Source organism: Leptopilina heterotoma, unplaced genomic scaffold, assembly GCF_015476425.1.
Source record: "Leptopilina heterotoma isolate Lh14 unplaced genomic scaffold, ASM1547642v1 Lhet_365, whole genome shotgun sequence".
In the NCBI taxonomy this organism is placed as follows: Eukaryota; Metazoa; Arthropoda; class Insecta; order Hymenoptera; family Figitidae; genus Leptopilina; species Leptopilina heterotoma.
The window spans coordinates 849,304-910,251 of record NW_025111046.1 but is presented as its reverse complement, the minus strand read 5'-3'; the positions used below and the strand labels follow the sequence as shown (position 1 = coordinate 910,251).

General features: G+C 22.5%; 4 protein-coding genes across 7 annotated transcripts; 3 read left to right on the top strand and 1 right to left on the bottom strand.

The window, feature by feature from the left end:
- Positions 1–1,246: 1,246 nt before the first annotated feature.
- LOC122505721 (lysozyme c-1-like) lies at positions 1,247–2,096 on the bottom strand. The gene has a single exon (XM_043617518.1). The coding sequence runs from the start codon at positions 1,908–1,910 to the stop codon at positions 1,458–1,460; it is 453 nt and encodes a 150-aa protein (XP_043473453.1). The 5' UTR covers positions 1,911–2,096; the 3' UTR covers positions 1,247–1,457.
- A 10,999-nt stretch (positions 2,097–13,095) lies between these two features.
- LOC122505705 (lysozyme c-1-like) lies at positions 13,096–13,886 on the top strand. The gene has a single exon (XM_043617489.1). It carries the CDS (start codon positions 13,369–13,371, stop codon positions 13,801–13,803), a length of 435 nt encoding a protein of 144 aa, XP_043473424.1. The 5' UTR covers positions 13,096–13,368; the 3' UTR covers positions 13,804–13,886.
- Positions 13,887–38,753: 24,867 nt separating this feature from the next.
- On the top strand, positions 38,754–48,655 carry LOC122505711 (probable uridine nucleosidase 2). Of its 4 annotated transcripts, none has more exons than XM_043617505.1 (6): positions 38,754–41,994; positions 43,958–44,075; positions 44,356–44,581; positions 46,754–46,925; positions 47,973–48,226; positions 48,327–48,655. In XM_043617505.1, exons 2-6 carry the CDS (start codon positions 44,020–44,022, stop codon positions 48,639–48,641), a joined length of 1,023 nt encoding a protein of 340 aa, XP_043473440.1. In that variant the 5' UTR covers positions 38,754–41,994; positions 43,958–44,019; the 3' UTR covers positions 48,642–48,655. The 4 variants fall into 4 exon arrangements, with proteins under 4 accessions (XP_043473440.1, XP_043473437.1, XP_043473441.1 ...); XM_043617502.1 differs by having other exon boundaries at positions 44,353–44,581; XM_043617506.1 differs by lacking the exon at positions 38,754–41,994 and adding an exon at positions 43,803–43,838.
- Positions 48,656–48,758: 103 nt separating this feature from the next.
- Positions 48,759–53,211, top strand: LOC122505710 (uncharacterized protein C1683.06c-like). The gene is made up of 5 exons (XM_043617501.1): positions 48,759–48,916; positions 49,206–49,428; positions 51,526–51,697; positions 52,118–52,371; positions 52,712–53,211. The coding sequence occupies exons 1-5, from the start codon at positions 48,861–48,863 to the stop codon at positions 53,105–53,107; spliced, it is 1,101 nt and encodes a 366-aa protein (XP_043473436.1). The 5' UTR covers positions 48,759–48,860; the 3' UTR covers positions 53,108–53,211.
- Positions 53,212–60,948: the final 7,737 nt, after the last annotated feature.

Below are 60,948 nucleotides of genomic sequence, written 5' to 3'. Positions count from 1 at the left end.
AAATGTAATTATTTTTAAAAATTTTATTAAAATCCGTCAAAAGAAATTAATTAATCAAAAAATTTGGTAATAAAATTCTTTATACGAATTAAATTTCAAGAATCATTGAATTATTCTATAATTTATTTATTATTATTAATATTATTATTATTATTATTATTTATTATTATTTATTTTTTATGCTATAATTTACTTTTGTATTTAAATAATAGAATTCTCGTAGAATTTTCTGATAGAAATTAATTTAAAAATGAATTTTAGTTAAAATTTTAGATAATAATTGAAAATAATTTTGAAGAAGTTACAGTAAGTTCTTAAAATAAAAAATAATTACTTTATCTCTCGAACATCTTTAATTATTATAAAACATAAAGAAATCGATCACTCCGAGTCTTCGACTCGGAGCAATCAATATCTTCATGTTTTATAATTTTTACCAATTTTTAAAATTTATCAATTTACAAATTTATCTTTTTTTAAAGTTGTTTAATTTCAAAAAGGTTTGAATTTGAAATTTTTGAAAATCTTAATTCCTATGGAAAAATAATAATAATAATTGAATATTTATTTAAAAAAGAAGTTATTGATGTTTTTGAATAATTGTGCAATTAAAGAAATTCTGAAATAAATGTAACAGAACATTTTTTTGAGTAAAATTTTTTCCTTTATTTTTTAAAAATTCGTAAATTTTCAATTTCATCTTTAATTAAATTCTCTAACTGACAAATATAATTTATAAACATTTTTTTCCTTTATTTTCGAAAAAACTGAATTTTATTAAAACAATTGAAATTAAGAAATAGAAATAATGTGAAAATTATTTCCTTGTAAGAATTAAAAATTTAACAATTCTCTATTTTTTATAAATAAAAAGGAGAATAATTTGGATAATAATTTAGATCAGTCGAACGAATTTTGTTATAGAAAAAAGCATAATAATAATATTCAAAATGAGTATATTTTTCATTTGTTAATCATAATTTTCTTTTTAATTTTCTAATTTCTAATATTATTTTATTATGAATTGTGAAAAAATACCTGCATATTTTCGATTTGTCAAACAATATTTTTTAAAGAAAGAAAACAAATAAAGTATACATAAAAACTGGTTTTAAACTTGGAACAGAATGAATGAAAGAACACGAAAATTAATATAATTAATTATAATCTTTCACGGGTTCAAATTGTTACTTATTTTTTAAATATTTTTTTATTATTGTTTATTTTTTTATTATTATTTTTATTATTATTATATTTTTATTATTGTTTACTTTTTGATTATTTCCTTTTGATTATTTGAATTTTCCCAGAATTTTTTCACGTAACAATTGTCAATTCATTAGTAAGACTTTTTTTCTTTTTTATTATTATTTTGATTATTTGAGAAATTTCTAGTGTTCGTAATTGTTTCTTGGCAATAATCCTGATTTTGGGGAGAATTTTATTCGTCCTTTTTCTCATCGCTTGCGTCTACGCTTACAATTCGAAACATTGGGCAGTGTTTGATTTTTGCATTTCTTCAACCAGCCACTCCAATATTTAAAGCCCTCTTTCTCCTGAATTTTTCTTGCACACACAATATCATCTTGAATATTATCGTCGGCAAAATCTTCACATTTTTTCATACAAAGTCCACCGGCACGTCCACGTGTACACCATTTGCCACTGCTAATTTGAAAAACTCCAAACGAATAGCTCGATTGCGCTTTTGGGCCGGTGATTTTTTTTGTATCGAGTCCACTCTCCTTTTCCATCAGGCAAACAAAATTACTGACAAATGTCCTCGAAACGCCGCCTTTTATTAATTCTTTTGCCGCTTCACAGCGGGTCAATATTTTTCCATGTGAGATGTGAATTTCACGGGAGAGGAAAAATATGAGGGAGAGGGAAAATAGAGCGCGGATGCGCATTTTTTTTTTTTTGGTCACGCACTTTGCTATATGAGAATTGTTCACAATTACTCAATTGTGAACTATAAATTTTGAAGTGAAGAAATTTTCAAATGAGGAATCGACTTTAAAAGTGTTTTCAAGTGACTGATAATGAGATAATATTCCATTCGTTTACCTGAGTTTCCGCGGAAAATTTGCTTTGATATAACGAAGCAGAGCCGCCTATAGACCTTGTGTGAAACAATAAGACAGCCTTGAGCTTGAGCGATAAGAAATTTTTAAAGAGGGGACGTGAACCTGATTTTATAATGGGGGGGAATTTTAATAATTCACTGTACACACGCATTCAATCTATCATTACACATTATAGACTTAAGCAAAGTATATAGACAAGCAGCTAGTTTTTTTTCAAATTAATTTCTTCGTTCTATTGTTTATGAAACTAGTTTCTTTGTAAAATTAACATAATTTTAATAGATTCCACTTCATTAGAATTTGCGGATTTATAATCATTACAATTTACAATGTATCATCTTCTTTTAATATATTTAGAAAAAATTTTAATTTCTACTGTGAAAAAAAATTATTTGAAGATTTAATTAAATAGTTTATTTGTTTATTATCCATTAAATACTTATTTGAGTATTTAATATTTATTAATTTATTATTAATAATATTTAAGTACATATTTTTTGGACCTAAGTATTTTTTTTTTTCGTAGGTATTAAATAATCAGTGATTTTCGTCAAACATAAATATTACTTAAGTCAAATAAATTGAGTATTTGGAACTAATAAGTAATGCTTCAAATCAATTTTAAAAATTATTTAACTCAATAATCACGGAAAAACGAAAATTTAATTTTGTTTTCCCTGATTTTCAGACAAAATTTTTACTTTCTGTCTGAACCTAAAGAATATTCGAATTCACTCTAAGAAAGATTAGATACTATCAAAAAAATGTTCTATTACATTTATTGACGAATTTCTTTAATTGGAAAATTATTCAAAAATATCAATAACTTTATCTTAAAATAAATATTTAATTGTTATTTTTTTCCGTAGGAATTAGAATTTTTAAAAGTTTCAAATTCGAATCTTTTTGAAATAAAAAAAAAAAAATGTATAGAAATATTATTACAAAACATGAAGATGACCAAGTGATAAAATCATTATTTTAGATTATAAGAATATATTGTTATTATAACTTATTAGAAAATAAAAAATAAAAATATTTTCCAAAAGAATTCAATTAAACTTTTTCAAAAAAATTAATTCGTTACTTAAGAGTATGGAAATTTCAGATTTTCAAAGATTTTAATTCGAAATCTTTTCATTTATCTAAAATTTTAAATGAAATTCATTCTTAAATTAATTTTCATTAGAAAATTCTACTAAAAGTCAATTAATTTTTAATTTAAGAATACAAAAATAAATATTTTATTGAATAATTGAATGTTTCTTAAACTTCAATTCCCATAAAGAATGGTTATCAACAAATTTTTAAATAATTGAATTCTTTGGACAAATTTTAATAAAATTTTTAAGAATAATTAATTACATTCTTCGAGAAATTCTATTAAAATTGTATTAAAAAAATAATTGAAATTATTATGCGATGAGTTTTATTATTTGTGAAAATAATTGGATTCCTGAGAATAATTTTATTATTTTTGAACAATATTTAATTTTGTCGAAGAATATTATTACTCTTGAAAATAATTAAATTTCTGCAATAAATTCAAATTCATTTGTTTACTATTTAATTCTATGAAATTTAAATTTATCGAAAATTCTTCAATTAAATATAGGGTAAATGCACTAGTAGTCGGACACTTAAGGATACAATCTTAAATTATGCTTTTTTTCTTGAAATAGCAAATATCTACTGTGTTTATAAGCACATTATTAATTAAAGGAGTTCTTCAGGATTAAAAATCATATAAATTTGTTACAAATAGTTGAGTATTTAATAAAATATAAACAATTTAATAAAAAATTACGATTGCTTTAGTAGTCGGACACTTTTTCCCCTTGTTTCTATAGTCGGACATCTGTCAGATATTTTGAATTTATAAAAAGAAAAAGATCATTTTTTAATTGCTATCTGCTGGAAAATGGAATTAAAGCATATTAGAAGTTATTAATATAATATTTAGACCCTATACGTTTTAATATTTATGATTAATTATCAACAAAACTTTGTGCCACTCATCGCGCTACTCGAAAATGGTTGTATCTATAGTCGGACACCATGATTTTTAAAACATTAAATAAAATATTTCTTGTTTAATTATTTTCGAAAATAACACTATTTTAATAAAATATAAACTTCACACATTCGTCTAGTATACTGTTTAAAGTAATTATCACAATGCATTATTATTTATTTGCCAAAAAACACGAAAGTGTCCGACTACTAGTACTGTCCGACTATACCCGCACTTACCCTACATTAGAAAATAAAAACTTGAAATAATTTTTAAAAATTACGATTAAACTTTTTCAAAAAAATTAATTCCACAGAATTGTTAGTTAAAAATATGAAAAATTCAGATTTTTAAAGATTTTAATTTCAAACCTTTTCAAAATTGAATGTTTCTTAAACTTGAATTCTCATATAGAATTTTATCAATAAATTTTTAAATAATTGAATTCTTTTGACGAATTTTAATAAAAATTTTTAAAAACAATTACATTTTTCGAGGAATTTGATTAAAATTATATTAAAAATAATAGAAATTCTGCGATGAGATTTATTATTTGTGATTTGTAAAAATAATTGAATTCCAAAAAAGAATTTTAATTTTTACGAAAATAATTGAAACCCTGTAAAAATTTTATTATTTTTGAAAATAATTGAATTATTTCGAAGAAATTTATAAATAATTGAATTCCTGTGACTTTTTGATTACTTATTAAAAGAATAATTGAATAATTGCATAGAATTTTATTAAGAAATTTAATATTTATAAAGATAATTGAAATTTTGACGAGAATTTAAAAAAATTTTGGAATATAATTGAATTTTTTTGTAAAGAATTTTTTTACTTTTTAAAAATAATTAAATTGCTGCAATCATTTGTAATTTCTCCGAAATTAAATTTTTTTTAGTTCTTCTATAAATCAATTAATTTTAATAATAATTTTTGAAAAAGTTCTTTGAGAATTTTCAAATTCATTTGTTTACAATTCAATTTTATGAAGTTTCAATTATTTTGAAATTCTTTAATTAAATATTTATTAGAAAATAGAAACTTCAAATAATTTAAAAAATTTTAATTAAATTTAAAAAAAAAATTAATTCTACACAATTTTTAGTGAAAAGTATCAAAAATTCAAATTTTCAAAGATTATAATTTGAGACCTTTTCAAAATTTAATAATTTCTAAAAATTCATGCTACAATACTTTTAATATTAAATTATTATTTAAAATTTGTAACTAAAATTAATTTTTAAATCAATTTTTAATGAAAAATTCTACGAGAAATGAATTATTTAAATAGAAAAATAAATAATTTATTTAATAATTGAACGTTTCTTAAAATTAAATTCTCATAAAGAATTTTTTTCAAAAAATTTTTAATAATTAAAAAATTGAGAAATATTTTTGAAAATAAATGAAATTTTTGACAAGATTTATATAATAATTTTTTATCAGAAAAATAAATATTTGAGTAAAATAATTATGGAATTTTGTTATTCATTGAATTCGTGGCGCTCTCTTGAATGTGAATAAGGAAGATTGAAAGTCACAGTGTAACAGGTTTTAATACCTTCGGGTATCAAACTACATTACCAACGTGACTGTTTATCATTCCTTTCAATTATTTAAAATTTCTTTTATTTTTTGTCAATTATTATTTAAATTTTCCGAAATAATATTAAATTTAACTAAACTACTTTAGTGTCTATTATTAATTTTTATTCGTCGGTTTATGTTCTTCACTTAAATGAATGCATATTGGTAAATATTAATAACGAGTTTTAAATATAAATCGAAAATTGTTGTTTATTTTCTATTTTCATTTTTTTTTTTTTTAGTTTGAATAAATATGTAGAATTCCCTTTGCTTTATAGTGAGAGAATATATGGGTCACGTGAAGATAAGTAGATAAATCCACCCTGCATGAGAGCTCGAGTGCTCAACTATTCTTTGTCTGACTAATAACAACTGTATCCCCTTACGGATGACCACCCGCTAATCTTTAACGTTTGTATCCGGTTAATAGTACAATATCTCTCTTTCTTTCAAGTCAATTTAATTATACCACTCAAAGGTGTTTGTTTTTTTCGAAAATTAATCGATTTTTGATAATTTTTTAAAATTTTAATTCTTAATCATTAGACAGAGTAGATAAAAATCAGTATACAATATTTTTCTTCAATTTCTATATAATTGTAGTTTTAGAAGGAGACTAACAATTAAAAGGAAATATTTGTACATAAGTGAAAATTTTTATTCATACTTGTTTTAAAAAGTAATTTTTATAATTAATAGGTGTTAGGTATTTGCTGTCTGACTGAAACAGGTTTCTCTACTTCGAGACTAAATGTTCTCTTGCAGGCAAAGACATTTTTGTAAATAATTATTTGCAATTATTACAAAACTGAATAATGTGTTTTCTTATGTTGTCTGTCTATAACATCTTTTTCTACTTTTGGATAAACTCTTTCTGCGCATACACTGAAAAAAAAATTATTTGAGTCAAATAACTGATTACTTGACAATTATCATTTGATAATTGTCAAGTCATCAGTTATTTGACTCAAATCTCAAATTTTTACTTGAATAAAATATTTCTTGGAGTCAATTAAATGGTATTTGAAATAAATTGCATTTGAACCAATAATTTCAGTATTTGAAGCAAAAATAATTCAATTGACTGAAAAATACAATTCAATCAATTTAAATAAAAATTATTTGATTCAAGTAAAATTTAATTAATTTATTAAATAATAATTTAATTAACTAAGTAAATAATAATTTAATTAACTAAGTAATCGGTTTTTTGAATCAAATAAATTTTGTTTTCAGTGTATCACATACAAATTAATAATATAACAATTACTACTGTATATTTAAAAAACGATGAAGAAAACTGTTCTAATTATTTTATTCCTTTTTTTACAGTTATGGTGTCTGACTGAAATGGTATTATCTACTTAACGAGAATTTTAGATGCTTCATACTTCTAATGATGGTGAGTGCCTTCGAGGAAAATTTAATTTTTTTACTTTAGTATATCAATTTATCAATATTTTTTATAAATAATAATTAGTATTAATATTTTAAATATTAATAATTAGGCCTTGACTCATGATCGTTATAACTTTCATTTATATAACAAATGTAAATCTGCTTTTTGTTGTCTGCCTAAAAATGCTTTTTCTACTTTAAAACTAAATATTGTACCATTTGATTATTGTCTGATTAAAGCAGCTTTTTCTACTTATCCAAATTAATAATTGTCTGATTATAATGACTCGTTCTACTTTGAAATCAAATTTTATTCCAAATAATTAGTGTCTGACTGTAATCAGTTTTTCTACTTCAAGACAAAAAAAAAATTTCAAGACAAAATTTTAAGTTAATTATTATGTCTGACTATAATTAGTTTTTCTACTTTGAGATCAAATATTTATTTACCTAATTATTGCCCGACTAGAATTACTTGTTCTACTTCGAGCCCAAATTTTGTAAAAAATTCTGATTGTCTGACTATAATCGGTTTTTCTAGTTTAAGACAAAATTTTATACTAATTATTACGTCTGACTATAATTAATTTTTCTACTTTGAGACCAACTATTTATTTACTAAAATATTGTCTGACTATAATCGGTTTTTCTACTTCAAGACCAAATTTTATACTAATTATTACGTCTTACTCATAATTGATTTTTCTACTTTGAGACCAACTATTTATTTATTAAATTATTGTCTGACTATAATTAGCTTTTCTACTTTGAGACCAAATATTCATATTGTCTTTACTATTGTCTGACAATAATTTCTTTTTTTACTTTGGGAGTAAATATTCAAAGACTTAATTACTGTCTGACTATAAATACTTGTTCTACTTAGCGACCAAATTTTATACCAAATAATTAGTGTCTGACTATAATTAGTTTTTCTTGTTCGAGATCAAATTTTATACGAATTATTTTAAACGAGTTATTGTCTAATTAAAAAAATTTCCGATACTCTTAAACTAAATCTTCTTCCAATTAATAATTGTCCGACTAAATTCATTTTTTCTACTTGTTCCCCTTGATTTTTGTCTGACTAAAATTCCTTGTTCTACTTTGAGGACAAATTATACACCAAGTGCTTATTGTCTTTTTGAAATAACACTTTCTACTTCCATACTCAATCTTTTCTAAGCTGATTATTGTCTGACTGATATTATTTTTTCTACTCTAAAATTGTACTTTTTACCAAGTCATTAATGTCTGACTAAAATTATTTGTACTACTTTGACACTAAATTTTCTACCACTTTTTCTAATTTTGATAAGCAAATTTTCTAGGAATCATTTTCACTGTCTGACTAAAAGTACCTTTTCTACTTGGAAACAAAAATTTCTATGAATCATTTTTACTGTCTGGCTAGAATTACTTTTTCTACTTGGCGAACACTTTGGGACGAAGTTTATTGTCTGACAAAAAATGCCCTTTTCTACTTCCGGTTTAATTCATGGTTCAATTTTTTTTTTCTTCAACCTTGACACTGACAATATTGACACTGCTTCTAGTTCGTGCCTGAATTTCTTCTGCGATGATTATTGTCTGACTAAAACTAGACCTTCTACTGGTTTTCTAAATATTTTCTAATTAATTATTGTTCTTTGAATAAAACTATTTTTTGAACTTTGAGAAGTTTTCCTCGTTATATTTCTAGTTTAATTGTTGTCTCATTGGTAGTTTATTGTTTCTCCTTAATGCCTGAATTTTTTTTATTAGCTCCACTTTTTACATTCGTGGAGATTTCAACGCCACGTTTTCTACTATAAAACCGTTAAAAATGTCTTGAAATAAAGAAATATTTATTTTAAGTATATTTAATATTTATTAGTTATTGTTATTTATTTAATGCTCTAATTTCAACATTCTAATATTTAATAATTAATAACGATTTTGAATAATTTTCATTTATCTAAAATATTTTTTTAATAATTTACTATTTGTTAGTCGATTTGAAAAAATATTTTCCTATTTTTTTATTTCTCTTTTCATTCTAATTTTATCTTTTGACTTCTAAAGGAAAAATACAATTTCCTTTCGCAAAGAGAGAAATCGAAAATCCAAAGAAAGAATCATAATATTTCTTATGATTTTTTGTCCGATGAATTCTTTTGTTTCCCGAAGGGAGAGCACATCAAGTGTATATAGTGTGTACAATATATAGAAAAGGAAGGAAATTGACGCTTAACAATCGAGCATCAGTGGAAATATATATAGACCGAGAGAAAATAGATGAAAAAGAAGAAGAGTAGGAAGAAGAATCTGAAATCGGACAAGTATATAAGGGGGTTGAAAATCGAACGGGAATCGCAAAGATTCTTGGGCACAGTATAGCTATATAGAGAGAGAAACGTGGTGTGGAGATAAGTTTTTACGGTAGGGTTACTAACTTACGGACTCGGTATTGTTGAATTTCCAGTGACGGGAGGACAATGCGCCTTCGGGACACAATGCTTCGCACTCTGAAATCTGAAGTCAGCCTTGACTGGCAACCTGCACCCCCGCCCCTCCACTTTCCGATTTCTATTCCATACTACACGACTGATATCCACGAATATTCTTCGCGAGTCACTCTCAATAATAATTTACCATATAAACATTTTCCAGTGACATTCTTTTCATACATCTTTTTTAAATTGATCAAATTTTGATGATTTAAAAAAAACATTTCTTCCTTTTGCGTAAAAGTTGACTCAACTAGGATGATATGAAACTTTTTTATTTATTTATTTTTTTTTTGACACAAAAAAGTTGAAAGTTAAAAATTAAAATTAAAAGCCACAAAAATTAAAAGTACTGGAAAAAAATTAATTTTTAGAATTCATAAAAAAATTCTGAGTTTTGGTGCGTCTATTTTGTTTGCCTCATAAACTATGAAAGTACCACGAATTCTAATAGAATTCCTTCAATTTTTTCTATTTCTGATAAAAATTTCTTTTTAAATAATACTTAATTCTTTAAGAATTATCATAAAATTATTACTTATAATATTTATTTAATGAATAATTTTACTCAAATATTTCAAAGTTAATTCAATTTTAAAAGAGTTATGTTTACAATTTTCATACCTAGATGAACTTCAAAAGGTTTTAATGTTAAATTTTATAAGAAATTTTCTGCAATTTTGAGTGAATTTAGGTAATTAGAAATTTTAAAGAACTTAGATTTTTGAAAAATTTTAATAATTCGAATTCTTATGAAATTAGTTAAATTTGTAAACATTATATCTAATTAATTATTAATAATAATGGATTTATAGAAGAATATTAGTTGAAAACAGAAAACAAAATTGAATTTTGAAATTACAAATGATTGCAGAAATTCAATTATTTAAAAAAAAAAAATAATATTCTTCGCAAAAATTAAATTATGTTCACAAATTTAAAAAAGTTCTTATCAAAATGTCAATTATCTTAATGATTAGTAAAATTCTTCTCCGAAATTCAATTATTTTCAAAAATTTAAATAAAATTCCTGGCAAAATTTCAATTATTTTTAAAAATTATCTTCAATTCAATGGTTTTTGCAATTTCTACTATTTTAATAAAATTTTCCAAAAGAATTCAATTATTTAAAAAAAAATTAATAAAATTCTACGCAAACCTTTAATTATTTTTATAAAATAATAAAAATTTTACAGAAATTCAATTATTTAGAAATTTTTTATAAATTTATTCGCAACAATTCAATTATTTTTATAAATAATAAAATTTTTACAAGGATTAAATTATTTTCGTAAATAATGAAATTCTTCTTAAGGATTTAATTATTTTCACAAATAATAAAACTCATCGCAGAATTTCAATTATTTTTAATATACAATTTTAATCAAATTTCTCGAAAAATATAATTGTTTTTAAAAATTTTATTAAAATAGGTCAAAAGAATTCAATTATTTAAAAATTTATTGATAAAATTCTATATGAGAATTCAACTTTAAGAAACTTTCAACTTTGAAAAGGTTTCAAATTAAAATCTTTAAAAATCTGAATTTTTTTCATATTTTTAACTAATAATTCTGTGGAATTAATTTTTTTGAGTAAGTTTAATTGTGGATTTAAAAAAAAAATTATTTAAAGTTTCTATTTTATAATTTATATTTAATTGAAGAATTTAAGAATAATTGAAATTTTTTAAAATTGAATTGTAAACAAATTGATTTGAAAATTTTCAAAGAACGTTTTCAAAAATTATTATAAAAATAGTGGATTTATAGAAGGTGTTTAATATTAAAAACACGAAAAAAATTTAATTTTGGAAAAGTTAAAAATTATTGCAGGAACTTAATTATTTTCAAGACTAATAAATTTTCTTCGCAAAAATTAAATATTGTACAAAAATAATAAAGTTCTTCTTAGGAATTCAATTACATTCATAAACAATAAAACTCATATCGTAGAATTTAAATTATTTTTAATATAATTTTAATCGAATTCCTTGAAAAATGTAATTATATTCTTAGGAATTTCATTAAAATTCGTCAAAAGAATTCAAATATTTAAAAATTTGTTTATACAATTCTTTATTGGAATTCAATTTTCAAAAACTATCTATTAAAACAGATTATTTTTATTTTATTAAAAATAGTTTTATTTATTATAACTATATAAATTATTGATTTTTATATTTAAATAATCGATTTCTCGTAGACTTTTTTTTTTACGAAAATTGATTTAAAAATGAATTTCAGTTAAAATTTTAAATAAAAATTGAATATTAAAAGCATTATAGCGTGAATTTTTAGAAAATAATTGAATTTTGACAAGGATTCAAATTGAAATTTTTAAAAATCTGAATTTTTTATACTTTTAACTAACAATTATGTAGGTATAGAATTAATTTTTTTGAAAAAGTTTAATTGGATTTTTTTTTCTATTTGAAGATTTTATTTTCTAATATATATTTAATTGAAGAATTTCAGAATAATTGAAACTTCATAAAATTGAAATGTAAACAAATGAATTTGGAAATTCTCAAAGAACTTTTTCAAAAATTATTAAAAATAATTAATTTAAAGAAGAATTTTAGTTAAAAATTTTTTTAAAAAATTGAATTGAAATGAGGATAATTTTTATGAAGTTACAGTAACATTATTCTTGTGTAATATAAAATAATAATTTCATCAGTTGGTCATCTTTAATTATTTATTATAAAACAAGAAGATATCGATTGCTCCGAGTCGAAGACTCGGAGTGATCGATTTCTTCTTGTTTTAAATAACAATTTTTTAAAAATTGTTTAATTTCAAAAATATTTGAATTACATACAAATTTTTGAAAATCTAAATTTCTATGGAAAAATAATAATGACTAAATATTTATTTAAAAAAAGTGAAAGAAATGACGATTTTTAATTTCTATTACTATTTAATAATATAGAGAACCAACTTATATTGCAATTTATTAAATAATTTATTTAACCAATTTTCTAATAAACAAAAAAAATATTTAGAATTATTAAAAAGATTTTTTTACATTTCGTAAATATTTTTCAAAAATAGTTTGAAGAACACAAGAAAAATTTTGGAAGATTTAAAAATAATAGAAACAAAATTAATAACAAATTTTTTTTCATAATCAGCGCCTGAATATTTATATTTGAAGTAAATTTTAATATTTTTTTACTAAATAAATTTCTTAGTTTGTAATTAGAAAAAAAAATCTATTAATAATAGTGTATTGAATAATTTATTTAATCAATTTTTTGATATTTTAAAAATTTAAACCGAATTGTTAAAAATTGTAGAAAATATTTTCATATTTTCCGTAAATATTTTCTAATAGTTTTCAAAAAATAAAATAAAAAAATTCGATGCACTTGAAATAAAATAATAATAAAATGAAACTAATAAAAAAATTTTTTGATAAAAAGAGTCATTTGGGAGTGATATTAATTATTATAAAAAAAAATGATAATTTTAATAGACGGATATGTGACTTTACTGAATGTGATAAAAGTCAGTAGGCGGAGAATTGTCGTAGTTATTAAAATACAAATCTATAAAAAACATTCCACATACTCAGTTACTTTCAAACTTTTAAAGATTTCTTCTCGTTCTCATATACTGAAAATAATTGTTCGAAATAAAAAGACTAGAAAAAAATTACATATAAGAAATTGACAATAAGAAGGATTGAAATTATCAATAATAAAATAATAAAAATTGTGCCAACAATAAAAAAAATACTATTAATAATAATAAAATAGAAATTAATATTATTATTAAGAAGAATGCACCTGATGGGAATTTTTCTACCGCTGATAATAATTCTCGGCTATTATTCACCTGCTCAAGGAAAAGTGTTGACTCAATGTGAAGCGGCGCAAGAACTTGTGAAAGGAGGAGTTTCCCGATCATTCATCAGTAATTTTGTCTGTCTAATGAAAAGCGAAAGTGGACTTGACACGAGGAAGAAAACTGGACCAAAAACAATGTCGAGCTATTGTTATGGTGTCTTTCAAATCAATAGTGCAAAATGGTGTGAGCAATCAAGAAAAGGTGGCGTTTGCAACAAGAAATGCGACGAATTCATTACTGACGACATTCAAGACGATGTGGCATGTGCGAAAATGATTCATTCGCAGGAGGGTTTCAATCATTGGCCCGGATGGGTCAAGGATTGTAAAAATAAAGCTCTTCCCGATCTGTCAGGCTGCAAATATTGATCTTTTCTTGTATACTTAATTATTATATACTAATTAATTCATTAAATTAATAAAATAATAAAGTTAATTAATTATTTAACTAATTTTTCTATTTGATTCTTTTATTTTATTAATATTCCTTTCATAAATGGTTATTGTTTCCAAACCACTAGTTTAAAAGTTTTATTTTACTATTTTTTATTTTTTTTACCAAAAATATCAATTTTAAATACATTTTTATCATGAATTATTATTAAATTATATTTTCTCAGGGCTAGGACTAGGTCCGTAAATCCCGTAAATGTCGGTAAATTTGTTTGAAGTCCGAAAAAGTCAGTTTTTTGAAAAAAAACGCCCGTAAAGTCCGTAATTTGTTTAAATTTAATTTTATTAAAAACACTAAAAAAAATGAATTTTGGAGAAATTACAAATGATATCAGAAATTCAATTATTTTCAAAACCAATAAAATTCATCGCAGAAATTCAATTATGTTCAAAAACTTTTAAAAATTCTCATTAAAATTTTAATTATCTTTGTAAATAATAAAATTCTTCTTCAGAAATTCAATTATTTTAAAAAAAAATTGAATTAAATTCTTGGCAAAGTTTCAATTACTTTAAAAATTTTTCCTCAATTCAATAATTTTCAATATCTACTTACTTTAATAAAATTTTCCAAAAGATTCCAATTATTTAAAAATTTTTTTATAAATTTCTACTCAAATATTTAATTATTTTCATAAATAATAATAATTTCACAGAATTAAATTAATTTGCAAATTCTTTAGGCATTTCTTCGCAATAATTTAATTATTATTTTGAAAATCACATAATTTGTACACAGGCTTCGTACTCGATAATTGGTTTTAAAAAAGTAGCGAAATGTAGCTTTAAGACAGAAAAAAGTAGTCAACAAGCTATAGCTATAGAAAAATTAAATTTTCAATTTAATTATTATTATATGTAATAAAATTTTCTACAGGAATTCAATTATTTTCAAAAATTCTCAAACACATTGCAAAATTTCAATTATTTAAAAAAATAATCAAATTCTTTGCAGAAATTCAATTATGTTTAAAAATTAAAAAACAAATTCTCGTCAAAATTTCAATTATCTTTAGAAATAATTAAATTCTTCTCCGTAATTCAATTCTTTTGAAAAAATTTAATAAAATTCATGGCAAACCTTTCAATTTCTTTATAAAATAATAAAAATTTCGCAGACATTCAATTATTTACAAATTTTTTTTATAAATTTCCTCGCAATCATTCAATTATTTTTATAAAAAATAAAATTTTTACATGGATTCAATTATTTTTGTAAATAATAAAATTCTTTTAAGGAATTTAATTATTTTTACAAATAATAAAACTCATTGCAGAATTTCAATTATTTTTAATATAATTTTAATCAAATTCCTCGAAAAATGTAATTGTTTTTAAAAATTTTATTAAAATTCATCAAAAGAATTCAATTACTTAAAAATTTTATTAAAATTCGTCAAAAGAATTCAATTACTTAAAAATTTATTGATAAATTTATATGAGAATTTAAGTTTAAGAAACATTCATTTTTGAAAATTTTTTAAATTAAAATCTTTCGAAATTTGAATTTTTCATATTTTTAACTAACAATTCTGTGGAATTAATTTTTTTGAAAAAGTTTAATTGCGGATTTTTAATAAAATTATTTGAAGTTTTTTTTTTATAATTGTAAATTTAATTGAAGAATTCAAGAATAACTAAAATTTTGTAAAATTAAATTCACAAGAAATGAATTTAAAAATTTTCAAAGCACTTTTTCAAAAATTATTAAAAATAATGCATTTTCAGAAGAATTTTAGTTAAAACACGAAAAAAAATTTTTATTTTGGATAATTTATAAGTTATTGCAGAAATTTAATTATTTTCAAGAGTAATAACATTCTTCGCAAAAATTAAATGTTGTTTAAAAATAATAAAATTCTTCTTATTTTTTTAATACAATTTGAATAGAATTTCTCGAAGAATGTAATTATTCTTAATAATTTTATTAAAATTCGTCGAAAGAATTCAATTATTTGTAAATTTGTTAATAACGATTCTTTATGGGAATTGAATTTTAAGAAACATTCAATTATTCAATAAATTATTTATTTTTATATTCAAATAATTGTAATCTCGTTAAATTTTCTAATAAAAATTTATTTCAAACGAATTTTAGTTAAAATTTTAAATAATTGAATAATAAAAGCATTATAGCATGCATTTTAGAAAATAATTGAATTGTGCCAATAGTTTTTTTGAAAAAGTTTAATTGAATTTTTTTCATATTATTATAAGTTTTTATTTTCTAAAATTGAAGAATTTACAAATAATTGAAATTTCGTAAAATTGAATATTGCAAACAAATGGATTTGAAAATTGTCAAAGAACTTTTTTGCAAATTATTAAAAAAGAAAACATTTGAAGAAGAAATTTAGTTAAGAATTCCTGAAAATAATAATTAAATTGATAATGATTTTATCACTCGGTCATCTTTAATTATTATAAACTAATAATATTACGATTACCTAATAAAATCTTCTTTGCCTTTTTTGCATGTAAAAATATTCAAATACAAAAAATGAAAATAAATTATTCATAAAAATTCGAAAATACAAAAAAATATTTTTTAAAGAAATTGGTGTTATTTTTCGTTTTTAAAAAAATATTCAACTATTTGTCGCTTGTGCAAAATATTAATTATAATATTCTTTTTTTATTGTATTTGCTAGAAAAAAATTATTGAATTTCTTTAATTAATGTCAATATTAACAGAAGAGTCAATTTGTTAATTTATCGTCGAATGACAAATATACGAAATATTTCTACAAGTATTTAACGGAATAAATATTTATACAATAATTACTTACATATTTTATTAACAAAAATTATCTATTGTCAGAATATATAAAATCACATAAAAATTGTATCAATATAAATAAATATATTTAATTAAAAAATAAAATTATTACAATTGTAATAGTGATTTATAAACCCTTAAAATAAATAATATTTATTTTCTAATTACAAACTAAGAAACTTATTACTAAAAAATAAGGAAAGTACTTAAAACAAATATTTAAGATTGAAAACAAATATGTATCAAATAAAAGTATTTTTTCAGTATATGAGTACCGAGATAGAAATTTATGTAAAAAAGAAATATTATGTAATTTAATAATGCGCTAATTTTTAATGACGCTTTTTAATCTATTAAATTACTCAAACAAAATAATTGATTAAATTTTGCTAATAAGTACTTTCTTTCACCTTCTACACGTCTTCCAAAAATCGAAAAAATAATTTATTAAATAATTGTGGAAGGCTTAAAAAAAATATTTACCAAACTTATTTATAAAATATAGAGTTGAAAATTTATTGAAAAGTAAAAAAATAAGGAAATCTACTTATATAATAAATTATTTAAAATTAAAAAACAAATATTAAAAAAACAAACCTTGAAATTTATCTGAGCCTTAAAATATTTATCTACCTTAAAAATTTACATTTTTAGAAATTTTGTTTGTGTAAAATAAATATTGGATTTTTAAAATTTTTTTCTAAGATAGAAAAACAGCATTGTTTTTATTGTTCGATAATAAAAATTATTATTAAAAAATGCATGACTCGGGAAAAGAACGGCAAGCTTCGTCAACGGGAAACCAAAAAGCTTTTCTAGGTACAAGAATATTTTCTGCTTTCACATTTCTCTTCAACGTCCCTCGTATTCTTTTTTTCCTTTTTTTTATCACCGCGTGGACTTTTCTAGGTATAGGAGAAATAAAAAGAAAAGAGCACTAAATTATATACTTTATATATATGTATACGTGTGTCGCTCGTAATCGGCTTTGCCAAATCGAGGGTGAACATTTACTTCCGTAAGATCAATGACGCTGGGTACTTGCGGATCATGCGTGCCTAAAATATACAATTATTATTTTTCTTTCTAAAAAGGTCAAAAAAAAAAAAAATAAAAAATTTTATAAAGCAAATAAATAAATAATTCAAAATTAAGATTAAAATAAGGGGGGCTATTCAAGTATTATGTTTTTCACTCTTCCCCCTATTCTCCCTCTAAGCGCTCGTAAGATTTTTATAGACCCCTTCCCTCTTTTTTTTACGTAAGATTTCTCTTTCATTCCCCCTCCATTTTTTTCCGAAAAATTGAATTTATATAATCAAAAAGTATGGAATAATTTTATGTTTAAATTTTAAAATAATCTTACGTAAAATTCTAAATACACACCCCTCATCCTTTGCTTTAGAAAATATAATCGAATAAGAGTCACCCTCCTTCACCAAATATGCTTACGTAATACTTTAACAACCGCTTAAAAATTTTTTTTGTAACTTACTAAATTAAATTAAATTACAAACTTAATTAATTTTGTAATTTTTTCCTAAATATTTGGTTTATTAGTTTATTTACATTTATATTTTTTTTTTTAATTTTTAATATTAATAGGACGAGTACCTATTTTTGCTATATTTATTTTTTGTTCAGAAAATAATATTTCACAATGGAATTTTATTTAGAATAAAATAGTCCCAAAGGGAATTTTTTTACACCAAAAGAAATATGACTCCAAAAAGAAAATATATCCAAATCTTATTTACAAGAAAAAAAATGTGTTTCATATAATGGATTTTTTTACCAAAACAAAAATTTCGTAATGTAATTTTTTGTAACTATAATATTTGTAAATTTAAAAAAAAAATCTTAACATAGGTAACAAAAAAAAACTTTTAAAGTTGTAGAATAAAAGTTTCAATGATAAAGAAAAAAAAAATAATTATGCATTTTCTTTATTAAATTGTTAAAAAATATTTTGTATAATCTTTATCATTCTTGTCAATACACAGTCACGAGAATTATAGTATAAAAAAAGCGGAAGGTCAACTTATGTTTCATAGTGAATTTGTACTTCAATATTGTTGGTAAGAAAAAAATTAATATAATAAAAATACATTGCTTAACTTAAAAAAAAAGAAATATTTCCACAATTTCGCTTTTATAATTTTCAAAATTCTTATCAAAATTTTTACTGGCCTAAGTAAAACAAAAAAAAAATATAAAATAAATATAATAATAATTATAATACTTTAGAATTATAGTAATTAAACCATGTAGGTAATTATTATAATTATCATAAATAAAATAATGATAATTTTAAGAATAATTAATTTTATTATAAATTTATTATTATTGTTATTATTATTTTATTGCACCTAGAGAAAAGATATATTTGACTCAGAGCAGGGCTCGAACAAGGTCCGAAAATCCCTTAAATATCCGTAAATTTGCTTGAAGTACGTAAAAATCAGTTTTTTTGAAAAAACGTCCGTAAAGACCGTAATTTGAATAAGAAAAGAGAAAAAGCTCGTAAATTGTACTATATAGTTTGGAAAATTTTAGAGAAATTACAAATGATTGCAGAAATTCAATTATTTTCAAAAACAATAAAATTTTTCGCAGAAATTCAATTATGTTCAAGAATTTAAAACAATTCTAGTCAAAATTTCAATTATCTTTAAAAATAATTAAATTCTTCTCCGAAATTGAATTATTTTCAAAAATTTTAATAAAATTATTGGCAAAATTTCAATTATTTTAAAAAATTTTCCCCAATTCAATGATTTTTAATATCTACTATTTTAATAAATTTTTCCAAAAGAATTTAATTATTTTAAAAATAAATTTTAATCAAATTCTAGGCAAACATTTAATTATTTTCATAAAATAATAAAAAATTTACAGAAATTCAATTATTTACAAATTTTTTATAAATTTCTTCGTAATCATTCAATTATTTTCATAAATAATAAAATTTTTACAGGGATTCAATTATTCTCGTATACAATCAAATTCCTTTTAGAAATTCGATTATTTTCACAAATAATAAAACTCATTGCAGAATTTCAAATTATTTTTAATATAATTTTAATCAAATTCCTCGAAAAATGTAATTGTTTTTAAAAATTTTATTAAAATTCGTCAAAAGAATTCGCAATTATTTAAAAATTTATTAATAAAATTCTATATAATAATTCAAGTTTAAGAAACATTCAATTTTGAAAAGGTTTCAAATTAAAATCTTTGAAAATCTGAATTTTTCATATTTTTAACTAAAAATAATGCATTTATAGAAGAATTTTAGTTAAAAAGACGAAAAAAAATTTAATTTTGGAAAAGTTACAAATTATTGAAGAAATTTAATTATTTTCAAGAGTAATAATATTCTTCGCAAACATTAAATATTGTTCAAAAATAATAAAATTCATCTTAGAAATTCAATTATTTTCACAAATAATAAAACTCATCGCCGAATTTCAATTATTTTTAATACAATTTTAATCGAATTTCTCGAAGAATGTAATTATTCTTAAAAATTTTATTAAAATTCGTCGAAAAAATTCAATTATTCATTAAATTATTTATTTTTGTATTTAAATAATTGAATTCTCGTTAAATTTTCTATTAAAAATTAATTTAAAAATGAATTTCATTTAAAATTTTGATATAATAAAAGAATATGAAAAGCAAAATAATTGAATTGTGTAATAAATATTTTTGAAAAAGTTCAATTGAATTTTTTTTAAATATTATTTGAAGTTTTTATTTTCTAATATTTATTTAATTGAAGAATTTACGAATAATTGAAATTTCGTAAAATTGAATATTGTAAACCAATGGATTTAAAAATTGTCAAAAGACTTTTTCGAAAATTATTAAAAATAATCGATTTAAAGAAGAATTTTAATTAAGAATTCTTGAAAATAATAATTAAATTGATAATAATGTTATCACTCGAAGACTCGGAGTTATCGATATCTTCATGTTTTATATATTTATGGAAAATTTAATTTATTGTGTTAAGTAAAATTTTCTCTTAATTGACTCGGACTGGATTTATTTTTGTCCGTAAAGTCCATATTTTTAAATACTGGTTCAAGCCCTGCTCAGAACCGACTAGATTTTTTATTTGGTTAAATAAAAGTTTTATTTAAAACAAATAAATGTCCTATAGTTGGCTATTGAAATAAATATACGTTTTTTGAACTTAAATAAAATATATTTGGTTTAAATAAAATTTTTTCTAGGTGTGTTTTCCATAATATTTTGAATATTTAATTTTGATATTTATTTATTTATTGAATATTAACGCTAAATAAAATTCTAATAAAAATATTTAAAATTAAAAAAAAAAAAATTTCCGAATTTTGTTTTTTCTAAAATTTGAGAATCAGAAAAAATTCAAATTCTTGGGAATTTTTTTCGTTTGAAATATATTTTATATATATGTTTTTGTAACATTTTCTTTAGTAAAGTTACCGTTACTGCTTATACTCCTTTTCATAGGAACTTTTCTTCCACTCAGAGAGAGAGAGAGAGAGCTCATTCTTTTCAGTATTCACAGTACTGTTTCTTGTGCCGATATTCTCTCTCTCTCTCTCTTTCTTTCTCTCTCTCTCTCTCTCTCTCTCTCTCTCTCTTCTTTCATCGTCGCGTCATTCAAGCTTTTGATACTGCGGCGACAAAGCTCTTTATTTCTTTTCCACGAGCGAATGGAACTTGGGTATGATGGCCGATACTGTGCGCGGCTAAAGAAAAGTGGTTCGCGATTCCATGCTTTCCTGGCAAGAGACCAGATTATTTTTAATTTTTTCTTTCCTTCTTCTTTCGTTTTCTTTTTTTATTATAACTGCACCATTATACTCATAATTACGATCTTTAGAAAAAGTTTTTATACACGTTCCTCTTTTCTATATACTTCAGAATATTCTCCCCCCCTCTCTCTTCTCCCTCCCACAATACCCACCGCACGCGATTTCAATGACCTACTTTCGTTGCTTGTGTTGTTTTGTTGTTTTTTTTTATCAATTAATAAACTTTGTAACAAAAGTTTGTCAGCGAAAAATTCGGGAGATATTAGTCTATTAGGTTTTTGGTAAAATAAATTCACACGAAATTTAGGAAAAATTAATTCTTAATGAAGGGAAAATTTAGCTGAATGTATATTTGGCTGAATGAAAATTTTATCCTTTTAAGAAAATTTTGTTTAAATGCAAATTTTATCCTTTTAAGAAAATTTGGTTTAAATGATAATTTGGTTAAATACAATTTTCGTTGCAAGAATATTATGTTAAATATAAAAATTAGTCCGAAGGGAAATATTTACAGTGTGGAAATTCTGTTTAATAAATTATATTTAAAATTTTTGGTTCAATTCTGTCAAATAAAAATTTATACCTAAAAATTTTCTACTACATTAATTCTGAATGAAATGGAAATTTTTGGGTAAAATTTTTTTCTGCTGAAATAATGTTCGATGAAAGGAAAATTAAGCTAAATGGAAATTGAACAAAATATTTAGCACAAGGAAAATTATCTAAATAGAAATTTGAGAAAATGAAAATTTCGCTATAAAAATATTTTGTTGAAATAAATATTGTCGACGAATTAAAAAAATTCAATTAAAGGGAAAATTTTTCTGTAAAATCTTTTTCTAATTTATTGTTTTCTAGTGAATGGAAAGTTTGCTGAAATTTATATTTTTTGTATAAAAAAAATTCAGTAGAACTAAATACTAATTTAAATTATACTTTTTTGTAATTAAATTAAATAAAGAAATTATTAAATAATAAATTCAGGTTAAATAAACAAAATTTTTTTTTTTAATACAAAAACTTTTTTTTTATTTACTTTTTTTCGATGTAAACTTTTTGAGGGAATCAATGTAGAAGTAAATGGAGAAACTTTTCTTTGACTCGAGAGAAGACTCGTTTAATAGTGAAATTGAGATTTGTCTCTGCGTCCATCGCCATCGAAAGGAGTTGTGTGTAATAGTAAAGGGTACATAAAGCAATGTAGGATTACACTAAACTAGACTCGAGAGCCTTCAAAGCAACTGACTTGGGTGGGTATGTGTATACAGGGTGTCTCTCCTGTGTAGATTCATGGAGCAACACAGAGAGAAAAGGAGAGAGAGAGAGAGAGAGAGAGAGAGAGAGAGAGGGTGAGAGCTGAAAAGCCGTACTCGGCAGCATATGCAGATAATCGGTACAAAGCCTTTCGTTCAATGACAAAGGAAAGCCCCAGGCTAACTCTAGTCTATGCCAGTCTTCCTATTATTATTATACTGGATAGCACCAACCACTCTTGCCCCCTCAACCCCTTCAACTTTTCGATTAATCGACTTTTTCAAAATTTTTCCAAAAAACTTTATATTATAAATACGTTTTTGGATTCATTTTTTTTCATTCATTTCTGTAGCTGTATGATGCTCGATTTTTAACTCTAAAAAGGTTTTCTTTTAATTAACTATATTAGATTTAGTAGAATTTTCTCACTAAACTAAATTTATTTACACACTTATTATTCTTCTAACTTTTACTCTGAATTCAGTGAAATCAGCAGTAAATTCATTAGAATTTTTATACAGAAAAATTGTAAAAATTTAACTGAACCTTTTTCACCAAATTTTTTTTTAGTCAAGTTTAGATTCAGTAGAATTTCAATTTAGCCAAATTTCCACTCAATAATTTCCTCAAAATATTATTCAAATTATTTAAAATATAAAAAATCATATACTGAAAAGAATGATGTGCTAATAGAAAAAATAATTCATTTATCAAATAATCAAGGTTGCCATAGGTCAGGGAACAGTCATGGATTTTTATTAAAAATACTGGAAAAAAATAAAATGTTTAGAATTTATAAGAAAATTATGAATTTTTGTGTCTTTTTGTTTGCCTCATAAACTATGAAATTACCACGAATTTAAAAAAAAACTTTCAATATTAAATATTAAAATTCTTTATAGAAATTCAATTATTTTCAAAAAATAACAATAGTCATCAGAAGAAATCAATTATTTTCAAAATAAATAAAATTCTTCGCAGAAATTCAATTATTTAAAAAAAATCTTTAAAAAAATGTCAACATTTAAATGATTTTTATAAATAAATAGCAAAATACGTCGACAAAATTAAATTATTTTCTGGAATTTTAATAAAATTCATTACAAAATTCAATTATTTTTATAAATAATAATATTCATCACAAGAATTCAATTATTTTCAAAAAACTCTCATCAACATTTCAATTATCTTTATAAATAGCAAAATTCTTCGCCAGAATTCAATTATATTCAGGAATTTTAATAAATTCATTGCAAAATTAAATTATTTTCATTAATAACAATATTCATCATAAGAATATTTAATTATTTTTAAAATTAATAAAAATCTTCACAGAAATTCAATTATTTTCAAAAATTAATTAGAATATTCGCAGAAATTCAATTATTTTCAATAAATCTGAAACAAAAAATTGTCGTTAACATTTTAATTATCTTCATAAATATATAGCAAAATTCTTCGACAAAATTTAATTATTTTCAGGAATTTTAATAACATTGATTACAAAATTCAATTATTTTCATAAATAGCAATATTCATCACAAGAATTCAATTATTTTCAAAAAATCTAAAAAAAGTTGTCGTCAACATTTCAATTATCTTTATATAAATGAATAGCAAAATTCTTCGACAAAATTCAATTATTTTCAGGAATTTTAAAAAAAATTTTTGGTAAAATTCAATTATTTTCATAAATAATAGTTTTCATCACAAGAATTTAATTATTTTCAAAATTTTTAATAAAATTTATGATAAAATTTCAATTTGTTTCAAACATTTTTCTTAATTAAATGATTCTCAATATTCTTCTATTTTAATAAAATTTTCCAAAAGAATTCAATTATTTTCAAAAATTAAAAAAAAAAACTCTCGACAACATTTCAACTATTTTTATAAATAGCAAAATTCTTCGCCGAAATTCAATTATATTCAGGAATTTTAATAAAATTCATTGCAAAATTCAATTATTTTCGTAGATAATAGTATTTATCGCAAGATTTCAAATATTTTTAAAAAATCTAATAAAATTCTTTGCAAAATTTCAATTATTTAAAAATTTTTTTCCCTTATTCAATGATTTTCATTATTCTACCAGTTTAATAAAACTTCCCAAAAGAATTCAATTATTTAAAGACAATTTTGACAAAAATTCTAAACGAATATTCAATTATTTTCTAAAATAATGAAAATTTCACAGGAATTCAATTTTATTAAAAATAGAATTTGGATAATTTTGTTTGAAAAAAGTTTTTACATTTACATTTTTTACAAGGAATTCAATTATTTTTATTATATAATAAAACTCATCTCTGAATTTCAATTATTTTGAATACAATTTTAATGGAATTTAATAAATAATGAAAATTAACGATCACTCCGAGTCAAGGAAAATTAAAATAAAAGAAATTCAATTCTTTTTACGTTTCGGCAGCACAGCTGTCCTCTTAAGAATACATACATTTTTAATTAAATTTCTTAAAAGAATTAAATAATTTTCAAAAATTTTAATCAAATTGAATTTAATCAGAAATTTAATTATTGTCAAAAGTCTAAAAAAATTCTTGTCAAAATTTCAATTAGGTATATCTTCTTAAATAGTAAATCTTCAAAATTCAATTATTTTTAAAAATTTTAATAAAATTCTTTTCAAAATTTCAATTATTTTCAAAAACTTTTCTCAATTCAATCAAATTTTTTTTTACAGAGATTCAATTATTTTTAATACAACTTTAATGTAATTTCTCGAAAAATGAAGATTTAATTTTTTTAAAAAAGTTTAATGGATCTTTTTTGTAATTATTTAAAATTTTTATTTTCTAATATATATTTAATTGAAGAATAATTTCCAAATAATCGATGAAATGTCGTAAAATTGAATTGTAAACAAAAGGATTTGGAAATTTTCAAAGAAATTTTTTAAAAATTATTAATTTAAAGAAGAATTTTAGTTAAAAATTAAAAAAAATAATTGAATTGAAATGAGGATAATTTTTATGAAGTTACAGTAACAATATTCTTGTAATATAAAATAATGATTTTATTAGTCGGTCATCTTTAATTATTATTATTATAAAACAAGAAGATATCGATTGCTCCGAGTCGAAGACTCGGAGTGATCGATTTCTTCTTGTTTTATAACAATTTTTTTTTAAATTGTTTTATTTCAAAAAAGTTTGAATTTGAAATTTTTGAAAATCTTAATTCTTATGGAAAAATAATAATGATTTAATAATTATTTAAAAAGAAAAGCAATATAGAACATTTTTCTGAGTAATAATTTTTGTAGTGAATCATAATATTCTTTAATGTCATTGAGAAGTAAGAATTTTGTCTGGAATTCAAGGGAAAGTCAGGGAAAAACAAAATTAATTTTTTTTAAAAAAATATTATTGAATTAAGTGGATTTTTTTTAAATAAAATTTTTGTTGTTAACAAATGTAGTTTTAAAAATCTGGAAAAATTTCGTTTTTTCACATGGAAAACTTGGAAAAGTCCCTCCCTAAAACTGAATTAGTAATTTTCTACTAATGAAATAGTGCGGATTCGTTTACCAATTGAATTAGTAACTATTTTTACTAATTTTTAATAGTTTTTTTTTTACTAATTATTAGTAGAAAATTTACTAATTTGAAATAGTAAAAAATATGTTCTACTAATTGAATTAGTAATTTTCTACTAGCAATTAGTAAAAAAACTACTAAAAATTAGTAAGTATTATAAGTAATTAGTAATTAGTTACTAATTCAAATTGGTAAACGAATCCGCACTATAAAAATAAGATAACTAAAGAATGTTTTTCCCCGAAGAATATATATCAATAAATTAATTCGAATAATAATAATTGCTGTCAACAGAAAGTGGGTCACAAAACATTGAGTCGGAAATTAAAGAAAAAGAAATTTACAAAAATTGTAATTTTTTTCTAAATTTCATTTAAAGAAGAAAATAAAAGAGAGTGAAAATAGAAAAAAGGGGGATAATTTGACACTAAAAAATAATGTTGATAAAAGTGTTGATAAAAGAAAATGATAATTCAATTCGCCGAACCCCTCAAACATACAGGTGGTATGATTCGCGGGGTCGATCCAGTGCCAACGGAGAGGAGAGAACAAGAGTAGGAAATAGCGATACAGAAGAGGGAAACAGAGCGAAAAGTGGAAGAGGGACGGAAGTATTGAGTGAGTGAGAGAGAGAGAGAGAGAGAGAGAGAGAGTTGTCCAGCTTCGCTCAATTCGCTCGTTCGCTCGCTCGCCCAGCAGCGTCATCATAAGACCTCTTTGTTCTCCGGCAATTTCAGCGGCATTGTCACCGTCAACAATGTCCACTTGACATTCTCCTTCTCGCTCCCACACATTGTTAACTCATCCCGGGGTCTCTCGTTCAATCATAAAGCACATCGTAGACGAGACTCGACCCCGCGGACTGCTTTAAGCGTTTCTCTCAGTTCTTCATTCGAAAAAGCGCAGAATAGATTAAAGAAGGTACTCGACGATTAATGTTCCCGTGAGAGGACATACCACCCTTTGCATCATCCTTTCTTTCTTCCTTCCTTCCTTCCTTCCTTCCTTTATTGTCCATCGAAAAGAAAAAGTTTTACAAGCAAAACTACTTTTCATCGCTTGTTTTTCTTTTGCTTTTCAATTCTTCATTCATGTGGATTTTTTCCCTTTAAGAAAATCATTTTTTAAGTTGTTTTCAAATATTCATTAGAAGTCATTCTCGACTAATTTTTAACCCCCCCCCCCCTCCCCCTTCGTCCCACTTTTTAATTCTCTTCAGTGGATTCTCCCATAATAAACGTTTTTCAATATCACAGAAAAAAATTTGACTCATTTTTGTTGCAACTCAAAATGAATCTATGTTAAATGACATATAGAACGTGATGTCTACTAACCGGGAAAACCGAGAAATAGCCGGGATTTTTATAGACATTTATACTTTTTTCTAAATTTGAATTAGTTAAAAATAATTTGATAGTAAAAAATCAGTCACTGATTGAAATCTAGTATGTAAATAAATTTTAAAAAAATTATCGAATAATTAGAAATTTTGTGAAATTAAACTGAAAATAATTAAATTTGTTAAAGAATTTCATTAAAAACTTTTTAATAAATCGAATTTTCAAAGTATTTTAATTTAATAATTGATAAATAATTGTTTACAGAGTCATATAATTCTAATGTATTCATGTTTCTTAGTGCGAAGATTAATAATTCAAATTTTTATTAGTTAATTTAAAAACAGATACACATTTAAAATTTTTTAATAGAATTGAATTTTTGCAAAGTTTTTTTTGAAAATTCTGAAAAATATGATTTTTGAAATTTTTCAGTCCTATTGTTTCAAGATAATTGAATTCATATATATAAATAATTGAAAATTTTTTAAATAATTGAAATTTCTTTACATTCAATTCAAAATAATTAAATTATTTTAAAGAATTTTATTTAAATTTTTTCAAAAATAATCAAGGGATGTTAGTCCCCGTAATTATATAATTTTATTTTTAAAAATTTCTTCGCAATATATTCAATTATTTTCGCATAAATATTAAAACTCATTGCCGAATTTCAATTATTTTTAATTACAATTTTAATCAAATTCCTCAAAAACTGTAATTATTTTCAAAAATTTTATTAAAATTCGTCGAAAGAATTCAATTATGTTTAAAAATTTTTTTAAATTCTCCTCAAAATTTCAATTATTTTTATAAATAATTAAATTGTTCTCCAAAATTCAATTATTTTCAAAAAATTAAAAAAAATTCTTGGCAAAATTTCAATTATTTTCAAAAATTGTTCTCATTTCAATTATTTATAATATCTACTATTTTAATAAAATTTTCCACAAGAATTCAATTATTTAAACAAAATATTAATAAAAATTTCACAGAAATTCAATTACTTATAATTTTTTTTATAAATTTCTTCTCACCAATTCAATTATTTTTAATTTTTTAATCAAGTTTCTCGAAGAAATTCAAACATATTCAGAGAATTGAAAAAAAAAATAGTTCTGAGAAATTCAATTATTTCAAAAATTTTAAATAAACTTCTTTTATAAATTCTACTATTTAACAAAATGTTGACAAAATTCTTTACAAAATTTACTTAATGAAATTGCAATTTTAATAAAATTTTCCTATATAATTCAATTATTTTCAATACAATTCTTCTTAAGAATTCAATTATTTTCACAAATAATACATTTTTTTATGTGAATTCAATTATTTAAAAAAATTGAAATAAAATTCTGCACAAGAAATCAATTATTTTTATAAATAATCAAATTTTTCTCAAGAATTCAATTATTTAAAAAAATTTGAATAAAATTCGTCACAAGAATTCAATTATTTTCATAAATAATATTATTTTTCTCTGGAATTTTATTATTTTCACAAATACAATTCTTCACTGAAATTCAATTCTAAAAACAAATTTTTTAATAAAATTTGTTGCAAGAATTCAATTATTTTCATAAATAATAAAACTTATCGCAGAATTTCAATTATTTTTTGTACAATTTTAAATACCATGATAGAAAGTTGCATTTATTCTTAAATTTTTTTTTAAATTCGCCGAAGGAATTCAATTATTTAAAAAAAAAATTTGATAAAATTCTTCATAAAAATTCAATTATTTAATAAATTTTTTTATTTTTGTATTTAAATAATTGAATTCTCGAATAATTTACTAATAAAAATTGTTAAAAAAATTAATTTTACTTAAAATTTTAAATTATAAATAAATATTCAAAGCATTATAGCGTGGATTTTTGGAAATAATTGAATTAAAATAATCTTCAGGGTCAGGGAAAAAGTCAAAATTTTTTCTGAAAATCAGGGAAAAGTTCCATTGAAAAATACTTCCTCAAACAGAAAAAAATTTTCGATTCAAAAAAGTTTTTTTTTTTTCTTCTCAAGATGGAAAAATTTCGAAAATCATTTCCTCGAAATGAACGAAATAAATGAAATGAATCAAACATTCCCTAGTGGCATTAAAAATAAATTTCCTCTTCGAGATATTTTTTCTCCTCAAACAAAAAAGACAATAATTCCATTTTTCCAAACAGAACAAAAAAAGGAAACATTAAAATTTTCACGGAAATAAAATATACAATATACAATTATACAATCTTATAGAAAATTTACGCTTACATAAGGGAGAAAAAAGAAGTGAACAACAATGCCTTATCGATTTATGAAAATCTGATTGTTTTAAACAAAACAATGAAACGTGATCCATTTTTGATTAGATCTCTGACCTCGCGTAAAAGAACGAGCTAACAAGAGAGAGAGAGAGGAGCTTTAGAAGCTTGCACGCTTCAGAAATCGCAGCACAGCAACCCACTCATTTTTTCGCTCTCTCTTTCACTCGAATCCATTACTGACAAACTCGTCTCATCTTTGTCTAACTATCTGCCTATTGTCCACATTGTAACGTGGTGGCGTCCTTCTTCCGCGTATTGTTTCGGCGCATTGTTCTACGAGATGGCTCGCGCGTCTTTCTCCATTCATTCGTCGTTACGTCGACGCATTGTTTCCTCGTTGTCGCGGATCTTCGTCTTCTTCCCCCATACAGAGAGAAAGAGTAGAGTCTATAGTCTTCGACCTCGCAGCAGCCGAAAGTATAAAGCTCACTCGCTCTTTATAACGTTACTCTCATTACACCCCACTCCCTTATATTCTTTTCTACTTCATCAGCAAACCTTTTCCATTCTTCGACTTTTCAAGTACTTTTTTTTTCTTTCTTTTTCTTTTTTTTCTTTTTTTTCTTTTTTTCTCCATGTCCCATTATATATCGATTTTATTCATTTTATTCATTCTTCTATGTACCGATATTCATTATTAATTTATTTCCATATGCTTTTCACTTTTTTTCAATTTTATTTCTTTTTTTCTTTCACTTCTTTTTTCAATTTCTTTCATTTAATTTATTTTTATTTTCAATTATGAAAGATTTCCTAAATCAACTATTTTTATTTTCATTATTTCCGAATTTTCTTTTAGTCAAGTTTAGATCCAATAGAATCTCAATTAAGCCACATTTCCACTCAATAATTTCCTCAAAATATTATTCAAATTATTTAAAGTATACAAAAATTCCAGACTAAAAAGAATAATATGCTTATATAAAAAATAATTTATTTATCAAATAATCAATGTTGCCACAGGTCAGGGATTTTTATTAAAAGTACTGTAAAAAATTAAATGTTTAGAATTTATAAAAAAATTCTGAATTTTTGTACCTTTTTGTTTGCTTCATAAACTATGAAATTACCACGAATTCTAAAAAAAACCCACAATTTTTTCTATTTCTGACAATAATAATTTCTTTTGAATAACTTAATTCCATTGGAGAACTGACATAAAGTTAGGTATTACTTATAAATCAGTTAATCAAATATATTTTTTTTAATTTTAATTTCAACTCTGTTGAAAATAGTTACTATTTTTAAAATTTTACCGCAATTCTTTGACAGAATTTATAACTATTCTTAATAAAAATTAAAATTCTTTCCATAAATTCAATTATTTTCAAAAATTTGAAAAAATTACTCGTCAACATTTCAATTATCTTTATAAATAGCAAAATTCTTCGCCGAAATTTAATTATATTCAGGAATTTTTATAAAATTCATTAAAAAATTTAATAATTTTCAAAAAATAACAATATTTATAATAAGAATTCAATTATTATCAAAATTAATAAAAATCTTCGCGGAAATTCAATTATTTTCAATAAATCTAAAAAAAAGATGTTGTGAATATTTCAATTATCTTTATAAGTAAATTGCAAAATTCGTCGACAAAATTCAATTATTTTCAGAAATTTTAATCAAAATCCATTGCAAAATTTAATTATTTTCGTAAATAATAGTATTCATCACAAGATTTCAATTATTTTCAAAAATCTTAATAAAATTTATGGACAAATTTCAATTATTTTTGGAAATTATTCATAATTCAATGATTTTTAATATATTACCAGTTTAATAAAATTTCCTAAAAGAAGTCAATTATTAAACAAAAATTTTGATTAAATTCTACACGAACATTCAATTATTTAAAAAAAAAATCCACACGAATTCAATTATTTAGAATAGAATTTGCATAAATTTATTTGAAAAAATCAAATGTTTTAAAATTTGGCATTAAATTCTTCGTAGTAATTCAATTATTTTCATAAATTTTAAAATTTCTTTCAGGGATTTAATTATTTTGATAAATAATAAAATCATTCGGATGAAGTCAATTATTTTCAAAAAATAACAATATTCCTAACAAGAATTCAATTATTTTCAAAAGTAATAAAATTCTATTATTTCCAAGCATTCTAATCAAATTCACAGCAAAATTTCAATTATTTTCAAAATTTTTTCTTAATTCTATAATTTGTAAATCTATTAATTTAATAAATTTTCACAAAAGAATTTATTTATTTATAAAAACAATTTTCACAAAATTCTACACGAATATTCAATAATTTTTTTTAAATAATAAAAATTTCACAGGAATACAATTATTAAAAATAGAATTTGCATAAATTTTTTCGAAAAAAATCAATTGTTTCAAATTTTTTTTATATAATTCTTCGCAATAATTCAATTATTTTTATAAAGAATAAAACTCATTGTAGAATTTCAATTATATTTAATACAATTTTAATCAAATTCCTCGAAAAATGTAATTATTCTTAAAAATTTTATTAAAATTTAATAAATTACCTATGTTTGTATTTAAATAGTTGAATTCTAATAGAATTTTCTAATAAAAATTGTTTAAAAAATTAATTTCAGTTAAAGTTTTAGATAAAAATTGAATTTTAGAGAAGTTACTAATAATTGAAATTTTTTGAAATAATTGAGTTTTGTAAAGGTTTTAAATTAAAATCTTTGAAAATATTATTTTTTCCTACTTTTAATTAAATATTCTATGGAACTAATTTTTTTTTCAAAAAACTTAATCGAAATTTTTTCAAAATTATTTCAAGTTTTTATTTTCTAATGTACCTATATTTAATTAAAGAATTTCCGAATAATCGAAATTTCGTAAAATTAAATTGTAAAAAAATGAATTTGAAAATTATCAAAAGAACTTTATAAAAAAATTATATTAAAAATAATTGATTTAAAGAATAATTTTATTTAAAAACTGTAGAAAATAATAATGTAATTAAAAAGTGTTTTAGAATAATTTTACAATTAAGGAAATTTGTAAATAAATGTATGTAATAGAAATAGAATATTTTTTTGAGTATCCAATAATTTTTAGAGTGAATCAGAATTTTCTTTAGGGTCAGGGAAAAAGTCAAAATTTTGTCTGAAAATCAGGGAAAAGTCAGGACAAAACGAAATTAAATTTTTGTGACAACCCTGAATTATTAGTTATTTTTATAAATTGTTTATTTATTACTTTTTTTTAGTTTTTTCATTAGTTCTTTTTTATTATTTGGCTTTAAATGTTAATTATTCAGTGGAGAGAAAATTATCTTTTGTATATAGAAAGAGGGAGAAAATTGATTGAAATATTGTTATAATATTGTTATACATAATCATAATCTCTTTGTTATAGAATCAACCAAAAATTTTTTTTTTTTAATTAAACATAATAATTTTGATTCAATAAAAATTACGTTTAATTCAATTAAAAAATATATTTAATGTCTTCATAATAAGTTTGATTCAATAAAAATTACGTTTAATTAATTTAAATATATTTTTTCGTTGACTATTTATTTTTTGATTAAAAACATTTTTTTTTCGATATTGCATTGCTTTTGCAAAATTTTTGTCATTCTGAGTATAGATAAAGTCATAGTAAAGCAATATTTACTTCTTAACTGTAGTAAAAGTGATAAAAACTACTTAAAACTATTTTTTTTCAAAGTAGGAAATAATTTTATGACAAAAGGCAACGTTTAAAATGAAAATTAAAGATAAAGTTGCCTTTATAAGAATACAATAATTTTTTGAAGCAGAAAATTTTTTTTTCAAGTCATATCAATAGACAAAAATGTAAATTAATAAAAGAATAAAATAAATAATACATTTTCTTCAATAAATAAATAGTTGTCAAGTTAGATAAAATTATTATTAGTAAAAATAATAACACTAAATAAATAATAAATTTAATAATAAATATTATTATTTAATTAATTTTTTAATATTTTATATAATAAACAATATTTATATAAATATATTATATTTTAATATTTATTATTTAATAAATAATAATAACAATATTATTTTTACAAACTAGAAAAAAATTACGCATAGTGAATAAACATAAAATAGAAATAAATAAATAAGAATTCGAATTTCGAAGAACAAGAAAAAGAAGAAATTAATCGACTCATTCTCATATTGAAAAAGAAGAAAAAAGAGGAAAGGGGGGGGGGGGTGGGTGGGTAGGAATTGAGTACAAACTAAAAGTAAGGTATTTGTGAATGGCGAGGAAGAGGGGGAAAGTTAGGAGAATACATAGGCAGATTTAATTAGCGTGGACTGACGTTGGTCCTCGAGGGTTGCCAGGGGGTAGAAAGGGGGTAGTTGGAGCGTTAAAGTTAAATGACGGTTGGCGGTTGCTTATTCTTCCCAGCAACTGATGCTTGATAATCTGCAAAACCCCCCCACCGCTCTCTTCTATTCTCAGACTCTCAATTCTGCCCGATAGTTGGTTGCCTGGGCAAGCCAATTCTCTCAATGGAACAACTCAGCCACGGACAGACCAGCTTAATTGTAGTCGCTACGTCTACCTCTTCTTTTTTTTCAATTTTTTTTTCTTCTTCTTCTTTCCATACTCTATATGTTTAGTATAGAGAAAAAAATCGTTCGTTCTCTTTCTTTTAATTTTTATATATTTTTATTTACAACAGAAACGGGAATAATTTTTATGAAACTCACTCTTTTATATTATGAGCATGATAAGTTCCCCCTTATAGCCCAGCGGTCGATAAAGTGGCCATTATTGCCCTAGGGTAATAATGGTCAATAATGTCCACTTTATTGACCGCTCGCTCTGCAGTAATATAATTTCTAATAAATAATATAATTCTAGGGAAATAATGGTCAATAAAGTGGACATTATTGTCCTAGGGCAATAAGTGTCAATAAAGTGGCCATTATTGCCCTAGGGCAATAATGTCCACTTTATTGACCGCTCGCTCTGCAGTAATATAATTTTTAATAAATAATATAATTCTAGGTCAATAATGGTCAATAATGCGGCCATTATTGCCCTAGGGTAATAATAGTCAATAAAGTGGTGTATAAAGTAACCATTAATACCCTAGGGCAATAAGTGTCAATAAAGTAGTCAATAAAGTGGCCATTATTGCCCCAGGGCAATAATGTCCACTTTATTGACCGCTCGCTTTGCAGTAATATAACTTCTACCCAAATTTAAAAAAAAAAATTAAATACAAAGACAGTTTTTCTTTTATTCTCAAATATGTATGTATGGCGAGGAAAAAGGACATTTGGACATAAAATATGTCCCTTTTTCTCTCTTTCTGGTTTGACTGTATATATATACCGAAAATGTGATTTACGTCTCGTTACTCAAATTCTAGTCTTTCTAAATTAATTCGAGCATCGAATTCATATTCGCTTGTGGCGACAATAGGTAGGTGACCATGCAAAAGCCGCGGGGGTGGACTGGAACATATTTTTATGTCATCACGCTAGGCAACGATGGTATTGTTGTTGTCGAGACAATGGCAAATGTGGCGGAAAAATTGCGGAGAAAAGGTATTCACTCACTCTCTCTCACTCTCTCTCTTTATATACTGTTGGCCAGGGGTTCACACACCTCCATTCCACAAATGTGCAAAATGGTTTTTGCGAATCTGATATATTATTCAATATATTTTTTGATCCAGTGCTTTTTGGAATTTTGTTTCTGTCTCCATCTTCAGATCTTCTTCAATTAATTATTTATTTAGACGGTTATTTAATTTATTTATTATTCATTGGAAGAAATTTTTTTCTTTTCTGAGAAACGAGGTGGTAAATGAAATATTAGAGTTCAATTGTAGTTGCTCTCAAAAATGAAATTTTATTTTCGAAATTTTGTCAGTACCCCTACTTTTAAACAATTTTTATTCAGTTCGTTTTTTTGCGGGAATAATAAATAACAGGGTTGCTACAGGTCAGGGCAGTCAAAGAACTCAGGGAAAAGTCAGGGATTTTTATTAAAAGAACTGTAAAAAATTAAATTTTTAGAATTCATAAGAAAATTCTGAATTTTTGTGTCTTTTTTGTTTGCCTCATAAACTATGAAATTACCACGAATTCTAATACAAAACTTTCAATTTTTTCTATTTCTGTCAATAATAATTTCTTTTGAATAACTTAACTTATGAAGAACTATCATAAAATTATTAATCATAAATTATTTAATAAATATACTTTCACTTAAATATCTCACAATTAATTTAATTTTAAAAGAGTTAAGTTTAGATGAAATTTAAAAGGTTTTAATTTAAATTTTTATTAAGTTTTCTTTTTTTGAATGAATTTAATTTAGAAATTTTAAAGAACTTAGATTTTTGAAAAATTTTAATAATTCAAATTCTTCAGCAATTAGTTATATTTAAAAAAAATATTTAATTAATTATTAAAAATTATGAATTTATAGAAGATTTTTAGTTATAAAAACACTAATGCAATTGAATTTTGCAGAAATTACAAATAATTGCAGAAATTCAATTATTTTCAAAAGTAATAAAATTCTTCGAAAAAATTTATTTTTTTTTCAAAAATTTAAAAAAATTCCTAGACAAAATTTCAATTATTGATAAATAATAAAATTCTTCTCCGAAATTTAATTATTTTAAAAAATTTAAATAAAACTCTTGGCAGAATTTCAATTACGATCAATAGTTTTTATTAATTTAATAGTTTTCAATATATCTACTATTTTAATAAAATTCTACACAAACATTTAATTATTTTCATAAATAATAAAAATTTCACAGGAATTCAATTGTTTACAAATTTTTTAAAAATTTCTTCGCAATAACTCAATTATTTTCAAAAGTAATAAAATTCCTTGCAGAAATTCAATTATGTTGAAAAATTAAGAAAAATTCTCGTCAAAATTTCAATTATCTTTATAAATAATGAAATTCTTCTCCGAAATTCAATTATTTTTAAAAATTTCCCTCAATTCAATGATTTTGTATATCTACTATTTTAATAAAAATTTTCAAATAAATTCAATTATTTAAAAAAATTTTAATAAAACTCTATCCAAACATTCAATTATTTACAAATTTTTTATAAATTTCTTCGCAAATAATTCAATTATTTTCAGAAGAAATCAATTTTTTTACAGGAATTCAATTATTTACTAATTTTTTAAAAAAATTTCTTCACAATAATTCAATTATTTTCAAAAGTAATAAAAGTCTTTGCAGAAATTTAATTGTTTTTAAAAATTAAGAAAAATTCTCGAAAAATTTTCAATTATCTTTATAAATAATAAAATTCTTCTCCGAAATTCAAAAATGTATCTAAAATCAATGATTTTGAATATCTACTATTTTAATAAAATTTTCCAAAAGAATTAAAATATTTTTAAAAAAAATTTAATAAAATTCTACGCAAACATTGAATTATTTTCATAAATAATAAAAATTTCACGGGAATTCAATTATTTACAAATTTTTTATAAATTTCTTCGCAACAATTCAATTATTTTCAAAAGTAATAAATTTTTTTACATGGATTCAATTACTTTCATAAATAATAAAATTCTTTTTAGGAATTCAATTATTTTCAAAAATAATAAAACTCATCGCAGAGTTTCAATTGTTTTTAATACCTACAATTTTAATCAAATTCCTTGAAAAATGTAATTATTCTTAAAAATTTTATTAAAATTAATCGAAAGAATTCAATTATTTAAAAATTTGTTAATAAAATTCTTTTTGAGAATTCAATTTGGGAAAATATTCAATTATTGAATAAATTATTTATTTCTGTATTTAAATAATTGAATTTCAGTAGAATTATCTGATAAAAAAATGATTTATTAATTAATTTCGCAGTTAAAATTTTAGATAATAATTGAATAAAAAAAGCATTAAAGCGTGAATTTTTAGAAATAATTGAATCTTGAAAAGGTTTCAAACTTAAATCTTTGAAAATTTGAATTTTTCAAAATTTTAAGTAAAAATTCTGTGTAATTAATTTTTGTTTGAAAAAGTTGAATTGAATAATTTTTAAAAATTATTTGCAGTATTTATTTTCTATTTTAATTGAAGAATATCCGAATAATCGAAATTTCGTAAAATTGAATTGTAAGTAAATGGACTTGAAAATTCTTAAAGAACTTTTTCAAAAAATATTAAAAATAATTGATTTAAAGAAGAATTTTAGTTAAAAATGATTGAAAATAATTATTAATTATTATAAGTTGTTGAATGTGAAAAATGTTTGAATTTGAAATTTTTGAAAATCTTAATTCCTGTGGGAAAATAATAATGATAAAATATTTTATTTAAAAATTAAGTTATTGATGTTTTCGACTATAATTTTACAATTAAAGAAATTCGTAAATAAATGTAATAGAACATTGAATCTAATAATAATTATTAGAGTGAATCAGAATATTTTTTAGGGTCTGGTGAAAATTTTGTTTGGAAATCAGGGAAAAGTCAAGGAAAAACAAAATTAAATTTTTGTGTCAACCCTGAATATATAAAAATTAGTGTAAAAATTATTTGTCATTTATTCACTAATGTTGTAGTCGATTCTTGTTATTTGTGTCAATCTTTATTCTCTTTGCGCGGTACAGTTGATACTACCATTCGAATGCTTCCTGTAATTTAAACAATTATATATACACTGAAAAAAATTTTTTTTTTTTCAAATAACCGATTAATTGATACTATTATCAATTAAATATTTACTTGAATTTAATAATATTTATTGAAGTCAATTAAATGGTATTTGAACCAATAATATTTCAGTATTTGAAGCAAATATGAACTAAACCATTTAATTGACTCCAATAAATATTATTTGATTCAAGCAAATATTTAATTGACAATAGTCAATTAATCGGTTATTTGAATCAAATAAATTTTTTGTTTCAGTGTACATTTCGAGCGATTTCGAGCAAAAACAATCATTGGAACAATCATTAAATTAATCATTAAATTCATAAAGCTGCAACTGAATCATATTGCCAAAAGAAATTAGTTCAATATTTTTAGAAGCTATATAAAATTATATAAATAAAAGATATTTTGATTCTTCTGTTTGTCCTAATGGCTTTAAGCCATTAGGCCAAACAGAAGAATCAAAACATCTTTTATTTATAAAAGTAATTAGTATCCAATTCTCCTAATAATTCCCAAAAATGAAATTTCGTCCCCAAAACTGCGTCAATCGCGCCTACTCCCCCCTATTAGCTGTTAGACAATTAATTTTTTTGATGTACACCTATATAGTGGATTTTTGATCAGAAGGAGGTGCGGAATAATGACGGGAAACGATTATTGGGGTAGCGGGCGTGCCTGAGACCTTATTTCAATATGCAGAACGAGACTACACTCTATATAGAACAAGTGAGAGCGCACAGGGTGAATCTTTGGAAAAGCGTTTGGCACCATCGCGACTGCTTTCTCTCTCTCTCACTCACTCACTCACTCACTCTCGGAATATTGTTCCCGCGGAATTTCGTTGGATGCACGAACAATGAGCATGCAAATGATCGGTCGAAGATCGATATGGTTCGGGTGCGATCAGAATTTTCCGCGGGCTCTCGTTCCGCGCGCCACGCTAGACAAAAGAGGAGAGAACCTGGCGCCGTTGGGTTGACAATGGAAGGATGGCATTACGTATGCAGGCATTGGTCTCGCTCTTTTCGAATTCGTTGCATTTCTGCCGCCTTTCCGCCCCACCAACTCGTTTTCTCCGGAACCGTTATCCTAGAGGTCCATTCGGCAAATTGCAATCTCCAATTGTTCCATACACTACAACTCGACCCCCCCCTTTTTTCTCATACAGTAGACTTCTTCTTCCATCTCTGTACATTGTGCAAAATATTTTTCTTTTTTTCTCATTCGGAGTTGTATACTTTGTTCACTTTGTTCACTTTGTTCACTTTGTTCACTTTGTTGGCAATATTGAGAAGAAAAGATTTTTTGATTGTACAATTATTTTTTTTGACTGATTGGTAAATTAACACTTGGCATCTTCTTGCTTCCTTCTGAGGAAGTGCTCTATTTGTGGCGATTTGGCATTTTGGGGAAAAATTGGTACGAAAGAAGATGATGTTGATTATAATGTGGTGACCAAGAAATACAGTGATGAAGAAAATGGCGATGACGGTGATAATAAAAAAAATACAGTTGTGAAAAATTTTACCATTCTTGTAGTACAAACGAAAAGAATAATGATGCTGCTTGCAAAAAATGTTAAATGGTAGAATATAATTTCCTTGGTGAAAAAGAAAATGATGTTGCTTTTGGAAATGGTAATAATGATAATGCTGATGCTAATGATTATCCTGCTGAAGATGTTACCAAAAATTATAAAACAGGAATGTATCATTCTTCTGTTGAAAAAGAAATAAATGTTGGTGCTTTTGATAATGATAGTAATGCTGCTGAAGATGGTACAAAAAATTAAAAATCAGATCAACATTTTTCTAATGAAGAGGGAAAAAAATATGTTGCTTTTGATAGTGATAATGATAATGCTGAAGATGGTACAAAAAATGAAAAATTAGAATATCATTCTTCTGATGAAGACGGAAAAAATAATGTTGCTATTGATGATGATGAAGATGGAAATAATGCTGCTGCTATTGAAGATGTTACAAAAAATTCTTCCGGTTAGGGAAAAAAATATTGTTGCTTTTAATAATGATATTGATGCTGCTACTGAAGATGTTACAAAAAATTCTTCAATTCTTCCGGTTGAGAAACAAAATATTGTTGCTTTTGATAATGATATTTATGCTGCTGCTGAAGATGGTACAAAAAATTAAAAATTTGGTTATCATTCTTCCAATGAAGGGGAAAAAAATAATCTTCATGTTGATGATCATAAAATGCTGCTGCTACTGAAGATGTTACAAAAAATTATAAAATGGGAGAACACAATTCTTCTGGTTGAGAAAAAAAATAATGTTGCTTTTGATGTTGATATTGATGCTGCTGCTGCTGAAGATGGTACAAAAAATTAAAAATTTGGTTATCATCTTCCAATGAAGGGGAAAAAAATAATGTTGTTGTTGATGATGATAAAGATTATGATGAAGATGATACTAATGCTGCTTCTTAATAATTCTTCAGGTTGAGAAAAAAATTACTGTAGCTTTTGATGTTAATATTAATGCTGCTGAAGATGTTACAAAAAATTAAAAATTAGGTTATCATTTTTTCAATAAAGAGAAAAAAACGTTGCTGTTGATGATGATAAAGATTATGATGAAGGTAATAATAATGCTGCTTTTTAATAATTCTTTCGGTGGAGAAAAAAAATATTGTTGCTTTTGATGATGATGATGATAAGGTGTTAGTAAAATATTTTTTATTAAAAATAAATATTATTTTGCTGATGCTAATAATTAAAAAAATGCCGAATAAGAAAAATACGTTTCTGAATATAGAGAATAAAAATATTAACGATATAAATTTTAATAATAAAAATTATGAATTATTAAGAAAATGTTCAATGAATAGAAAAAATACAAACGATACAAAAAGATAAATGATAAAAAATACATTATTGCCAAAAAAACATTAGTGATCGATTATCATTAATGATAATTCAACCAGCAGTGGAAAGAAAGATATTTTTATAATTATCAGATAATAAAAAAAAAAATGCAGTAAAGTCGAAAAAAATTCTCCGAATTCTTTAAAAAAAATGATCGTTTTCTTTACATTGACAAATTTGACCTCTCGCGACCATAAACGAAAAAGATTACTAAATATATGTTTCCTTTGATTAAATAAATGTTTATCAGCAAATGTAATAAAGTAACAAAAAGAAGGAAATTTACATTCAAAACCAGTTGACATGAACCTGTTGGAACGCTGTTAGAGAAAATAAAATTTAATTACAACATTTGGTTCATTGACGTTCGGCAAACAAGTGTATTTTTAATAGATTCTCATTACTTGAACGAAAAATTATCACAGAGAAATTACTATAAAAATTAAATTAAATAATTAATTAAAATTAAAATCTTGTTTAATTACCATACAAAAGGACTTGAAATATTTATTGGGTGCTTCAATTAAGGTAAGAGTATTTGCAAATTTATTTAGTTATTTATTACTATTTTGTTAATTCTTTGAAATTATTTTGCAAATATTACTTTCGATATTAATATTAAAAAATAAAATTAAAAAATATTAATAATACTGATAATACTAATAATACTAATATTAACAAATAGAATAATTATATTAATTTCAATATTATAATTAGCAAAGGTAAAAATAAAAATAATTATTATTTAAATTATGAATTATTTTTTAAGTATGGTTTTTGATATTTTTATTAAAATTAACGATTATAATTTGATAAATAATAAATTCGTCGAATTAATAATAATTCAATTCAATCTAATAATTAAAAATGTAATTATATTATTTAAAATAATTTAAAAAAATTGTTATGCTAAATAAAATTTTATCACTATCATTTTTATTTAGATACAAAATAGTTTGTATTCTTTGTAACTGTATTTATAATGAATTTAAATAGAATTAGGTGTAAACTGGTTATTTATCATTTGTTATTAAACGTGGATTTAATGCTCACACATATTTTACGGTGTATCGCATAATTATTTTCATTTCAAAGTATTGAAAAAAAAAATTATTATCATAAATAGCAGATCATTTGTCGGACTAATTATAATAATTAAATCCAAGTATGGAAATGCTTGAAATCTTTTATATTTTCAGATTCAATAATTTTCTTTTAATTCTCCACCTACTCATAAACAATGAAATAGTATAAAATTTATATTTTTCAATTAGTTTAAAGTATATTATATAAAAAAATAAAACAACGATAAACATAAAATAATAAGTAATAAATAGAAAATAATGAATAATAAGTATAAGACAATATTCTCTAAATTTGAATTAATAAAAATGTTTACTTTAAATTTAAATTAGTGACTGTCTTTTTGCCTTTGAAATTTGAATTAGTAAATTTCACCTACTAATAAATAGTAATTTCTCCTAAAAAATATTATAATTTTAATTAAATTCCCATTTTTTATATTTTAATCATTTATAAAATCAATTATTTTTCTATATTCCAAAAAAAAGTTTTCCTCCTTTTCATGATGTATATTCTTGGTGTCAAAAAGCAATTTCAAATCCTTAGATAAAAATGATAAGAGAAAAAGAAAATTTACAATATGCGAAATAAGAAAATAAATACATAAATAAATAATGAATGCGAGAATAAAATTTAACTTTTTGTTTATTAATTGACTTTAAACCGAATCCATAATAAACGAAAAGATATGTTATCTTTAAATTATTTATGATCAATTTGAGAGAGTATTTGTTATGTACATGTTATATTTTTAAATTCATTTTACAAATCTCGCATATTTTTACCGTGGAATAAAAATCATTTCCATAAATTATTGTACAAGTTTTTGTTTATTTTTCAAATCATTCAGGAATTTTATTCAATACAGTGTTATAGACAATGACTAATAGATTAATAGTATTTTTATATTGGCGATATACTCACATAACAATGAAAAACAATTCGATCGAGAAAATGAAAAGGGTGGGAAAATAGAGGCTCAGAATAGTGAGAGGAACTCAGTTTCAAACATAATGATCAAATAAGAAGTTCGTCTGTGATATTTTTTTTAAGTGTCATTATTAATATTATTACTATTATTGTTATTATTATTACTAATTTTATTTTATTATTATTATTATTATTTTTTCCTATTATTTTTATTTCCTATTGATTCTAATATTTTATTTTTATTAAACTTTCATTAATATTATAATAATAATTATTATTTTTATTGTAATTGTTATTAAAATGTCATAGTGTAAATTTAGAAATTACCTTAAAATTCATTTATATTAATTAAGAAGACGGTAAGATATCGAAAGTATAATATTTGTAATTTTTGCAAAATTTGATTTTAAAATTTAGACATTAGAATTTTTTACACAACTGAAAAAATTGTCAAGTGAAAATAATTTTGTTTTTTTAGGATTTTTTGCATTTTTAATGATTCATTGAATACGGAATTATAAATTCAGAAAAAAAGGGAGAATGACTCACTGGATAGTACTTTCTTTTCTTCTTCTTCTGTCAGCATTTCTGACCACGTAAGATTTCTATATTATCGAATATTATTATAACAAATCTGAATACTAATTATTTTGATATATTTTCTATACCGTATGAATTAATTTCAAATAATATTTTAATACAGTCTAAGAATGTAACACTGTAATAATTTATTTTTATATTTATATTTATACTAATTTATTTATGAAAGTTGATCCCCAGACATTCTTTCAAAGTTTAAATGTTCTAATTTGAATATTAAAATTTTTTAACTATTATTTATTGTGAATTAAAAAATTGTATCCTTTTACCCAGCAGTCAATCAAGCATATACGTGGAACGTGTAAATAAACCAAAAAAAATCATTATCGATACGGATGCAGGAGGCGATGATGCTGTAGCAATTCTTTTAGCATTAAATTATGAAGCAATACACAAGGATAAGATAGAAATAATTGCAATTACATGTACACATGGGAATACTGAGGAAATAAACGTTGAGCAAAATGTTTTGAAAATATTGACTGTTGCAAAAAGGGATGATGTAAGTAAAACAAAAAAAAAAAATTTTGTTACGTTCTCATTGTCAGTTGAATTTTTAATCTTTTTTTTATTTAAATTTTTTGTATTTATAAAAATTCCCTGAGCACAAAGATTCTGTATCAAATAAGGAAGAGGAAAAAACAGAAAAAATAACAAAAAACAAAACAGAAGAAAATTAGTTACTAATTATAGATTACTAACAATGTCGTCCTCCTGGTGAATAGGAGTTCTAATAAGTTCTGTAACAGATTTTAAATAATTAAAAACAACTTTTAGAACATTTGCTGTAAAAAATAAATCGTACTTTCAGTTTACTTTTCACTATAAAACCGTTTACATTAGTACCATTATTGACTGAATTTTAGTCTTGAAAGTATGATTTTAAATCTCAAAATTGACACTAATCTAGTTTTAAGCAAAAAATAACAATTTTTAATCCTTTTGGTTTTAAGATGTAAATGGTTTCAGACTCTTTTTTTCTCTCTGTGGTTGTAGAAAAACTTTATTGTTTTAAAAATAATATGTCTTATTATAAAGTGAAAACTTTTAAAAAACAATAATTACATAGCACAAAAAAACTGTTCTGCAACTGTACCATAATAGTTTTGAAACAGTTTTGTTGTCTACACTGGGTTGTCATCCAAATTTTTCTGCACTAACAATATTAATTAACAATTCTAGAATTAATTTAAAATAAATATTCCAAAACTTATCTAGATTAGATTATAGAACAATTTTTGGATATGAAATATAAAATATAGTTTTAGAATTGTTTCAAAACAAATGTGGAACAAATTTTACAGAAAAAAATTTTTGAAAAGCATTTCTAGATTAGAGAATTGTTCTAGAATAGAATATAGAGCAAAAATCTAAAACAAAGTTTTAGAAATGTTCGACAATGAATATAGAATAATTTTTAAAGATAAGATCAGAAAAACAGTTCTAGAATAGATGTATAGAATAATAATTATTAAAAAATATCAAAATTATACTTCTAGAATATTAGTGTTACAGAATATTTTAGAATGGATGTAGAATAAATATTTGAAACAAAATAAAAAATACGATTCTAGAAATGTTCTAAAATAAATGTAGAAATAATAGAACAAATTTTAAAGATAAAATCAAAAACAATAAATTAGTAATCTAGAAGGCATTAAAAAGCGTTGCAGCTTAAATTAACACCAAAAAAGATTAAATTAATCCATTTTTGAATTAATTTTTTCCATGAAAAAAATATGTTTAAATTTTTCATTCCAATATTGAAGAATAAATAAATTCAAACGTAACTTGATAAATATTTGTTGGCAATTTTAATTTAAAAAGAAGTTAACAATTTATAGATTTGTTATACGTAAACAATTTCTAATCTAATAATCATTGTCCTTTCTGAAAGGACAAATTATTGATTAGTTAATTTCTGTTGCAAGTTACACTAGAAAAATAATGATGTCAATATCATCAGTGATTACATTTTCCTTTTTTTAAATTTCTTTGTTCTTTATATATTGTTTAAACCGTCTCTGCTAGTAATAAACAACTTGTTCCTATACACGAAGAAAAAAGTTTTTGTTAATTTATAGAAATCAGTTTTTTAGACTTGCTTTTTCTATTCAATATAAATTTTTCTTTCAAACAAAAAGAGTGTTTTTGATTCAAAGAAAATTTCTTTGATTTAAACAACTTTTCTTTGATTTAAAAAAATTTTCTTTCCTACTAAGAAAATTGTTTTTTTAATTAAAGAAATATTGCTACAATGAAAAAGAAATTTATTTGATTCAAATAACCGATTACTTGTCTATTATCAAATAAATATTTTCTTGAATCAAATAAATATTTACTTGAATCAAATACATATTTACTTGAATCAAATACATATTTACTTGAATCAAATAAATATTTACTTGAATAAAATAAATATATAATTGAATCAAATAATTTTTATTTGAGTCAATTAAATTGTAATTGCTTCAAATACTGAAATTATTGGTTCAAATACAATTTTATTTGAATAAAAATTATTTAATTTAAGTAAATTTTTATTTGACAATAGACAAGTAATCGGTTATTTGAATCAAAGAAATTTTTTTTGCATCTAAGAAATATTCATTAAATCAAAGAAAAATTAATTTTCCATTAAATTTTGTTTTTGCATTTGTTAAAAAAAAAACAGATTTCAGTTTATGGTGGCGCAAAAAGAGCGCTAATAAACAATTACAAGGGTATTCCATTCTACGGGAAAGATGGACTCGGTGATTTTGAATTTACAGAGGAAATTATAGCCAAAGTTAATAAATCTTCATTGGCAGCTGTGGCGTTAATTAATTTCATCAAAATGTATCCGGGTAATTTATTTCGCACTACAATCTAATTTAGTTTCTATTTCAATTATTATATTTGCAGAAGTAATTGTAAAAACAATGTTTAAAATTTGATTGATTTATTTATTTATTTAGAAAATAAATTTTATAATTAAAATAAAATAACATTTTAATAAAAATTAAAAAGAAATTATGAAGGAAACTTTTACATACAATTGAAAAAAATGTAAAGGACATTTTTACAATTCAAAAAATATTGTAAAGGCAATTTTTACAATTCAATTCACTGAGAAAACATTATACTTAATTCAAATACAAAAATTTTTAACTGAATTTGTTTAATTAAAATCAGTTAATAAGCTTAATCCAAATTATACCTATAGAAAATATCTATTGCTTTGATTCAAAAATATTATTTGTTTAAATAATTATGTTTAATTCAAATATTATATTTATTCTGTTTTGATTTAAACAAAAAATATGTTTAAAAACTTTGTTTTTTTATCACCTAAAAATTTGATTCTAAAAAATTTTAAATCAACTATAACTTATGCTTGAATCAAATATATTATTAGATTATTACTTCTTGAAATTAATAAAAAAATATGTTTGAATTAAAAAATATATTTGACTGTAAAGCAAAGATATTTTAAGTTTGATTTAAACAAAATTTGTTTTTATTAAATAAATCGTTTTCTCAGTGAAAAAAATTGTAAAGAAAACTTTTGTTAATTGGAAAAAGGTTGCACTGAAAAAAAATTTGTTTGACTCAAATAACCAATTACATACTTGACTATTTCCAATTAAATATTTACTTGAATCAAATAATTTTTATTCAAATCAAATTGTATTTGAAGAACTAATAATTTTAGTACTTGAAGCAAATACCATTTAATTGACTCAAATAAAAATTATTTGATTGAAGTACCTAAATATTTAATTGACATAATAGTCAAGAAATCGGTTATTTGAATCAAATAAATTTTTTTTAATATAATATTAGTATTAGTAATTTTTTTTAAATATAACTTATCCATAATTAATGGATTTATTATATTAATTTAATTTTAGGAGAAGTAACAATAATTGCACTTGGTCCGCTAACAAATTTGGCCCTAGCCACGAGACTCGATTCAACATTCATGGAAAATGTGGGTGAATTAATAATAATGGGATCGAGTGTTGCTGGCATTGGCAATGAAATGCCTAATGTTGAATTTAATTTTGCAATTGATCCCGAAAGTAATTTTATAGTGATGAATTCGACAACAAAACCATGTATTCTTTTACCATGGGAAACTGTTCTTAACTATCAAGCTGGAGAGGTAAAATAATAATTTTTAAAAATTACAAAATCCCCTCAATTTTTGTTAATAAAATATTGATGTTCTTTTATTTTTATTTCCGCTTTTTGCTTTTCCACAGAAATTCAGAAAAGAAGTCTTCGGCAAATTGAATTCGCCTTCGGTGAAATTTTTAAATAAAGTCGAATACAATCACTTGGTGAATGCAACAAGATGGTCATCAGTTGATACAATTGCTGTTTCAATAGCAATTTGGCCAAATATTGTTAAAAAATTTATTATCACAAATGTCACGCCTGTATTCGATGGTGCTGCAAAGGGTTCAGTTCTCGTTGATTATAAAAATAGCAGTGGAAAGCAAAAAAATGCAAAAATAATTCAATCCTATGATGTTGAAATGTTTAAGGAAAAATTGATCACCTATTTTGCCGAATAAAAAATTTATCTGGATTTAAAAATTTTTTTTCCCCCTTTCAAGTTTAGACACGAACAAATTTTTTCTTCTACTATTTTTCTATTTTTCAAAATTCAAAATGAAAAAATTTTTGTTTGCAATTGAAAAGAGTAAAAATATTTTATTTTTCTCTATTTCAGCACTGTGCGAATTTTAAGTGATTTATTGAAAACGGAATTATAAATTCAGAATAAAGGAAAAATGAATTACCGTTTGCTGTTTACTTTTTGCATTCTTCTATCAACATTTTTGAACATGTAAAATTTTAAATGGAACTTTGCTATAATTTTTTGTAAACATAATAGAATAGTGACAATTTTTTTCTTGTTTCATAAAAATTAATTTTCACCTCAATGATAATCTAATTATTATTTTTACCTGTACATTAATTATTAATTTAATATTTAATACAAAATTTTATTCTATATATAATTTTATTTAATACAGAATTAAAGTTAATTAATTTAAGTTTTAAATTAATATAATTTTTTTAGTTACTAATTTAAGTTAATCGAACTAGAAAATTTTATTCCCTTTTTCTCGCAGTCAAGCAAGTCCAGTGAAGAAATTAGAAGGACCAAAAAAAATAATTATTGACACGGATGGAGGTGGCGATGATGTTACAGCAATTCTTTTGGCATTAAATTATGAAGCAATGCACAAGGATAAGATAAAAATAATTGCAATTACATGTGTATATGGGAATACTGAGGAAGTAAACGTTGAGCTAAATATATTGAAAACATTAACTGTTGCAAAAAGGAGTGATGTAAGTGCAAAAGAAAAAACAATCTATTATATCAAATTTTAAATTTTTATTATTTTCATTATTTATAGTAAATAATTTATTACTTAATACAAAATTTATTACATAATGGATAATTTATTTTTTAATAAATAGTTTATTATTTGCAGAAAATTTATAACTTTGTAGATAATTTATTGCTTAATAGATATTTTATTATTTAATAGATAATCTTTTATTCAATAATTAATTAATTAATTAAAAAGATAATTTATTATATACAAATATACATTTATACAAATATAATTTATTACATAAGAGTCAGTTTATTATTTAATAGAACATTTTTTATTTAATAGAGAATTTTTTATTTAACAAACAATTTATTATTTGATAGATTCAATTTCATAATTCAACAGATTCAAGAAAATAGACAATAGAAAAACAATAATAATTTATAAAAATGTCTTATAAAAATTCCGGTCTCACTGAAAAAGAATTTAATGAGAATGGAGAATAATTTTTCCTCGTTTTAAAAATAGAAAATTATTTACTATTTACTCATGTGCTATGTTATCTAGTGATTTATAAAAAAATTTTAAATCTGCTGATCAATTTATTTTCTAAAAGGACAATTGATACTTAATCTTTCGTGCAAGTTACCTTGGGAAAAATAAAATGTCATTGTCATCGGATGATTATGTTTTAATTACAGTCGATTCAATTAAAATTTTTATTTAAAATTTGTTTTAATAATAAAAATCAAATTAAATTTTAAAACATCAAAATTTAAATTATTTAATTTTATTTTTTTGTTTCAATTACCACGAATTTGTACTTAATAAAATATTTTTTTTAACACAAGAATAAATCAAATAAATTGTTATTTTAACAGAGTGGAAATATTCCATAAACTCTATTTTAAAAAATTTTTGTTTAGAAGAAATTATAATCGAATTTTGATTTAGCAGACATGATATTTAATAGAATTTCAATTGAATTGAACTTTTAAAATTTAGAATTTAAATCACTTGTTCGAATTTTTATTTACAGGAATTGTCATTTAAAAATAAATTTTATTTCTAATTATAATTAAAATTAATGGAAATTATAATCAGCGAATTTAAATTCTGAATCATTTTAATAAAATTATTTAATAATAATCCCATTTATAAGTAAATAAATAAAAAAAAAATAAATTTAAAAATTTAAAAGTAATTATAATTTCTTAGAAAAAAAAATATGGACAAAAATTTTCGACTTGAATTTAAAAATTGACTAATAACTTATTATTTAGTAATTTTTTATTAATTAATTTTTACATTCGCGCCAAAATTTTTCTGCTAGAATTTATGAAAATAATTTGAATTCTTGCGAAGAATTTTATTAAAATTTTTGAAAAATACATAATTGGCTTGTTTTGAATAATTTCTTTGAATTTTTTTGAAAATAATGTTCTATTAATAATTTTAATTGAAAATTTTTAGCAAAATAATTAAATTATTTTCAGAATTTTTTACAATTTTTAAAAATAATTGATTCAAGGAAAAATTCTGAAAAAATTCAAATGATTCAAGGAACTTTATTAAAATATTGAAAATAATTGAATTCTTTCAAAGAATTTCTTTAATTTTTTGAAAATCATCGATTTTGTTAATAAATTTTATTAATAATTATATTATTAAATATTACTAAAATTATTAATAGAAAATTAATTCTCTTGAAGAATTACTTTAAATTTTATGGGTAAAATAATGAAAATAATTAAATTCTATAAAGAATTACTTTCAAAATTTTTAAATAATCGTGTCTGTTAATTATTTTGATTAAAAATTCGATTATTGAATTTTATTAAACTTATTTGTAAATAATTGAATTCCTGAGAAGAATTTTATTATTTACTATAAAAATAATCGAATTCTTGAGGAAAATTTTTATTATTTATAAAAATAATTGAATTGCTTCAAAAAAAAATTTTTTTATGAAAATAATTGAATATTCTGACAAAGAATTTTATTAAAATTTTCACAAATTATAAACAATAATAATTAATAATGTACTTGATGAGTGAATTTTTTAAAAATTTTGAATCTGAATTTGTAATAATTTAAAAAAAAACAGATTCCAGTTTATGCTGGCGCGACAAGAGCGCTAATAAACTTTCGTAAGGGTATTCCAGTTTTTGGAAACGATGGACTTGGCGACGTTGTATTTACAGAGGAAATCATAGCTGAAGTTAATAGATCTTCAGTAGCAGCTGTAGCATTAATGGATTTAATTAAATTATACCCTGGTAATTAATTTGGTCTTAGAATTCAATATAGTTTTCTGTTTCATTATTATTTTATTGCCATACCAACTAAAGAATAGTATCAATCATTTATTGACATATTAATTTACTAATTAATTATTAGTAATTAATAAATTTATTAATTTACTATCATTGTCCTAAAACCGTTTACGTCTTAAAACCAGAATGTTTATTCTATTTTCAAGCTTAAAACAAAATTAAGCCAATTTTAGGTCTTAATATTTCATACACTTAAAAATTGTTCTAATGTAAACGGTTTGCCTCAAAAATAGGCTAAGAGTAAGATTTATTTTTTATAGTGATGGACTTATTGATAAATAAATTTATCATCATAAAATTAATGGAGATATTAAATTGCTTTGTCATCGTATATAATTAATGGACTAATTCATTTAATTTTAGGTGAAGTAACATTAATTGCAATTGGTCCAGTAATAAATTTAGCCCTTGCCGCGAGACTTGATTCAACATTCATGGGAAATCTGGGTGATTTAATAATAATGGGATCATGCATTGCTGGCATTGGCAATGAAATGCCTAATGTTGAATTTAATTTTGCAATTGATCCCGAAAGTAATTTTATAGTGATGAATTCGACAACTAAACCATGTACTCTTTTGCCATGGGAAACTGTTCTTAATTATCAAGCCGGAAAGGTAAATTAATTGAAAAATTGCGATAATATTTTTTAATCTGAAGTAAATATTTTTTTCAATAGTTTTCTTTTTATTTAAAGTTCTAAAGTTATGACTTAATCCATTAGTTTTAAATTTAAAAATATGCTACTTTTCAGTCATTTTGGTAGTCTTATAAGATGTAAACGGTTGCAGACTATGTTTTTTCTGTCTAGAATTTTCTTTCCTAAAACTTTCGTTCTTTCAACTAAAAAGTAAATTTAATTATAATTCGAAAAGTAAAGATAAATAAAATTAAAAACAAACAGAAAAAATTTAATAATAAAAAATCCTAAAAAAATATCTTCATCTTCTCTTCTAGGAATGGAGAATGAATGTTTTTGCCAAATTGAATTCGCCTTCGGTGGAATTTTTAAATAAAGTAGAAGCTGCATTTTTGGCAAAAGTAACCAAATGGACAACTGTGGATACTGTTGCTGTTGCATTTGCAATTTGGCCGGAGATAATTAAAAATTTTACAATCACAAATGTCACGCCTGTATACGATGGTGCTGGAAAGGGATCAGTTCTCGTTGATTATAGAAATAAGACCGGAAAGCCGAGCAATGCAAAAATAATTAACTCCTACGATGTCGAAATGTTTAAGGAAAAATTAATTATCTATTTTTCCGATCAGAATAAATCTGGAATTGATTTTGTTACAGCTGAAAATAAACCAATGTCAAAAGAACGTGGTGGCCACTACAATATTAATTAATTATTAAAAAGATAATTAATTCAGATCTTCTGTACTTGCACAATGAGAAAATAATTGCCATTTACTTGTCAATTATTTTCAATAAAATGAAATGTTAAACCAAAAATTGTTTCATTCGTATTTTTGTGCTGCCATTTATAATCCAGAAATATTTCTCAGAGTCCGTAAATCTGAATTTTTCATGTTCCTGAACTAATAATTCTGTGGAATTAATTTTTTTGAAAAAGTTTATATGAATTTAAAAAAAAAATTATTTTAAAAGTTTTTATTTTCTAATATATTATTTCATTGAAGAATTTACGAATAATTGAAATCTTTTAAAATTGAATTGTAAACAAATGAATTTGAAAATTTTTAAAGAATTTTCACAAATAATAAAACTCATTGCAGAATTTCAATTATTTTCAATAAAATTTTAATCGAACTCCTCGAAAAATGTAATTATTCTTTAAAATTTTTTTAAATTTTTTTAAGAGAATTCAAGTATTTCAAAATTTGTTGATAAACTTCTTTATGAGAAATAATTTTACTTAAATATTTCAAAATTATTTGAATTTTAAAAGAGTTGTGTTTACAATTCGCATAAACAAAGATGAACTTAAAAATGTTTCAATTTGAAATTTTATAAAATTTCAATCTTGGATGAATTTAATTAGAAATTGTAAAGAACATAGTTGAACTTTGAAAAATGGTAATTATTCAAATTCTTCTAAAATTAGTTAAATTTTTAAATATATATTGAAATAATTACTAAAAATAATGGATTTTTGGAGAATTTTAGTTTAAAACACAAAAAATAAAATAGAATTTTGGAAAAATTACAAATGAATGCAGAAGTTCAATTATTTTCAAAAATAAAAAACTTTTTCCCAGAAAGTCAATTATTTTCAAAAATTTTAATAAAATTCTTGTCAAAATATCAATTACTTTCAAAAATTTTTCTCAATTTAATGATTTTTAATATCAACTATTTTAATAAAATTTTCCAAAAGAATTCAATTATTTAAAAAAAATTTTAATTAAATTCTACTAAAGTATTTAATTATTCTCATAAATTATAAAAATCTCACAAAAATTCAATTTTCTATTATAAATTTCTTCGCAATAGGAAATCAATTATTTTCATTACAGGGATTCAATAATTTTTGTAAATAATAAAATTCTTTTTATGAATTCAATTATTTTCATGAATAATAAAATTTTCGCAGGAATTTAATTATTAGTAAACACAATTTTCATAACATTTTTCGAAAAAATCAATTATTTAAAATGATTCTTATAAAATTCTTCGCTAGAATTCAATTTAAAAAAAAATAATAAAGATCTTAAGAATTCAATTATTTTTGAAAATTTTAATAAAATTCATTGCAAGAATTCAATTATTTTTAAAAATTCTTCGAATAAATTTAATTATTTAAAAAAATTTTTATAAAATTCTCAACAAAAAATTTCAATTATTTTCAAAAATTTTCAATAAATACTATCTTAATAAAATTTTCCAAAAGAATTCAATTTAAAAAAAATTTAATGAAATTTTGCGCAAACATTTAATTATATTCATAAAAAAAATTAAAATTTCACAAGGAATTCAATAATTTAGAAATTTTTTATAAATTTCTTTTCCATAATTTCATTATTTTCATAAATAATAAAACTCTTCACAGAATTTCAATTATTTTAAATTCAATTTTTATAGAATTTCTCAAAAAATGTAATTATATTTAAAAATTTTATTACAATTTGTCAAAAGAATTGAGTTACTCATAAACTTGTTGATAAAATTCTTTATGGGAATTGAATTTTAGGAAACATTCAATTTAATAAATCATTTATTTTTGTATTTCAATAATTGAATTCTCGTAGAATTTTCTAATAAATAAAAATTATATAATAATTTGAAAATTATCAAAGAAATTTTTCAAAAATTATTAAAAGTTAATAATAATAATTATTAAGTTAATTGATTATATAGATTTTTATAGAAGAATTGTAGTTAAAAACACGAAAAAAAATTTAATTTTTGGAAAAGTTAGAAATTATTACAGAAATTCAATTATTTTTAAGAGTAATAATATTCTTCGCTAAAATTGAATATTATTCAAAAACAATAAAATTCTTCTTAGGAATTCAATTATTTTTACAAATAATAAAACTCATCGCAGAATTTCAATTATTTTTTTATACAATTTTAATGAAATATTTCGAAAAATGATATTATTCTTAAAATTTATCGAAAGAATTCAATTATTTAAAAATTTGTTGATAAAATTCTTCATGGGAATTAAATTTTAAGAAACATTTAATTTTTGAATAAATTATTTATTTTTGTATTTAGATAATTGAATTCTCGTTAAATTTTCTAATAAAAATTGATTTAAAAATGCATTTTAGTAAAAATTTTAGATAATAATTGAATATAAATAGCAATATGGCGTGAATTTTTAGAAATAATTGAATTGTGTAATTAATTATTTTGATAAAGTTTAATTGAATTTTTTTTTATATATTATTTTAAGTTTTTCTTTTCTATTATATATACATTTAATTGAAGAATTTACGAATAATTGAAATTTCGTAAAATTGAATATTGCAAACAAATTGATTTGAAAATTGTCAAAGAACTTTTTCGAAAATTATTAAAAATTATTAAAAATAATCGATTTAGAGAAGAATTTTAGTTAAGAATTCTTGAAAATATAATTGAATTGATAAAGATTTTATCACTCGGTCATCTTTAATTATTATAAAACATGAAGAAATATCTTCATGTTTTATAGTTATGAAAAATTTAATTTATAGTTTTAAGTAAAATGTTCTCTTTTATTTGACTCGGACTGGTTATATTTTTGTCAGCACGGTCCGCAAATGGTCCGTAATTTTTCATTTTTGGTCCGAAAGTCCGTATTTTTAAATACTTTCTCTAGTTCGAGCCTTGCTTAAATAAAAATATTAGTTTTATGCTGTTCGTTGAAGAAAACCTAGGAACTGAAGAAAAAGAAGCCTAGGAGCCTATGAATTAAATAAATAAAGTAATTATAAACTAAAAATGATTTTTATAAGAAAGAAAAAATATTTTTCTTTAAAAAGAAATATTAAGTACACCGTACAATTAATTGTTGTAATATAATGTTTATTTAGACAAAGAAAATAAGTTTCTTTGTATCAAGTCTTAGGATCCTTTGTTTGGAAACTGTATTTTGTTCTCCGTATAACAATAATAATAATAATAACAACAAAAAAAAGAGAAATACTCAGTCTTTTAACAAACAAAGAAGAGTGAAACCAAAGAAATGTATTTATTTTCGTTTCATTTTATAAATTCTGAAATGCCATAGAAACGAGGTGAAGAGAGAAAAAGAGAGGGACTACCAGCAGGAGGAAAAGAGGAGAAAGTCGGTTTGAAAAGGGGTTTGAGTTATACGGGGATGGTCGAGAGAGTGAGAGAGAGTGAGAGAGAGAGAGAGAAGTGGGAGAGGGCGCATAGAATCTAAACTGCACAATAGCTGGTAATATCGAGAGTTGGCGTCGCGAGTGCGGTGCTGGCACTATTGAATGCAATAATTATAAATTGGTGTCTTTCAGCTGACGGCAAATGGACGCGTAACGAAGCTTTACCGAGGAACTCCGTGTTTCTCTTCATACTCTACCCAGCAAAAGCCATAGTACATCTCTCCTCTTCCCATAACTCCTCTTCTACATCCATTCAAATGTTCATTTCTCCATCTGTGTGTTGTCACAGAATGAATTTAGAGAGGGAGATGCACTTTCACGCGATGATTTATGAGGACAATTTTATACTATACTTTATTTATGCATTATTAAGGTTCTTCAATATTATACTTTTATTGAAGATTTTATATTTGGTGGATGCACTTTCTGTTTTAGTTTCTTATCACTGTTTTCCTGAGGATATCAAATTGCGACCAAAAAAACGTAACAAAGCTTTGCTTCGCAACAATTTTTAATACTTTTTTTTGTCTCAATTTGATATCCTTAGAGAAACTGGAAAATTTGGGTTTTTTGTAAAAATTCTTTTCACGGATTAGGTACAGATTCTAGAGAATTTTAATTTTTTGTTCTGCAGTTGGTACTCTAGGAACAATGGTTTATTTAGAACAGCTTAAAGCATAGTAAACTACGAGGAATTGACGCAGACATTGCAGCTTAAATTTACCCAAAGAAAAATCGAAATAATCATTTTCAACGACAAAAATGAATTAACGAAATTTTTTGTTCATTCAGTTGAGACTTTTGCTATTCTAGAGAAACTCTCCTCTTGCGTCAAAAAACATGTTTGTTTCAAAAACGTTCTTAAAACGTCTTTAGAAAGTTTCATGTTCGCCAAATAATAGTCCAAAACATTTTAAGAACTTGGATGTTCAAATAATATTCTAGAACATTATTTGGTGTTTTAAATAACTTAATTCTATTGGAGAACTCCCATAAAGTGATCACTTAAAAATCATTTAATGAAATATATATTAAATATTTTTTTGAAAAATTTTAATTTCAATTCTGTTAACATTTTAGTTTAAATTTTTAAAATTTCAACACAGTTCTTTGGAAGAATTGAAGTCTGAATAAATATCAAAATTCTTTGCAGATATTCAATTATTTTCAAAAATTAAAAAAAAAAATTCTCGTCAACAATTCAATTATTTTTATAAATAGCAAAATTCTTTCCTGAAATTCAATTATATATATTTTTTTCATAAATAACAATATTCATCACAAGAATTCAATTACTTTTAAAATTAATAAAATTCTTCGTAAGAATTCAATTATTTTTAAAAAATCTAAAAAAAAATTGACAACAATTCAATTATTTTTATAATTGTATAACTAAATTCTTCGACAAAATTCAATTATTTTCCAAAACTTGAATAAAATTAATTGCAAAATTCAATTATTTTAATTAGTAAATAATAGTATTCTTCACAAGAATTCAATTATTCTATAGGTACTATTATAATAAAATTTCCCAAAAGAATTCAATTATTAAACAAAAATTTTGATAAAACTCTACATGAACATTCAATTATTTTCCAAAAAAATTTTACATGAATTCAATTATTTAAAGTATAATTTTCATAAATTTTAAAATTCCTTTGAGGGATTTAATTGTGTTCATAAATAATAAAATCAATCGGAGGAAGTCAATTATTTTTATAAATAACAATATACATCGCGCGAGAATTCAATTATTATTTTCAAAAATTTTAATAAAATTTATGACAAAATTTCAATTATTTTCAAAAAATTTTCTGAATTCAATGATTTTCAATATTCAACTATTTTAATAAAATTTCCCAAAAGAATTCAATTATTAAACAAAAATTTTGATAAAACTCTACATGAACATTCAATTATTTTCCAAAAAAATTTTACATGAATTCAATTATTTAAAGTATAATTTTCATAAATTTTAAAATTCCTTTGAGGGATTTAATTGTGTTCATAAATAATAAAATCAATCGGAGGAAGTCAATTATTTTTATAAATAACAATATACATCGCGCGAGAATTCAATTATTATTTTCAAAAATTTTAATAAAATTTATGACAAAATTTCATTTATTTTCAAAAAATTTTCTGAATTCAATGATTTTCAATATTCAACTATTTTAATAAAATTTCCCAAAAGAATTCAATTATTAAACAAAAATGTTGATAATATTCTACACGAACATTAAATTATTTTTCAAAAAAAATAAAAATTTCACAGGAATTCCATTATTTAAAATAGAATTTGCATTTTTTTCGAAAATATCAAATATTTCAAAATTTGGCATTAAATTCTTCACAGTAATTCAATTATTTTCATAAATTAAAAATTTTTTTTCAGTGATTTATTTATTTTCATAAATAATAAAATCGTTCGGAGTATTATTTTCATAAATAACAATATTCATCACCCAGGAATTCAATTATTTTCAAAAGTAATACAATTCAATAATTTTCAAAAATTTTAATAAAATTCATTGTAAAATCATAACTATTTTCAAACATTGTTCTTAATTCATTAATTTGTATACCTATTACTTTAATAAAATTTCCCAAAAATTCAATTATTAAAAATAGAATTTGCATAAATTTTCTCGAAAAAAAACAATTGTTTGCAAATTTTTTTTATAAAATTCTTCGCAATAATTCAATTATTTTCATAAAAAATAAAACTCGTTGCAGAATTTCAATTATTTTTAATACAATTTTAATCAAACTCCTCGAAAAATGTAATTATTCTTAAAAGTTTTTTTCAAATTCGCCAAAAGAATTCAATTATTTAAAAATTTTTTTGATTAATTTATGTATAAGAATTAAATTTTAAAAAACATTCAATTATTCATTTAAAAGTTTTGATAATAATTGAATTCTAGAGAAGTTACTAATAATTGCAATTTTTAAAAATAATTGAATTTTGTAAAGGTTTCAAATTAAAATCTTTGAAAATCTGAATTTTTCATACTTTAAATTAGAAATTTTATGGAAATAATTTTTTTTTGAAGCAGCTTTAATCGAAATTTTTTAAAATTATTTCAAGTTTTAATTTTCTAATGTATACCTATTTAATTGAAAAATTTCCGAATAATTGAAATTGAATTGTAAAAAAATGAATTTGAAAATTCTCAAAAGAACTTTATGAAAAATCATTAAAAATAATTAATTTAAAGAAGAATTTTAATTATAAAAATTGTAGAAAATAATCATTGAATTATATAAAAATAATTTTGAAAAAGTTACAATAACAGTAAATTCTTGTAATAATTATAAAATATTGATTTTATCACATGAAGATATTGATATCTTTATGTTTTACAATAATATTCTTGTAAGCTATTGCATTTCGAGAAGGTTTGAATTTTAATCTTTTGAAGAATTTTAATTCCCATGGAAAAATAATAAGAATTAAATTTATTTAAATTTATTTAAATTATTTAAATTTATTTATTTAAAAATGAAGTTATTGATGTTTTTGAATTATTTTCCAATTAAAGGAATTCACAAATAAATGTAATAGAACATTGTTTTGAGTCTCAAATAATTTTTAGAGTGAATCAGAATATTCTTTAGGGTCTGGATGTCAAAATTTTGTCTGGAAATGAGGGAAAACAAAATTAAATGTTTGTGGCAACGTTGGCAGTGAAAGCTTTCTGTAAGTAGCAAAATATTCTCATAACTTCATGGAAGCTTGTTTAGTATAAGTTTACAGATCAAGCTTGCAGCAAGCTTTCATGCCATAGAGTTATGAAGAACCTTTTGCTATTTACAGCAAGCTTCACAGTAAAAAGAAAATCTTATTTTAAGGCACGAAAGCTGCCTTAAATTAAGATGCAACATTTTTAAGACAGTCAATGTTGAATTTACGCACGTTTTTCGTATCCTTTAACATTATAGCAGACAGTGTTGAATTTAAGGCAGCTCTTAAATTAAGATTTACTTTTTACTGTGTTGCACTGCAATTTTTGAAAACTTGCCGCAAGCTTATTGCTGAAAACTTACAGATTAGTTGAGTATAATATACTTAAATATTAAAAACATACATTTATATAAAACACATATGTAGGTATATATATATATATATATATATATATATATATATATATATATATATTTACATGCACACATGTGAAGGAGAATTAAAGCACACAAGACTGTATTAGATACGACAATGGAAAAGGGGGTGAAGTGCAAGAAGCAAGTTTAGTACAGGAGTGTGTGGCCTGAGGTAGTTACCAACTTAATGAAGCTGTTTTCCGTTTAATTAGAATCCCGAGGTGATCCTCCTATTCTTAGGCAAGTCTCGTTCTTAATCCTTCCTCTCGCGATATTAAGACGCTAGC

Coding starts and splice junctions, on each gene's coding strand:
- LOC122505705 (XM_043617489.1), top strand. CDS start 13,369: ATGCACCTGATGGGAATTTTTCTACCGCTGATAATAATTCTCGGCTAT.
- LOC122505721 (XM_043617518.1), bottom strand. CDS start 1,910: ATGCGCATCCGCGCTCTATTTTCCCTCTCCCTCATATTTTTCCTCTCC.
- LOC122505711 (XM_043617502.1), top strand. CDS start 44,020: ATGACTCACTGGATAGTACTTTCTTTTCTTCTTCTTCTGTCAGCATTT. Junction 44,076..44,352: donor CTGTCAGCATTTCTGACCAC/GTAAGATTTCTA, acceptor CCTTTTACCCAG/CAGTCAATCAAGCATATACG. Junction 44,582..46,753: donor CTGTTGCAAAAAGGGATGAT/GTAAGTAAAACA, acceptor AAAAAAAAACAG/ATTTCAGTTTATGGTGGCGC.
- LOC122505710 (XM_043617501.1), top strand. CDS start 48,861: ATGAATTACCGTTTGCTGTTTACTTTTTGCATTCTTCTATCAACATTT. Junction 48,917..49,205: donor CTATCAACATTTTTGAACAT/GTAAAATTTTAA, acceptor TTTTTCTCGCAG/TCAAGCAAGTCCAGTGAAGA. Junction 49,429..51,525: donor CTGTTGCAAAAAGGAGTGAT/GTAAGTGCAAAA, acceptor AAAAAAAAACAG/ATTCCAGTTTATGCTGGCGC.